Genomic DNA, 72,089 nt, shown 5'->3' on the forward strand with positions numbered 1-72,089 from the left:
GGGTTATTGTTAGGAAGTAGTTGGGCTAACACATAAGGTGTCTAGCTCATTATATTTAGCTATTTAGCTCACTAATAAGTAGTAGCTGTGAAGGTATGAATTAAATTCAGGTTTTATTCATAATGAGGTAACATGTAATGGGGGGAAGATAGTTACATGTAATCCTTTACCTTTTAAGAGAGTGGGTTTTTGTGGGTGAAGGGGCCTTTTTGTTGAATGGATTGATAATCAGGAGGATATAAGTTTGAATGGAAAAAGTCTGTAGACAAAAGGTGGAGAAATTGGGAATTGTTGGAAGGAAGGATCAGGGATGAGGATACAGCTAGCTAAGAAGGAATGCTGGATGGAGATGGAGGTGAGAGGAGGCCCAGCAGCTGTGAGGTGAGGAGGGAGGCCTAATGGGGAATTTACTATGAAGTCGTGCACTGTGTGATGTAAACACTTCTGACTCACCTGCAGAACCTCCTGGAAAACACTTCTGACTAATCTGTAGGTGAATGTAAAGAAACATTATGTCTTGCCTCAAGCTAATGTGATGTTACAATTAGACACATATAATTTCCAGAATGTTTTTTTTATTTGGGTCCCACCACTAAGTACGTTAGGTCAAAAAGAGACAAACTACACAAAATGCATATGGAAAGGACTCATGAATTCAGTGTTTGGTTTTCTGAGAGACAGAAAATGACAATTTAAGTTGTGGGTGAGATTCTCCTTCCATTCCACTCATGAGAGTATACCCTGAAGTTGATGGGAAGACACAGCTCAGAGTCACCCTTCCTAGGTCTCAGTTCCTCTGTGTGATCAAATCATAATGTACGTAATTTTAGCATTTGAAAAGAAAATACTTATTTTTATTTTTTTGGCACAACATACTTCTAAACAAAAGGCAATTACTATATTTGGTGCTTGATTGGAGAATACAAACCAGCAATCTGTTTCAAAGCTGGAGGAAAAGCTGGCCACTTGGAATGTATTGAATAATAAGTAAATCAAGAGCTTTTCAATAGTACTTGTGAATATACAGCTGACCCTTGTACAACATGGGTTTGAACTGTGCAAGTCCACATAAATGTAGATTTGAAAAAACAAATACATGCAATGTATTTTACTTCCTTATGATTTTCTTTTCCTAATAATATTTTTTTAGCTTTATTATAAGAATACAATATGTAATATATATAATATATAAAATATGTGTTAATCCACTGCTTATGTCATCAGTGAGGCTTCTGGCCAGCAACAGGTAAAAAGTAGTTAAATTTTGGGGGAGTCAAAATTTATATGTGCATTTTTGGCTGCACAGGGGTTGGTACCCCTATCCCTCAATGATTGAAATGTGTCATGAAAAGACACACATTTATTAATAGTTTGAAGAAGTGAAGATAACAGTAGATAACAAAGGGAGCACCTGCGAGCATGTTGTTCAGGGGTCAATGGTACTTGCTTTTCACTCTGAGCCAACTTTAGGACTTAACCCTTCAGTAAAATGTGACTCCACTTGATATTAATTAACAAGCAACAAACACACTACTATGTAGCAGGTTCAAATCACAGACCATAAACTCATGTTTTTAAGGAATGTGGCTTAATTTGTGTCCTCGATCACTGCCGAATTTCTAATTTGTATCTCTGTCACACTGACAGTAGAAAATGTAATCCGAATCAATTAAGAGTCTCTTCTCCCTTTCCTGGAATAGGGGCCTAAGTTTGGGCTCTGGGCTGAGGGGCTTTGTATGGTCCCAGGAGTGGGAGGGAGCATCTGGTTCTGGGTTGTCATTGCCGACACACTTCCTAGGACATTCGCATTTTAATTTGGTGACCAGTGGTTTGTTCAGATGGATCACTTCTTGGAACTCTGTCATAACCATTCCTTTCCTAGTCTGCTTCTCTTTTACCTACTTTCAGCCCTCTCTGAAACATGGGCATGACTGTTACTCCCTAGTCCCTCTGGGGCTGCAGGAAATTCACAAAGCTGACCAAGACCTTCTCCTTGTACACCCCACCAGGCATGTGCTCCTGTCTTGTGCAGGCTGTGTGTACTTGGTGTGTACTTGTGTGCCAGATCTTTGAGCTCTCTTTGCACAAAGCAGGACCCTGTGGTTCTTGGGATACCTGGTGTTGGTTGATTTGGGCAGGGGCAGGGGACAGAGCCCTTCTCAGAGGCTCAGGTTTTCTGAAACTCTGTGTCTTCTTTTCCCTTTCTCTAGCTGGGCCAACTTCATCCAACTCTCAGGAACAGGAAAAACTGGCTCTGACTGATCACATTTTACTCCAAATCTTTTGTTTATGCCCCAAGTCCTAGGCTTTTGAAACTTAAAACTCTTTTTTTCTCCCTCAAACTACTGCTCTCATTTTCTTCTGTGTCAGGCCTTCCCTGAGGAAACAAAAGCAGAATTCTCTTCTGCCTGAGTGGTAGAAAGTATGGCCATTGGAAATACTGGTGAACACCAGTTAATGTTTCAAATGATTACCTGTGACTGACTAGTATTCAGTATGAAGAACTGGCAGTGCTGTGCCAAGGCCCCCCGAGGGTATCTCTTTACCTCTCTGCCTGCCATTACTGCTGTCTTGGCTCATGCTCTCATGAACCTCTCAGAGAGAACACACAAGACGTGGCATTCTTGAGGGAAAAAAGCAGACATTTCTTCCTCTCAGAAGTTTGAAGACTTCCCTCACACGATTCACAACAGGCCCCTGCACACCTACAAGCAGGCAAACCACAGTTCCTGTTTATGGACTGCTGACAGCTCTTTTTGTGTATTCAAACATACCAAGGGCTAAAGACTTAGCATCTCAGGTGGATGCAATAATTTAGGTAAAAATAATAGTGGGACCCGGAAAACCCAGCTCAGAGAGATGCCACGTCTCCCTCCCTGCGCCCAGTGAACTCTGGGGAAGCCTTTCAGGACTGGGAGATGATAGAAATGTTTTATAGAAATACACACTTTCATTAAGAGTTTGAAAGAGGTGATGACAACAGTGGATAACAGAGGGAGCACCTGAGACAGCCTGTAGCAGCACTATAATTGTGAGCTTGTGTTTTGTTACTTTTATTTTTATTTTTATATTCCTTAACAGAATTGTTTGTAAACAGCCATAGGCTTCCACAATGCACATCCTCTCCTCACTACAGTCAGAAGGTGGTTTTCCCGCACACTGGGATATTCGATGGTTGCGGTTCAGATTGTGTATGTTCAGGCAGGCACATAGAGGAGCGTCTGGAGGCTTGTTGGCCTTATCCCTTCCTGACTGGGCTTACTGCATATATAGGTGTTTGTATTTGGATGGGCATGAAGAGTTATGAAAGATCCATCGTCCATCCTGGCATCAGGAACAGAGATTGTGTGGCACAGAGCAGGAGCTCAGTAAATGCTTCTGATATTATTAGACTCAATGTAGCATGGAGGAAATTTTATCTCCATTACCAACAATGAACCTGTAGTCTGGGGCAGGACAGAGTAGAGTAGTTTTAAAGGTGAATCACCATATTGAATTTGATTTGGAAGAAACACATGGCGAAGCATTTATCTGTTGATTTTTTGACAAACAGGTTGCTTATCTGGGCTTTGGTAGTTCTAGAGGAAGGTAAAATGGGCCCTACAAAAAAAAAAAAAAGAGAAAGGGAAAGGACTGCAGAAGCAGGGAACTTGGCAGGGATAGGCCAGAGGGGCCAGGTCCATTGTCATAGGGTGAGATTTGCACTTGAATGCAGGGTTTAAGTAGGGAGCAGGGAAGGCACACTTCTGGGGATTACTGAGAAGGAAGAATCAACATAGTATGGATTTTGAGGGGTAAAGAATGGGAAAAAAAAGAAAAGGGGTCTAAGATATTGGTTTGAGGATTTAGAAGGGAAAATTTAATTTGGAAGATTAGGGATTTACTCTTAGATATAGTGACAATTAAGCACCGAAATCACGCAGCCTGAATTGCCATCTTCAGATGGCCCTTTAATATGCCAATGTGAGGGAAAACTGCTTCCTGATTGGAATACTACTCTGTGAGGAAACAAAGTGCATTATGGAATCTGAGGACTATCTATAAATGACTCTGTTTGGGGAAAAACTCCCCTTTTAGCTCAAATCTGTTACTTAAAGAATTATTTATTCACAAGGTTGAACTAGCTCCTTCCCTCCTGCTGTCAGGGCTCTGCTGCCTTCCCATCATCAGTTCCACCAGGCAGGATGAGAGGCCTAAAATCAGAGTGCAGGAAGCCACCCGCCCATTGAGCAAATGATAAATCACTTCCAAGTGCACACTGAGCATGGATTTGTGATATCTCTTAAAACACAAATAAAACTCTGGTTGGGTTTGTCTTTCCTGGTGCCTTGGTTGGCAGGACTGTGGGGGACATCAGTAGGCTTGCAGGCCTCACCCCTCCGAGACCGGGCTTAGCATGTGTAAGTGTTACATGCAGGCAGGCATAAGGACTTATGGGAGACCCAAGGCTCATCCTGGAGAGTGTTGGACAACAGGGAAGTGAACACAATGATGTGGGTGAAGGCTGGACACATAGCCTTAGCAGTGTGCCTCCTGGTGTGATATGAAATTTCAGCACCTTCTTCTCCCACCCCTCCTGCTAATGGTTGTTCAAGGTTCATTATTTGCACATAAGCCACTTGGCTGTGCCCCAGTGGTGAGAAAGAGCTGGGTAAAATCTTGGATCTGCCTCTTAATAGCCCTGAGGTTTTGGACGAGGTACTTAAGTCTCTACCTTGGTTTTCTTATTTGTAAAAGTGATAGAATAATGCACCCCCTCAGAGTGTTATTGAGAGGAATACATGGGGCAATGTTCATAAAGTGCTTGGTACTATGTGCCACCCTCAATGGCTGGCTCATAGTAGGTGATTTATAAAGGGGGAGCTGTAATACCCACTATTAATAACAGTGATGCCACACAGCCAGGTGAGCAACAATGTAAAAAAATATGTATGTATGGCTTAATTTTTTTAAGCCTCTATGTAGATTGCCACAAAATTTAATCTCCATTGACTCAGCATCTCAATCCACTTGGGATCCTGGGGGAGGAGATCTGGTCACTGGTCACTGCCGCCTCGTGCCTCTGTCCCCTTCCACATTCCCACCAGCCATCTGGGCTTCTGTCAGCAAAGATAGAGGCTGTATTTTCTCCTTCCATCTGCAGGGCCTTTTCAGATTTGTCTTTTACATGGTCATTTCTGCTCTGTTCTTGGACACACGGAAGATTTGGCTGCGTCCCATATCACACTGGCAGTGCTGAAAGACCCCCTTGGTTTGGCTGCCTACAGTCCCCACACAGCCACCCAGCTACCACCTGACCCCTGTGTGGGCTCCCCTTGGAAAGCTCTTCAACCCACAGAGTCCCTGTGGGGTCCTCACTGGGCCCTACATTGTGCCTACCTGGGGTTGGTGTGGAAATACGCCCCAGTATCTTATGATCTTTTCCTCCCCTTTGTCTGCACACATTTTCTGTGGGGCTGTTGGGACAATAGTTTTCTCTGGAGCTTTTGGAGTGCAAAAGTCTTTGCCTTAAACTCAGCTGTGAATTTCAAATTTGAAACTCCCAAATCAAGAATCGACTTTTTCATCCTCTCAGTATTTCTGCTGTGCCATCCATTTCCTGAGGCAATAAGTGTGGGATTTGGAAGTACCTGGCTGGGGAGAGAGGGGTGGATAGAGGGAATGAGGGTATGTCAGGGCATGAGAACCTTGGCTAAGATCTTAAAATACTTCTCTACTAAACTGCTATTATATCCATTCTCCATACAGTTTCATCCCCAGGGGACTGAGTTTTAGATTGATTTGCTTCAATGTTGGTGCATTTGAGGATGATTCTGTTTTGACTTGTTGTTGGCCAAATTTAAAAGAAGAAGGAGGAAGAGGAGGAGGAAGAGGAAGGAGGAAGGAGGAAGGAGGAAGGAGGAAGAAAGAAGAAAGCAAAGCCAAGAAGAAAGTTTGACATAACTTCTGGTCAGTTTAGTGGGAAGCTAACTGCAGCTCTGACCTCATTCTGTTTTTCAGTCTAGCAGAGGTCATGCCACTCTTCTTGGTATGTTTTCCTAGTTCTTGCTCCACAGTCCATCATTGGATGCTTGGCTGCCTAGGCAACAGCATTCAGGGCAGCTCTCAGCAATGTGTTCCTGGAGAATGTTTTAATTCCATGTGTGGAGGATTTTGTGCAATCTGGGCTGTGTCAGTCTTTCTATTGTTAGTATGAATAGCCTTGTGCTGACTCAGAGAAGCTGCTCAGACTGGTTCATGTAACTTTTGGGGTATGGGATCTGAGAGGAAAGAGTTATCTATATTTCAAAGATATCATCATCACCATCGTATTCAAGTGACCATACAGATGCTGGTGGCATCTCACTGTGTCCCCTCGCTTGTAAGTGTCTGATCAATGTTCTTTTGAACTGTACTACGTTGACAGCTGGGCACTTGGGACAACAGCATTGACTTTCACTTGCATGGCAACCGCAGGAAAAATGCAAGCAACAGTATTTATATGTCAGCACAGGATTCACCAGCTATGGTGAAACAGGATTTGTAGAATTGAAGTACAGAAGTAATACTAAAATGTTCACCTTCACCATCACCGGTAACAACCATAGCTGCCATTTATGGAGCAACCCTTTTGTGCCTGGACTGAGCTAGACTTTTTAATTTTTCCCAACAAATCTAGAAGTCAGACACTGTTCTCCTACTTTATAAATAGGAAAATGGGTTTAGAGAGATTAAATGTTTTGCTCCTCGTTACACAGAAAGTAAGTGTAGCCAGAATTTGAACCCAGATCAGCCTGACCTTGCAGCCCTTGACTGTGAGGCTGGGATGGCACCATGCTGGAATGCTTGCTGAGCATCTTGTTGGCATCACTGAATCCCTAGCATGGGTTCATGCTTAATACACAGTAGGTACACAATCACACTAAGAAGAAAATGGTCAATTGCTCATATTAGAAATTAATGCTCTGTGTTCTGAAGTGTTTCCTTTATGCTCTGAAGCAAAGTTATATAATAGGTATGGGTTCTTCCTCTTTCATGCTCCCAAGAACCATCAATTCTCTCAAAGCCCTCCCCCAACCTCCCACATATCTCCATACCTCCTTCACTTCCTGATGTGGCTCACCATCATTCCATATCAAGATACTGAGGTAGGTTCCCAGCTCATCTTCCCAATGCTTGTCTTTTGTTTTCATGTACTCCAGGCTCTACACAGTAGCCAACATAATATTTCTAATCCAGAATCTGCTCATAACTCTTTAGATTCCCATGAGCTTAAAACAAAGTTTGACTCCTTCAAATGGCCTCTGAGACCCCTATGATCTGATGCCTCCTGCTTCCAGGGCCTCATTCCTCACCATCCCTCAGTTCCATGCTCTGCATCTTGAATGCCCCATCTGATGCCAACCTCTGGGCCTTTTCCTGTGCTGTTCCCTTCACTTAGGACACTGCTCTCCTTTGCCATTTACCTGGCCAACTTCTGATCATCCTCCATATCTTGGTTTGTATGTCACTCCCCGCTGAGCAGCCTTCCCTGACCCCCAAGCCTGGGAAAAAACCTCTTCCATGTGCTCCCAGAATCCCCTGCACTGCGTGCTTCAGAGCTCTCACCACCCCAAATCCGGTTGTGTTCTCATTACCCTCCTTCCCCACAAGACAGTAAGCCCCATTGTCAGTCACAGAGCCCAGCTCTAGGCCTGGCATCGAGTCAGCACTTAATATTTGGTGAATTAATGGAGAGTTATATTTAATCTATTTCTTATAGTCATTTTTGAATCAGAATAGCTTCCTACAACCTTGGGCTTGGGAACATCATTATACTTTGGGCAATCTTTTCAAAGCAATGAATTAGAAACAGCTTCAAAAGTCCTTGATAAAGTCTTTCAGGAACTGTGGGGAGGACTTTGTTAGATTGTGGAAGTCTAAATGTCTTCAAATTTGAAAAGGTAAGAGATGCAAAATGTCATTCTAAAGTACAGACCCAAGGACTCCTACAGTGTTCTCTTTTACTAAGTTGGGTTGTCACTAACTTTAGACAACAGAGGAAAACCACCTTTTAACCTGATTAATGAATAGTCCCATTATACATTTTACAAAATATTAAACAGAACTATATCTCGTTACTTTCTCTCCCTCCTGTCCCAGTCAAGACTTAAGCTGCTGCAAATGTCTGCTCTGGCTTTCCCTTTTCAGAGGAATTGTCAGGACCTTGAAAAGACCCTGATTTGCAGACTGACTTTCCTGCAGTCGAAGGACCAGATGGGGCTATTGAGGAAATGGGGGAGCTAAGAGTTCTATCCTCTTGGCTCTTATCCTTACTCTCATACAATTCCTGGCTGGATATTCATACCAATTCATGCTCTCCATGCTTCTTTCTCCAGCACACTCCTGGCAGTTTCCCAGGGATTAAATTTAGCGGTTCAGGTTTCCCAGGCTTCATATTTGTGTGCATTTGCAAGGCTTTCTCAGAAAAGGCTCAGTTCTGGGCTGCTATTTGTTTAAAGGCTGTGTTTATATCCATCCCCACAGATCCTGCCTACTGCTAACACAACCTTCCCCTCCCTCCCTTCCTCTCCATCTCAGACTGACTCTTTGAGCCCTGAGAACTGCGTTCTTGCCTGAGCAGAGGGTGAGTAAACAGACTTGGGCTGCATTTAGAGGGGTTTCTTTAGCGCCATCTGCCACCTCAGCAGAGGTCATTAGGATAAACCGATTTGCTAAACAAAATGGTTAACAACTCATGAATAAAACTTAGAAAAATTCCAAAAGGGATGTGGATACAACTCTTCTGAGGCCACAGCTCGTGTGACCCTTTCATGCCATTCTCTCCTCCCACCCACCAAAGACACCCTTCCTGAACCTTGGTTCTAGTAGAGGCAGCTGCCATCAGGCCTGGGGATGTATCTTTTTTTAAATTTTGCTTTTAGAGTTTTCTTTTGTGTGTGTATGTATATGAAGTATAACATAGCAACAGAAAAATTTAAAGCATACATATTCAGCAAAAACCTGGGTAGCCACCTCCCTCGAGTCAAGAAACAGAATATTGCCTGTATCTCATATATGACCCCAACCCCCTCATCCCATCACAATCCTTCCTTCCCTCAGACATACCCACACTATACTGACTTTTGGTAATAATTTCCTTGCTTTTGCTAATGTTTACCACACTCAAATGCATCCTAAAACAATGGGGGTAGTGTTGGATGTTTTGATATTTTAATGATTTTGAACATTATCAAAATGGAATCATATTATGCATGTTCCTTTGTCTTTCATATTCTTTTTGCTTAAGATTATCATGACATTTTCATTGCTGTGTAATAACAATGGTAAAGGTATTAATGTGTTTATCACAACTTATTTTTCCATTCTACAGTTGATGGTCATTTGAGTTTTTTCAAGTTCGTGGTAATTATGAGCCACATTAGTATGAACATTCTAGTCTGTTCATTCTGGCACATGTGGGTGCGCATTTCTGTAGGGCACATACCTCAGAGTGGGATTGCAGGTTTACAGGAAATGTATGTCTTCAACTTTTCTAGATGATCTTGTACAGATTTCCAAGTGGTTGCCAATTTACAAGCTTCTCAGCAGAGTATGAGTCCTGATGTTCCACATATTCACCACTACTTGGTCTTATCAGTCTTATTAGTCTTTGAGGCTAATGTCTTTTCTTCAGGGTTGGCCCAGTGAGTGGCAAGAGCACCCTTCTTAATGGCTTCCAAATGTTCTCAAAGCAAGAGGGGGCTTCTAGTCCTTTCCTTCAGGCACAGATGGTAAAAGCAGCTTAGTGGGATGCTTCTCAGTATTAAACACAGGCAGTAGGTGGCTCCTCAGAGAGAAGAGACATTTTCTCTGCTGGCTGATTTTCTCTGCTCTCTTGGAATGCACCATCAGCGCTAACAATGGCAGTTAGACTCCCCGTGCCATCTGGATGGCTGGGGCTTCTGTGGGAAGGACATCTGCTGGCAGCTGTGTAGGGAAGAGAGATGAGCCAGGACTGGGCACGACCCAGGGGCTGCTCACTTGTGGGGACCTGCTGCTTAAAACCAATTCCACACAAAACAAAAATGCTTCCTCAATCATTTTACTTACTGAAGAGGAACCACCCCCTGGTCACTGTGTGGGATCCTAAAGGAAAGAGATGGTAATTATTCCCAGTTAACAGACCCAGCCCAGTCAAGCCAGCGTTTCATCAGGTTTGATTACCTCCATTTCAGCATTGGCTGCTGTCATTGCTCTTGTTGGGCCTTGTGTATAGAGCGGGGTAGTATAACCTATCACCTATGCTGTTGTCAAGGCAAAATGAGAGAGGCATGTAAGAGCTCTTTGAAAATGATCAAGGTTTTGAGTCTAGAGTCATTGATTCCTGGATGAGGAACTTGCTATAGAGACTTTAAACAGGAATTGTGATTTTAGGTAAAATTTCCCCTGTAAGACAAGACCCTCCAAGGATGATAACAGTGGGAAGAGTTTATATGGTGGGAGAAAGAGAAGAATGGACCCTGCTTCATACTCTGTTTTCCTTCTTGGTTAGTTCTACCTAACTATTGGTGGTGGTGGAGGTGGTTAGGACAGGGAGGGGCATATTTAATAAGTCTTTACTGGAGTTTGTGGAAAATAAAAAAAACCAAACAGGCAGAAATGGAGGAAAAAATACCCATCATCACCAACTAGATGATCTAAGGCATGGTTTACTCATCCCTTTCAGCTCCTGTCTTCTCCCTGTTTATCTCCTCTCTGTCTTCAGAGTGGCAGAGACCATCTTTAAGCCTAAGTCCCACCAGAATGACCTACAGTGGAGCCTTTACGACTCCTGGTTTACTGGGGACTATGTTGGTTTACACCGCTTGTGCCAGCATAGTTTCTAACAGTGCCACTTTTTATTCTGAAAGACATCCCAGCTTGGGTGATAGATTATGTTTGGCTTATCTAAGACTATTTTGACAAGTTCTGGTTTCTTCCAGGAGAATCTGCTCTAGCTGCTTTTAGGAGAGATGCCACTCCCTTCCCACAGGAGTGGCCTTCACATCAGGAGCCTCTGCTGTGTTGCTACGTGACCACTTTGCCTGGATCCAAATCCCAGCTCTTCTCTTTATTAGCTGCATAATTTAAGGGTAAGTCAGTACCTTTGCCTTTGTCTTAGTTTTCCCAGGTGTAAAATGGGGATAATGATAAAAGTGCCTGGCATGGAGTAGGTAGCCAGTACATTTCAGCCAATATTATTATTACTTTAGGTCAGGGATCCCAAACTGGCAGCCCTGCAGACAGCCCAGCCCAGCCTGCTAATACTTGCATTTGGCTCGCACAGTGTTTTCAAAGTTTTGAAGCTGAAAACCCATTGGAAGGAGGGCACCCTTCAGAAGGGCAAAAGTGTCCTTATCTGATTCATGCGTTGATCACATGCTACCCTCATGGCATCAGAGTTTTCAACCCCTCTTCAGGCCTGGACATGACAAACATGTCGGGCTGCCATGGGTCTGGACTAGGAGACACGGTTGGTGTTACCACACGTGTGTTCTCTCCCTGCCACCTCCCTCTCTCAAAGTTAGACTCCAGCCCAGGCCCAAGTCCACATGAGAAGTATGTTCTCCCTTGTAACACTCTTGGACTGAGAACTCTCTATGAGCAGTGAGTGGCTGGTTCTCTCTGCTGAGTCTCCCCCCAGTCCCCAATCCAACATCCAGGAATGAGTGGCCACAGGAAAATACTCATCCCTATGCAGAGGTGGAAACCTACTTCAGAGATAGTGAATCCCACTTAAGAGTAGGCCCATCCTTTGAGGATTTCTGACTGCCTTTCCCTTCACTCATTATGCACATGTAAGCCTTAGCCTGATCTTACTTTAGAAATTTGACTCAACTAGAAACTTGCTATTATTTACAATAATCTCCACTTATTTGAGTTTTCACTTTCTGCGGATTCAGTTACCTGTAGTCACCCATAGTCTGAAAACATTACATGGAAAATTCCAGAAATAAAAAATTCACATTATAAATTGTGCACTGTTCTTAGTAGTTTGATGAAATCTTGAGCAGTCCTGCTCTATCCCACCCTGGATGTGAGTCATCCCTTTGTCTGGTGTATCTACACTGTAGATGCTCCCCTCCTGTTAGTAGCTGTCTAGGTTATCAGAACTACCGTTACAGTATCGCAGTGCTTGTGTACAGTTCGCAGCGCTTAACATATAACCCTTGTGTTATGTTATATAATAATGACCCCAAAGCACAAGAGTAGTGATGCTGGCAAGTTAGATATGCCAAAAAGAAGCCATAAAATGTTTCCTTTAAGTAAAAAAGTGAGTGCAGTAAAAGATGTTTTGAAAGAAAGAGAGAGACCACATCCCCATACTTTTATTACAGCATATTTTTACAATTGTTCCATTTTCTTATTAGTTATTGTGTTTAATCTCTTACTGCACAGGTGGCAAACACAAGGCCCATGGACCGAATCTGGCCCTCTACCTTGTTTTATGTGGCCTGGCACATTGTTTCTACCCAGCGGCAGCACAGAGCTCTCACTTAACTGTTAAGGAACAGTTACATTTATACAGTCCTAAAATTACATTTGGCCCTTTGAAGGCAACTGCAAGGTTGATATGGTCCCAGGTGAAAATGAGTTTGACACCCCTGTTACAGTGACTAATTTATAAATGAAACTTTATACAGGAAAAATCACACACAGTACATATAGTGATATTTGCGATTTCAGGCATCCACTGGGGGTCTTGGGATATAGCTCCCATAGACAAGAGGGGACTTCGATAGTCTCAGATGGAGTGGTTCTCAAAGCATGGCTCTGGGACTAGTAGCATCAACATCGCTGGGAATTTGTTAGGATTGCAAATATTGAGGCCCCATCCCGGGGCCTCAATCAGAAACTCGGGGAGTTGTGTCCAGCAATCATGTCTAACAGCCCTCTGGGTAATTGCCATGCACACTACAGTCTGAGAACCAGAAGATGCTGAATTCCTTAGGTGAGTTTCCAGAGGAAAGGGCCATGGGTCCTGGCAGGCTTTGGGGTCTCCCGAGTTCCTGTAGTGTATTGGTCAGTGGATGGTTTCAGTTGCGAATCAGGGAGATGATTCCAAGAAGGAGGTTTGAAGATAGCAACTTCAGGTGAGGAAAAGCAGGAGCAAATGATCCACCTTCTGGGGATAATTGCTTGGATCTATGCAAATGTTCTAAGCAATAAAACCAGCCAGTGATGCTCAGGAAATATGAGTATATGCTCCCCATGCCGAGTGGTCTAAATAGAGAGTTATCAGTGATTGGGCTTCAGAGCCCCTATTACACAAAGCCTAATGACATGAAATATACCTCACCTGCTAAATGAAATGCACACGGGATGTTATGAGAGTTTTCAAGAGCATTTTATTTTGCATAATATGTTTTTTTTCCATGCCAGAAATGGGATATTAAAAAGTCAGCAGGTATATAGCTTGTTTTAAAATTATTATTACTTTACTCTGGCTTTGCAGACTTTTATTTTCTTCCTCCTGCTGCTATTGCACAGAAACAGAATATTTGATCCTGAAGGGACCTGGAGACCAGTAGTAAGTCTAGTCTCTGCAATTCACAGGTGAGGAACTCAGATGTTCAGAGATGTGAGATTACTTGCCCTGAGAGAGGTCCTGTGCTGGTACCTATGTGTCCTGATTTTCAGATCCCTGGAATTCCACTGACATCTTTTAGGAATGCCAGGCCAGTTAAGGGACCTGGGAAAGTAGCCACATGCATTCTCTTGCCTGTTGACAGCATTGGAGAAGTGGGGGGAGAAATGATGTCATTTACATGTGTGCATACAATCCAATACAGCTGCCAAGAGCATCTTGCTCCCTGCAGGGTCACTTCTGAGGTTGTAGTTCAGTCAGATACACCTTCCATTCATTCTGATACTTTGAGCTCAGTTCCTAGGAAGCCCAAACCACCACTCCTGCAGCCCTAGTATCAGCCATGTGTTGGGGATTGGGGGGAACACACCTTCTCCCAGGACCAGCTTCATGGGCTTAGGACCTGTGCAGTTGTCCAGCACCTTTTGCTTATAGGAACCCTGCATTTGCTTTAAAGCTTTGTTGTCACCATCTTGAAAATCTTAATACTTTTTGAAAAAGGAGACCTGCATTATCATTTTGCATTGAGCCCTGAAAATTATGTAGCTGATCTTTCTCCACATCTTTCATACCCCCTACTGAACATTGTTTGAAACTCATTTTCTCCAAGCTTTCTCTGAGTGTGTTATATATCATGATATTAATGTTAATCCCTATCATTAATTGCCTTCCTTCAGTAGGCCAACCCTGTGAGGTAGATACTATTATTGTCATCATACCAATTTAACAAATGAGACCAAGACTTAGACACAGATGAACTGGTTTAAGTTTACAGACTGAGGACCTGGGGTTGGAACATGGGGCTACTTGACTTCAGAGAACAGAGACTTAACCACTGTGCTATACAACCTCATTTTGTTGTCTGTTTAGTGCTTAAGACTCTGTGATGTTTTCTGGCTACTTCCATTAGGTTGTAGGGGAGAGACTGTGTCCTTTATTATAGAGACTGTGTTCTTTATTTAGTCTCACCCAGTCCTGTGCCTAGCATGGACAGGGTAGTCAGTGAAGTATTAATGTAATAAAGGGTATTTGACTAAATTTGACAGGTATTTAGCTATATTGGTATTTCCTGTAAACCAAAGAGGCTTCTAGGTTTGTGTTTAAATTTCTCCTGTGGGTGAAACTTCATAGTATGAATGGTGGGGGCTGAGAGATACCTCATATTTGACTTCATGAATTATTTATGGAATTAACACCAGAATCATCATTAATTTGTGGAAGGAGAGAAGTTGCTACATGACTTGGTGCCTGTGATTTTCTGGCAGGGATAAATTACCTTCACTATGGCAGCTGGGTGATGAGTCAAACACTGGTTTCCAGGGGAGACCGAAAACTCCAGCCCGCTCTTGCCTTCTCTTTCTCTCAGATGAAAAATCCAGAGTAGGAGCAGTGAGCCAGCTTGGCTTCCCTCGACATTTAATTAACACCCATTTGTTAAGCACCTACTGTATGTGCAGGGCATATGCTAGGTCTGAGGATACGAAACCAAGAAAGCATGCAGGTGATTGCATTCTCAGGTGGTGAGTGGCAAGAATGCAGTGTAAAGAAATTCCTGGGTATATGTGGGTTTTTGCCTAAACCATGTCTTACAAGGTAAAAAAAAGATTTAGTCTACTAGAAAGGTGGGTAGGAGAAGTGTAGGGGGGCAGGATTTCCAGTTGGGAGGAGCCCTGCCACAGTCTGGAGAAGGACCTGCAAACTGTAGAAACAGCTGGTGTAGGAAGAGAGGCTCTGAGAGGTGACTTGTGGGAGCTCAGGCAGAAGCTGAGGCATGGATGCTCGTTATGCCAACAGGCCTGGGTTGTGCCCTGGAGGCTGAAGGTGTTGGTGGTAGACGAATTCTGTGTGGTCAATGGCCAATTGTGGTTTCTGTGCCATTATTTGGGTGGCTCCTTTGGGGAGAAAGGTCTCACCTACTCCAGATGGGCAGTGGCTTTGGGAGCTCCCAGGTCCCTGAGGCCTCAGGGTGAGGAGAAGCATGCTTGCCCAAAGTGGGAGTGAAGAGGGACTATACTTGAGTAGCTCCATGATCCTGCCTTGTCAGCAAGTTTGCTTTCTGAGACCTACTGTATAATAGCAATCTCTTTCCTATTTTCTTCAAAGCATCAGGAGGAAATATAGCTGTGGCTGGGTTCAGCAGCCCTCGTTTTTGAGCAATAAACTACAAATGATCACAGTTTACTTTGATCTTTCAGAATTCCCCTACTAGTCACTGTGGTTTCTTGCCATTTACTAGCTGGAAAGTCGCCTATGCACACACGCTCTGCTTTTGGAATGAGCTCTTGCCTCTCTGAGCTTGTCTTAATGTGTTATTATTCTGCAGTTCTTCTTTGGGCTTGAACAGTGCTCTGGGCTCTGGGCTGCTGAGACCACACATGCCTCCAACCCTGCTGCCCCAGCTTTTACGGGAGAAAAGATTGCTCTCAACTCTATTTATTTCCAGGTAGACAAGAATCAGAGAGCCCTGCAGGGTGAAGGCAAAGACGAGGCACTCCAGATAAGTGTTTTTCCCCTCCGTATTACTTATTTATTAAAGCCAGTGAGGCATAACTAAGAGAAGGGAAAGGAACCGAGGAAATAGAGAATACAATGGCCCTTAGATTTTAATGGGAGAGATGGCTGGAAGTGATTCCTAAATTATTAAATAAATCGATTTGATTCTTGAAGCTGGCCTCCAAGGTATATTTGTCAGTTTCATTATCATTGTCTTCAAGGGTAGAAAAAGTCACTCATGGAGAAAGTTTTATTATTTTCCTCTATTTTATTTTGAAGGCTGCAATTCATGACCCTTGTCCAATTAAACACTAACTCCTTTATATAATAGGAGCAGTGTTTTGTTTTTTTCTTCCATTTTTGTTTTGGCTCTCATTCTTGATCCCATTTGTCTCACAGGCCCACAGACGTGTAACAAGATTGGGTCAGCTGCAGGGCACACATACTTTGGAGAATCCTGATCCCATTTCAATTATAAGACCATTTGGTCACAGACGAGCTATATGATAATTTGTCCACACACACGAGTCCTGTCATTTAGCCATTTGCCTAACAGAATCCACTGAGTGTTGGAATAATAGGTTATGCTGTCCCAGATGCCAAGAATAACACCTTAATGTACTTTAGGGAAATATGATATTTTATTTTGGGGTTTTGGTTTTGCATGCAGTAGTGTTTGGTTCTTTCTCTCATATTTCCCTCTTCCCCCCTAAACGTTTCTACTGCCTCCAGCCCAATGGTAAAAAAAATGCCTGAAAATCTACATTCTTTTTCTTAATTATCCTCCCAAGGAAAGCAGGCCAAGCACCAGGGTGCAAAAAATTTAAACCATAAATAATAGGCTGAAAGAAAAGAAAAGAAAAGACACCAGAATAAACTAAGCTACTAGCTGAAAGCTTTACATCACCATCTTCCTTAGGCCTGAAAAATCTAAGGAAAGGTGGTTAAGCATTTATTTTTCAAAAAATGTCATTATAATCTGCAGCAATTAAAAATGGATGAAGGAAACATTTCCCCATAATTTCAGTAGTACTTCTGGTGCTGATGCATGGAACAGTTTGGGCAACATAATTCCCACTTCTTTCCTGAGACAACTGGTGCTAAAGGGTGATCTGGGTGCTTGGGGGGCATTATGCTGCCTGGGTCTGGGGCAGAGGGCAGGGATGGGAGAAGGGAAGCAAGCAAAGTAAAGGGCAGCAATTGAAGGTTTCCTAAGATAAATGAGTGCTCCTCCCTGGATTGGCTGCGTAATTGTTTCTTTCAACTTGGTACACCTGGTGTAAAGAACTCCATTCATACCTGCAAACCTGTAAGTTTCCAATTATGGGCTTACAGTTCAATTTACTGGATGCTCCCCCAACCTTGGGGGTGGGGAGAATGTGCATGTGTGCTGGCAACACAGAGCACTAAAGGTGAGGGCAGTGTGGGTACAGGCGCAGGGTGCATGGGGGCAGGAAGGGGTTCACTCCTTCTTCTCTGCCAGTTCACCGAGGCGGCCAAGCTGATGCTTGCAGAATCACTCCCAGCCACCTTGAGGCCTGGGGACTCCTTGTGGTCTTAACCCTGCTTTGCCAAGTGAGCTAGTCCTACTTTGGTGGCTAGGACTGAACAGAACTCCAGAGCGTGCAGAGTGTGAACATGTGCATGTGGCTGGCAGGTGCACACCTACCAGTTATCTTGCCCTTTGTCTCCTGCCAGCCCTCCAGTCTGAGGGCAGAACTAGGCTCAGGATGAGATACAGAGAAGGCTGTCTTTTCCATAGTGCTGAAAGAGAGGTGAGAAAAACAAGGTGCAGGAAAGTGTATATAAGATCTTAGTTTTATAAAACAAACCATGACAAGCCACTCAAATTCTGTTAGTATGATAAGAAGGGCTGTACTAGATTATGTAAGTTCAGGGGAAAATCTAGGACACAACACATGCTGTGATCTTAAAATGAGTTAGTGGGGTGGGGGTGAGAGAATGGGGTGAGGATGCTGACAGGAGATGGGGTAAGGAATCCACGATAACAGCATTTGACCCGATTTATGAAAAACTAATGTTTATATGTGTATTAAAATTTAACTGTTTTTACCCTACTCTGCTCATCTTTCCTCCGAAAGTGCTTCCTCTGAAAAATCTTCAGTGCCAGATACCCAGTGCTCAGTTTTATGTGGGCTCTTTTTCTGTAGCATTGGAGGGTCACCGCTCTGCAGCTGTGTTTATGGTGGGAGCAGAGAAAGAAAGAACAGAGCCACTTGGCCTCAGGGAAAAACCATTATTAACTGCTCTTCTTGTCAACCCTCCTCTCTGTCCTGATCATGGGGACAGAGGTAGGAAAGAGGTTCTGTCATAAAGCTTGACTCCTCTTAAATGGACATGATACTCTTTGGGCAGGCTGATCTCTGATCTGTAGGGAAGAGGCCCCAGGAGATGCACTGAACCTGTCTGACCTCTAGAGGCTTTGTGGGCTTTTCCCATCACCCCCGAGGGAAGAATATATTCTGTGGAAGACAAAACTAGGATCTGAAGACGGAAATGACAGGGCAGCAGTTTTCAGCTCAAAATAAGGAAGAGTTTTCTAAGCACCTGAGTTGACCACTGGCTGGGCCATTTTGCAGGAGGAGTAGGGGGTCTCATTGCTGGCAGGGTTCAGAGCCTGGTGAGGCTTTGGTCAAGATTCTTGCACTGTGTGGCCTTGGATTATAAGACCTCAAGTGCTGCATTGTATATAATATGGTAGCCTAGCCACATGTGGTCACTGAGTACTAGAAATCTGACTAGTGTAACTGAGGAACTACTTTTTAAATTTTAATGAAGGATATATATATATATATATATATATATATATGAAACAAAATAAGTATCTTGAAGAGATATCTGCACTTTTATGTTCATTATAGCATTATTCACAATAGCCAAGATATGGAAACAATCTAAGTGTCTGTCAATGAGTGAATGGATAAAGAAGATGGTGGATACATATCACATCTTCTTTTATCCATCATGTATATAATGGGATATTATTTAGTCGTAAAAAAGAGGAAATATTGTCATTTATGACAACATGGATGAACCAGGAGGGTATTATGCTAAAGTTAATAAGCCAGACAAAGACAGGCAAGTATTGTATCACTTACATGTGGAATCTAAAAACCAAAAAAGTTGAACTTAGAGAAACAGAGTAGAATGGTGGTTGCTGGGATCTGGGAAGTAGGGAAAATGGGGACATGTTTAAAGGGTATAAATTTTCAGTTATAAGGTGAATAGGTCCTGAGGAAGTAATGTATATCATGGTGACATAGTTAATAATACTGTATCATCTACTTGAAATTTACTAAGAGAATAGGTTTCAAGCATTCTAATAAAAAAATCATAACTATGTGAGGTGATGGATGTGTTAATTAACTTGATTGTGGTAATCATTTCCATATGAACAAATAGCAAATCATTATGTTGCAATTTAAATATATACAATTTTATTTGCCAATTATACTTCAATAAACCTGTAGGAAAAAAATATATCTAAAAACCAAAGCAGTATAAAATATTTTTTTCTGTTAAACATACTTCATTGTTTTCGTACGGCTACATTTCACTTTAGCCATTGAAAATTTAGCAGCCAAATGGAGATGTCAGTTGAGTGTGAAATACTCATCAGATTTTGAAGCCTTAGTATAAAAAAACTGTAAAATATTTCATGAATAATTTTATATGAATTACTCATTGAAATAGTGTCTTGCAAATATTGGGTTAAATAAAATACATTGTTACAATTAATTTCATGTTTAAAAAATTTAGTTACTAGAAAATGTAAAATTACATATGGGGCTTGCAGTGTATTTTTATTGACTAGAAGTGCCCCAAGTTTCTGCCAACATTGGGAGTCTGTGATTCTATACAATTGTTCTTGTTCCTGATGTAGATTCTTACCTCTCCTTAGATAGACACCCCATAAACATTCGTGGCTTCCACTATGGTCATCCAACACAATTTTTATTGATGATGCTGGTGGAAATCATGTAACAAGTGTCTGAATTTCAGAGAAATGACCAGCAAAATGGTGCTGAGAGCTCTGACAACTTCTGGTGCAGTTTATTACACAAGAGCTGAGCTTCCATGTTCAAAAGCTGGTGTTTAAAATAATAGGATGAGGTTTCTTTTAAAAATCAGGACATAACCTGACTTTTATTCACTGTTCTTTTCAAGCAGTTAAAGTTGCATAAAAATCTTTCTTTGTTCTGTATCATTAAAGCACATCCCAAGAAAGGCCTAGAAACACAGTGGTAAACTCTAAATTAAGCAATAAGATATGCACTTTTAGTTTTTCTAATTACCCACAATTGAAAAAGTAGGTTGGAACTGAAATAAACGTGTTGCCCTGAAAAGAGAACTGATATGTGCTAGTGCTGTGGGGAAAAGCCCTATTATACAATTGGATTTTGGAATATTTTGCTTTGTCAAAAACCCAAAAGCATTCATCCCTTTGGAATTGAATCTTCCTTTAGAGGTTTTTTTTTTAATTACTTGTTCCATACGATTTACAAAGTGCCCTTATTGAGCTATTATGACATTTTGTCCATTATGTGTTGAACCCTGTCACATTCTATGAAGGAAATAACCACCTTCTTGGTCGGTTCTTGAGGAGCCAAGTATAAATAGTGTAAATGGAGGAAGGGCACTATTAATTATGGAACAGATTGTTGGGAATTCTGGAAAATATACCTCTTTGTCATTCCACTAGGGGTAGGTTAGGGGAGATAGGAGAGGGAGAAGGGAAGAACAGAGGGCAGGAGGGAGATGGAGTAGGGTAGGTGGCAGCCTTATAGTTCTAGCTTTGCTAGCCCTCTTGATCCTGGATCATATGATTTTCAAATTAGGTGTGAATTCTAATCTTACTGTCCAAAAAATATATATTCTCCACTAGAGTAGGCTAAAGCAAAGACTGATCTCATTATAAATGGAGGCTGCTAGAATCAGGTCAGGATCTGAGCACGAATGGATTGGAACAGAAAAGAATCTCAGAGTCTTGAGCAGGTCCTCATTGCTGTCACCAACTGGGAGAAGTGGAGGAAGAGCAATTTTAGCACAATCCCAGAGCCTATTATCCTGGAGAGAGCAGGGAAGGTGTTGATGTTAGGGCTGAAGGAAGACAGTTTAACTATCACCTTTTGCAATGAAAGTTTTAAAAGACAATTTAAGTATTATCTTTAAAAATGAAATTGCTAAACAGTTTAGCCTAGGCTGCTACCAGGACCACAAATGACATCTCTTTTTTAAAGAGATAAGAGAAAAACACCACTGCTGAATGAATACCTGCCCTGCAAAGTATCATGTGGCTCTAACCATGACCTTATTGTTCTGAATAGTCTGCCTTCTAGACAGGGAATTTAAAGCCCTTTTCCATGGGTAGCCCTTGGGGTTTTGTGACATAATAGACTGGAAGGATCAAAGGCCCCTGTGGGGTTCCTAAAGTCCATCCTTCCGCTTCAAGCTAGGATTTCTACTAAACAACTGTTGTACGACCTAACCTCAAAAGTTGCAAGAGAGGAATTTCCTATTTTAGCTCTATCATGATTTAGGGGAAATGACTATCATGTGTCAAGGGCTTTACATTTTCTGCCTTTGAATGCTCGCAGTAACATGTAAGGTAGATGTTATGGCTGTTCTGGAAATGAGGACACTGAGGCTCTGAGAGATGAAATAGTGGCCAAAGTTAAACAGTCATTGAGCAGGGGAGTTGGTATTTATTGTGAGGTCTGTCTGACTCCAAAACTATGTTCTTTCCTACTACAGTATATTGTTCTTATTAAATCCTTTTCAATATCCAATCAATATCTTTCCAGCTATAATTTCAGCTCATTATCTCAGTGCTTGGTGGAAATGGAGCAGTTATTCTCAATTTTCCTTTCAAAGCCTTTTATGTATTTTAAGATGGCCACCTCAGTCTTCTCTCACTCTTTCCTTGCCTGTTGTAAAGAGCTAAAGAGAGTGATGTTCATACCCCTGAACTCTGTTTCTTTTAATTGGCACTTAGTATGTTATCTATGCAGGAGAGTTTTGCATGTAGGAAACTGGTTGAATGTTCTATTTCATTCCTTATTCATCCAAAGGATTTAACAGTATACAGACTGTATGCTATGCACTGGGCTAGATGCTGGACATTCAAATAATAAAATCTGTGCCAGGGCATAACAAAGAGTGTTGGGAACTGCCCCACCTAGTTTCAGAGACTGTAACCCCCCATGGCTAACCTAAGGCTGAGTGAGAGACCTTGGGACCCTAAGCCACTAAGGAGACAAAGCTTACGCCCCTGGCAGGAGCACCACCTCTGCCCACTTTACTTCACCCTGCTTGGCCCCCAGTGCATGACCCGTTAGCCAATGATGGGTAAGATTCCTCAAGGGAGGGATGACCTAAGACAGGCATGGTTATGAAGAGGCCCTCAGGGAAGGACTTGGGGGGCTATAGAAAAAGGGGGTGATGGACCCTCACCCCGTGGCTTTGACATAGCCTGAGTCCTCATTCTGTCTGCAAGAAGTCTCCTAATCTCTTGGCTGCCTTACTTCCCTTGCTTGACCTAAGCCTGAAACAATGCCAGAGGTGGGTGCGGCCTTGTGCTGGAAAGGGTGGGTTCCTTGGGGTGATCAGGCCTAAGAAAGAATGCATAAAATTCTATGAAACCTGCTTTGCTAATGCCCTCAATTTAAATGATAAAGGTCCAAGCATGAAATGAGTTTGTTTCCCTAAAGTTTTATGGCCCTTTAGCTATGTGACTCTGACTCAAAATAAGCCCTCAGAGTTCTTTGAATGTTATCTATTTGACTATTACTGTCTGACAATGATTGATGAGCTTTCCATGTATACCTTGTATTCCAATGCAAATTAAGCCAATAAAAGCCTGTCAAGGCAAGGGTAGGGATGCTCTCCTCTTGAGAAAGTGGTGAGGCACTCCTAGGCATTCTCCCCTTGAGGGAGTGGCTATGCCATCCCTTTTCCTCCACAGGACTTGATAGTCCATGTGAATTTGTCTTGTCTCAGCCACAACGCTGCGGGCACTTCTTGCCGGTGACTGCATCAAAAGAGCACCTGCTTCTTTTTGAACAAGACGGATTGTACTTCATAGGGCTGGTGACAGTAGAACTACGCACTGGAGGATGAAGAAGATTGCCAGCAGATGTGGGGCTCTATCCCTTTGCAGGTTAGGCAAAGGGAACCTTGTGTGCAAAGTCATAGGAGCTGTTCACACCATTGTGTAGGGGAAGAGGAAGTACTTTAGTATCACTGGAATACATACAGTGTACACAGGAAAGGGGCAGAAGATGATTCAGGGCAAGATCAGATCACCAAGAGTTTCTATGTTATGTTAAAGAGCTCATACTTTGTTTTTAATATTGAGAATTAAAAAAGCATGAAAAATAATTTAGTAGACATCCGTATCTGTATTTCTATCACCCAGACCTAAAAACCATTAGCATTTAACCATTTCTATCCTTAAAAATAAAAACACTATAGATACATTTAAACCAGCACCTCTTGCCTAATTCCTTGCTCTACACCCCTTCCCTGAGGCAGACTGTTCATTTGTATTTATCCTTTCAGATCATTTACAGCACATTTTACATACATGAGTATTATGCTATAATACATCATTCTGCATCATGCTTTTCTCTTTCCTCAACATTGTTTTTGGCTCTATCCATATTGATAGAGCAATTCATTCATTTTAACTGTTGCATAGAATCCCATTTTATGAATACAGTATTTTATTTATCTGTTTCCTTATTGATAGTGATACTGGTTCTATCCAGTTTTAGGCTATGAAAAATGATGTTGCAGTCAGCATCATTATCTTATTTTTTTAGGGAACAGTATCCAGTTTTTCCTGATGATAAAGAATTCATGTTGAAGAGTGAAGGATTTATTAAGAAAACAAATTATAAAACAATAAGCATGAACAGATCTCTAGGCCTTTTCTCTGGAGATTGTTACTCAGAGAGAGGGACTGGTGATATTTTGGGGGAATGTTTTTTGGTAACAAGTTCCCTAAGTGATTCTTTTCATTTAGGGAAATTGCGAAATGGGCAGAAAGTATATATACCCATGTCCTCTCTCCTGAAAGAGGTATAGGGCCACCATAGGGTTTTATGTCAAGAAGTACCATGATAAAATTTGTGTTCAGACATATTCCATTGGTGACAGTATGACCAATATATTGAGCCCAACTTCCTTTGTAAATCAGTCTTTTTTTTAGGGATGCAAAGTGGGGTAATGCATGGTCCTTAAAGGCAGGTAAATTGCAATCTACTAGAGCATTTTACAGAATGTGGGTGAATGGGACCTAAAGGCTTACAATCCATAGACAAATTGTTTCCTGGCCCAGGATTTCTGGAAAGGATCATCCCTTTGAGGACTGGCTGGTCAGTATCAGCATCCACATTGCCCTTGTTGTTTTCCCACCTGTGAGGTGATTTGTCATATTTTGCATATTTTTGTTCTTCTAAGTTCTTTTTCAGGGAAGAAGGTTGGAAAAAATACCTGAATGGGGTTTGATATATATATTTCATTTTTTCCCATTTTCCATAAATGTGAAATATCAAGATCTGTGATTGTTTTAGAAATTTTCCAACTCACGCAGAAGCAATAAAAATAATTCAATTATCAATAATTCAACAATTCATTTCAGTATTAACACCCTTTTCTGAAGCCTAAAGAAATGATATTTCTAACCTACTATAAGAGGACAGAAATTAGGTATTATATATTAGGAGTTGTAGAGGCATCCTGTCCCAACTCCTTCATTTTACCAAAGAGAAAACTAACACTCCAAGAGCAGAACAGGTTTACCCAAGACTACTCAGAGGGTTAGTGGAGGAGCCAGGACTGGAACGATAGTCTCCTTGCCATTGTTCTTTCTAAACACTTATAATTATCTACAGCAGCAGATGATCTGTTGTTTTTACACATAAGTCTTACCCCTTCCCATTTCTAGGAGATAGTGGCTGAGAAGTCACCCCCTCACCTTCTGGATGGGACATAGAGTAACTCTCTAGTCATTCTCCCTTCAGAGCTGTGAACCCACCCATGGCCGTTGAATGTCTGTGCTACCCACAGAGCTCTCCTGCTGGCCTGCACTGGTCGCAGGACCCGGCACCCACTTCTCACTGTGTTCCTGCTTCTGGTGGCTAATGGAAGCTCAAAGTTCCTTCTGAAGTTAATGAAGGAGCTCCACTCTTAGATAAGCTTTGAGGGAAATGAACCTAGAGACAATAGAGAAGCATTCTCAGACCTGCCAAGGAGAGGGGCTATTTTTAAGTTAGGAAAGGAGACATTGTTGTTGAGTGAAAGAATTCGTTTGAACCTTTGTTTCTGCCTCTTAGAAGAAAATTCTTTTATGATGAGTGTATTGATACTAATTCAGTGCCCAAGTCCAGAACTTGTGTTTTCAGAGAGAAGAAGCTCTTTCAGGTTTTTACTTTTCCATTCTTAGTTATATACCACAAGCTTCTAAGAAAAGTATTACTCTGTGAAGTGACAAAGATATATTGTTTGATTTGTCATCAGAAGAACAGGGTTCAAGTCTTGGCTTTAGTATTTACTAGCTGTGTGATCATTGGCAAGTCACTTCTCATATCCAGTTCAGTTTTCTAAGCCTAAAATGGCAGTGGTTGGGACCTGCATCGCATGGTTCAATCATCCATTCATTTTTATACATTTGTTTATTCACCTGCTATGTGGCAAGCACTGTGCTAAGTGCTAGGAATGCAAAGTGAGGCATGGTCCCTGCTGTCATGGAATTTACATTCCAGTAAGGTAGACAATCAAGTCATCACATTAATGAATATGTATTTCCAAACTGATTATACTCTCTAAGGGCTAACAGTATGGTTTTATTAGAGAGTATAGCAGGGGAATTGACCTAAATGAAAGGGTAAAGAGAAGGAGGAGTGGGTAAATGGTTTAAGGAAGGGTTCCCTGAGGAAAAGAAATTCAAGCTTGGATCAGAAAGACATCAAACTAAAAGTAGGATGAATGTGTTCCCAACAGGAAAAAATAGCATGTGCAAAGACCCTGGGGTGGGAGGGTGCACAGTACATTTCAGTCAAGGGACTGAAAAAAATACCAACTTGACTGGAGCTGAGAGATTGAAGGGAGAATGGGAGGAGGGCAGGCTGGAAAAGTAGGCATGAGCCAAACCAGGTAGGGATTTGCAGGCCATAGCAAAGATTCTGGTATTTATCTTAAAGGCAAGAAGAGGTGACCAAAGATGTTTAAACTTGAGGTGTGCGTGCACATGTATGTATGTGTGTAGGTGTGTGAATATGTGCATTTGTATAGGGGTGTGTGTGTGTGTGTGTGTGTGTGTGTGTGTATGAGACCTACAAATGAGAATGAATTGGAGGGGAGCTAGACTGAATGTGGAGAGACCAGTCAAAGGCATTGCAGTGGTCAAGGCAGAATACTGGGCTAGGTCAGTGGTAGTGGGGAGAATGAGGTATAGATACATGTGAGATCTCTTACATATCACTTAAGATGGAGGGTGATGGAAAGGACTGCAGCCTTCATTTCTGATTAGTGGGATGGGATGGATGATGGTGTTATTCTCTGAGATGGAGAACCATGGAGAAGGGCCCAGGTTTTTTAGCAGAGAAGAACGTAATTTCAGTCTTAGATATGTGGAATTTAAGAACTTCTGAGACATCCAAGAAGCAGGTGAAAACATGAGTCTGAAGCTTGGAAGCAAGGACTCCCCTGGACATAGGAATTTGAGTCAGGAGACCGTTACTGAATTTGTGGTTTTGGATGAGATTGCTTGGGAGGAAAGTGTGGATTGAGAGGCAGTGACCAGAGAGTTAGGAAGAACGTCAGGACAGTATTGTTTTATGGAAGCCAGGGAATGAGAGTGTTTCAAAAAGAAGGGTGTTATTAACCAGATCAAATGCTGCTGAAGGTGAGGCAGGACGAGCTCTAAATGTGTCTGTCAGATGTGATGGTGGCAACAGTTAACATCTCTGAGAACTACCCTAACATCTTAATGTGTAACTCATTATCCCCACTTCCAGATAAGGAGACTGAGGCACAAGGAGCTTATGTAATATTCCCAAAGTTACACAGTAAGTAATTTGAACTGAAGAAATATGGCTCTAGGCCTCATTTCCTCAACAACTTTCATGTGCTGCTCCCTCCTAGTTATATAGAAGTCATTGCTAATGTCATCACCTAAAGGTCACATAAGTAGGGAAGAAGCTAGATAGGAGCCAGTACTGTCTGAGGTTTTAGAAATCCACCCCCAACTCCCAGGCCTTCGATCTTCTGCCTTCTGCTGCAGCCTCCCTGGTCATGCATGAGCTTGAGACCCTTCCAGGTCTGCTAGCTCATGTATAATGGCTTCAACATTTTCCGCCCCCTAGGAAAATATTTGGTTAAGGCACAGGGGGACTTGATAAGGCAGATTTAGCCTCCCCATTGTTAGGGTGACCATATGACCAATTTACCTGTGACTATCCCAGTTGATCCTTGTCCTGGCATCATTATGACAATCTCTCCCTTTCACTCTCAAGACAATCCCAGTTTAGATGGTAAATTCTATAGTCTCCTGTGATGGACAGTTTTATGTGTCAACTTGGCTAGACTTTAGTCCTCATTTATTCCTTCAGACACCGAACTAGGTGTGATTGTGAGGGTATTTTATAGATATGGAATAATGTCTATAGTCAGTTTACCTTAAGTAAAGAAGTTGTCCTAGATAATCTCAGTGGGCCTGATCCAATCACTTGAAAGACCTTAATTGCAGAACTTAGGTTTCTCTGAAGAAGAAAAATATTCTGCCTATGAATAGCAGCATCAATCAGCTCCTGCCTGAGAGTTCAGTTTATTCTTCCTGAGAGCTTGCCCTGTGAATTTCAGACTTGCCTAGCTGCCCCCAGTAATCACAAAAGCCAATTTCTGGCAATGAATCTCTTAATATATATTTTCTAGTGGCCTCTTCTCTTCTCTAGTGTTCTCTTCTCTGGTAGAATCCTGACTAGTGCATCTCCCTATGCACAGACCCATGTCTACCTGTGCCACAGTGGCCCAGGGAATTGGAGTGAGGTGGGTTGTCATCTTCTAGGTCCCTAGACTGGAGACAGGGAGACTGGGGAGTTGTGGGAGACTTTGGGTTGTTACGATGATTGGGGATACTATTGAAGCATAGTGCCGAGGTGTTAGGATTCTAAATGCTTTGCTATGCATAGCAGCCCTGTGTGACAGAGAGATATTTTACCTAAAATGCCAATCAAACTCTATTTACAAACACTGAGAATGATAAAAAGAGATAGTGGCAAGGGAGTTAAGGATTCTGTCAGAAGGTTGCTGACATGATAGGCCATAGATATCGTTGGATTAGGAGGGAAGTGAAGAAAGGAAATCACTCAGAAGGGGTCAATGAACTGGAGGTCTCAACAAAATTGAGAAATAATCCTAAAGGAAGTCAGTGAATAAGCAAGTTGGATGGAGAGATGATCATCTTGGAGTAAGATGCTGGAATCAAGGGCTTTGAAGGTGTAGCAGTTTCCATCGACAAAGTCTGTGTGACCATGGAAGTCGGTGGTAGAAGTGAGTATAGGCAGCCATGGGGACTTCAGTCAAGGGTGACAGATGGGTAATCCACACAGATATTTTGTTGGAGAGGAAGGCAAGTCCAAAGTTGTGAGGAACAAATGAAATGATGGATTGGAGAATGATCTGTGAACTCTCAATGAAGTTATTGTGATTAAAGAGCCTCAAGCAGAAGAGGTCCTGCCTCTTGGCATTACATCTTATCCATGGTGCTGTTTGCCTGGGGAGAGCTAAAGCAGATTCTGTTACCCTTCATTCTCAGTGGAGGGTAAGTGTGCTGCTGGAGTGTGGCCTTTACCTTCACTAAGGCCCCTCTCTCAGCATTCCAAAGCATAGCAGCTATCACCTGACCTGACTGTCACTCATAGAATCGTGTGACACAACACAAGGATGACTTAGCTCATACAAAGCAATAAAGGAAACCAAGAAGCAGAGAATGGAAGTGGCACACCTGAGATTATGTGTGCATCCAGGAGCAATCTTAGATTAAAACCATTCAGGATCTATTTATTAGGCCAAGCCAGGGAGGGATCTGAGGCAATCCTGGAAACTCACCCACAGCTAGTGTCTCCACTGTGATTTCTACCTATACAAGTATGTGGATTTGGTGGATGCCCCAGAACTTGTCCCTCTCTGAAAGGAGGGTCCAAAGACTTGTCGATCACAAGGTGATAGATGTTGGGTGATGTTATGAAGACACTGTGGGTGGATGTGCACATGATCAACCATGGCAGTCAAACATACTGAGCTTCTCTTGAATAAGGAGGTTGTTCTGACTCTGTTGTGTCAGAAAACTCCTTTTATTTAGAAGACAAATCAATATATTATTCATGCTTTTTTCTGCATTTCTTCTCTGGCTAAATTTTGATGGCTCTTCTGTGAGCTTTGCATGTCTAAATTTAACATTGTTACCAATCCAGACTGCTGGCCTTCTGCAGGGCTCCTCAGAGTGACAAATAGGTGGTGATATTTATGAGCTCATTTAAGTATAATTGCAGTGAAGTTTTCTCTATGGCAACTCAAAGCAATAAGAATGGTTTCTTTGTTTCTTAGCTGGGGAACTAGGTGCAGAGAAGGCCAGTAACTAAAACGAGATCACATAGCAAGTCAGTGGAAGAACTGGCTCCAAAACTGCAGTTGTCTAATGATGGTAGCATTTGAGTGCTTTCCTCTAAGCTCGGGGCCTTGTACGTTCATTTTATCAATTCCTTACAACTATCCTATCATCATCATCATCACCATTACCACCGCTACCATCATCATCACCATCATCCTCATCACCATCACTGTTCCAATCTGCAAATTATAGATCAAGAAACTGATGTATATATTTTTTGCAGAGTTAGGTAATTAACAAATGGTAGGATTTGAACTCAAGGTATCTGGCTCTATCTATGGGCACACTGAGCTCCTCTATTGAACTGCTCTGTATTGTCCTGCCTCCTTGTACTAATTCACTGCTCATGCATAGGAAGTTACCTCTGCCAGGTGTTGCATTGGATGAGAGATAAGAGCATACATAAAATACTAGAGAAAGTGATAGAAATTGATGAGCCATGCACATAGGAATAATGTGAGGTTGCTTTCTGGGTTGCTGCAGAGCAGCCACACTCTGTTACTGTGTGTGCATCTCTTATGTGAATGCCAAGGTTGTACTGTGTGGTATTCTGACATGGCTCACAATGTTAAGGTGGCCTCCTTCTGGGTAGGCATGGTCATTATCTGTAGTGAGATCATTTCTGATGTCTCTTAATTTTAAAAGAGATTCTTAGGAACCAAACCATGAACATAGAACTCTACCCTCTCTTTTTGTCTAGACTCTGGAGAATGATGATGTCTAGGAGTAGACCCCTGCTTGGTGGATGTTGGGGATGGGGGCTGTCATGATAACGGAGGAGAGGCAGAAAGGAGGTGAGTGTTATTGTGCTCTGCTAACTGAAAAGGAGTAAGTGGGTTTTTTGTAAGAGAGATGACCTATAATTTTGGTATGCTTTGTGCTTTTCCATTTTGTTACCCCCAGTCATTAGTAAAGCCTTTTGAATTGTTCCAGCCCAGAGCCAATTGTGCTGCCATTACACAGAAAAGAGGTAACTTGTGAACACTGGATCAGTTATAGAATAGGAGCTGTAGTGAAATTTGGCCAGAAAGTCCAGCGGAGAGTTGCAGTTTCTTAAATAGAGTCCCAGTGTCCCAATAAGCTGTCTCTTCAGCAGAGTCACCTTTAAAGTCATACCTGGAGGTTTGTCTTTCTGTGGTGGTGTCATTTATTCTTTGTCTAAGCTAAACTGTGCACTCCTGCTGCCTGGTAAGTTGTTCTTTTAGAGGAGTGAGCTGCCCTGGAGTTGTGAGGGCAGACCTTTTTGCTCTGAATTTTACCATCATTAACAAAATCCCACAGGTTCTTACCAAACACATGGCTCTCCATCACTGTGGCAACTAGAGAGACTTACTGCAGAGAGAGATATTTTAAAAATGTACTTACTACTCTATAATTTCATAACAACATTAAAATATTAAAGTAGAAAAAATTTACCTACAATCTTGCTTTCCTAACACATTAAACTATTTCTTTTTTTAAGTAAAGTTTATTGATTATGCTATTACAGTTGTCATATTTTCTCTTCCCTTTATCCCCCTCTGCCTAACACCCCCACTCCCTCCAGTATTCCTCCCCCCACATAGTTCATGTGCATGGATCGTACATACAAGTTTTCTGGCTTCTACATTTCCTATACTATTCTTGACCTCCCCTGTCTATTTTGTACCTACCATTTATGCTACTTACTCCCTGTACCTTCCCCCCCATTCTTCCCCTGCTCCCTATCCCTGCTGATAATCTTCCATGTGAGCTCTATTTCTATGATTCTGTTCCTGTTCTAGTTGTTTGTTTAATATTTTTTTTTAGGTTCAATTGTGGATAGGTGTGAGTTTGTTGTCATTTTACTGTTCTGAGTTTTGATCTTCTTTTTCTTAGATAAATCCCTTTAACATTTCATATAATAAGGGCTTGGTGATGATGAACTCCTTTAACTTGGCCTTATCTGGGAAGCATTTTATCTGCCCTTCCATTCTAAATGATAGCTTTGCTGGATAGATTAATCTTGGTTGTAGGTCCTTGCTTTTCATCACTTTGAATACTTTTTGCCAGTCTCTTCTAGCCTGCAAAATTTCTTTTGAGAAATCAGCTGACAGTCTTATGGGAGCCCCTTTATAGAGAACTCTCTTCTTTTCTCTTTCTGCTTTTAAGATTCTCTTTATCTTTAACCTTTGGCATTTCAATTATGAAGTGTCTTGCTTGGTCATCTTTGGGCCCAACTTGTTTGGAGTTCTCTGTGCTTTCTGGATTTGTATGTCTATCTGCTTCACCAAATTAAGGAAGTTTTCTTTCATTGTTTTTTCAAATAAGTTTTCAATTTCTTGCTCTTCCTCTTCTTCTGGCACCCTGTGATGCAGACTTTGGTATGTTTGGAGATGTCTCAGAGGCTCCTTAGACTATTCTCATTTTTTTAAATTCTTTTTTCTTCTTGCTTTTCTGATTGAATGCTTTATTTCCCTTATGTTTCAAACCATTGTTTTGAATCTCAGCTTCATCCACTCCACTGTTAGTTCCCTGTAGATATTTCTTTATTTCACTTGGTGTAACCTTCATTTCTGCCTGGGTTTTTTTTTTTTTTTTTTTTTTGCTGTTGCCATACTCAATGAGTTCTTTGAGCATCCTGATAACCAGTGTTTTGAACTCTGCATCTGATAAGTTGGTTATCTCCATTTCATTTAGTTCTTTTTCTGGAGCTTTGTTCCATTCTTTCATTTGGGCCATATTTCTTTGCCTCCTCAATTTGGCAGCCTCCTTTTGTTTGTTTCTGTGTTTTAGGAAGAGCTGCCTTGACTCTTGTCTTAGTAGCCTGGACTATTGTAGAAAAGGCACTTTTAAATTGTGTGGGGCAGAGCCTTACATAATCGCCAGGGCAGGGCAACCCATTTTACTGCTTTGTGGCTCTGTGTTGGGGGGAATTGGAGAGGGGACAGTACTGCTGCCTTGCTTTTAGTGGTTTGCTCGGGAGGCATGCACCCTTTTCCCAGTCATTTCACTTTCTCCCAGTATGTGGCTGGTGCCTTTCCAGTTGTACTTTTCAGTTCCTCATACTGAATCCTAGAGTCTTTTTAAGTCCTAAGTCCACGTGGGCTCTTTAAGAGGAGTCTGCTGAAAATCCAGCAGTGTCTTTTGTCACCCCACCCCCAAATGTTTATTACAGCCAGAAGTTATGGGGATTTATTTTCCTGGTGCTAGAACCCTGTGCTATGTTGTCTGACCTGTGGCTTGGATCCCTCCCTCCTGAGATATCCCACCTGATTTTTATCCTCCACATGTGAGTATGAGACCTCCCATTCCACTACCTCTCTGGACTGCACCATGTCTCTGTGCTCTCCGCCCATCTCTGTGTCTCCACTGTTCCTACCTGTCTGGATGAATGTGGCTTCTTTAAATCCTTAGTTGTTGGTCTTCAATACAGCTCAATTTTTTGATAGTTCTGGGTGATTTTTTTTGTGGTCCAGTTGTAATTTTTTTCTGTAGTTGTGCAAGGAGGTGAAGTGTGTTTATCTATGCCTCCATCGTGATCAGAAGTCTGAACTAAACTATTTTTTTTTGTCATAACAATCAAAGGGATGGTATAGTTTAGAGGTCTTCTTTTGCGTGCATGTGTGTGTGTATGTGTGTGATGTTTTTGTTTCATTTTTCTTTAAGGACATTATGCTACAGATTTTGGAACAACTTGCCTTCATTGATTTCTGATTTTTAAAAGGCTAATTATTAAATATATAACTGAGATTATTTAGTTGCATACCTTTGTAAAATGATAGGAATAAATTCATACATTAGAAAGAAATTATTTGTCACGATGTTGCAATTTTTTATACATTTAAAAAATATTTGACATAGTCTTCACATATGTAATGCATTGATTCTCAGTGGGTATGGGTGGGGGTGATTTTGCCCTGCAGGGGACATTTGGCCAGGTCTGGAGACATTTTTGGTTGTCACAACTAGGATGATGCTATGGCATCTAGTGGGTAGAGGTCAGGGATGCCGCTACAGTGCACAGTGCGGCCCCTGTCACAAAGAATTATCTGCCCTGAGATGTCAACAGAGCTGAGGTTGAGGAACCTTGTTACAATGTAAAATGGTGATTTCATAGTTTTTGAGTGGATGCTTACTTTACTTAAGCATCCCCTGTTCCCTTAGTTGTTTGTTGGTTTTTCAGTGTTGTGAGCATCTTCAGGCCTTGACCTTTGTCTTGCTTTGGGCTTGCAGTGAGTTATTCAAAGGGGTGTGGAGGGAAGGTTCCAGCTGTCACCTGGCTTCCCTGGGTTTGGAAATCATCGTTGGGACAGGTGGAAAGGCAGGGTTTTTCTACAAATGCTGCAGGCTATTTGTAGTTACTGAGCTTTATTAGTTAACTTTGGATGAAGGCAACAGGAATACAATGGAGCAGGAATACAACTGAAAGGACAAAGTCTTGGGACCAGTGGGACTCAGGGATCTCAGAAGTGAAATAGATTTACATTGAATCTGAAAGTATTCTCTCAGGTTAGTCAGTTGGGCTTACCTATACCTGGCCACACCCAGCTAAATTGCAACTCTTTCCTTTCTACCTACCTTCTCCACTTAATCTTTTACTTTAGTATCCATTGCTGTCTCACATGCTATCTATTTTGCCTATTTATCTTACTTATTTCTGTCTTGCCCTTCATGAGGACAGGGATTTGTGTACTTCTATTTCTCAACACCCAGAACAAGTCATGGCTCATTGTAGCTACTTGATGCCTATTCAATGGGTGAATGAGTTGATAATTCACAAGCACACAAGGTGGTTTTACTTTTAGTAGTATGGTGAACATACCCACTGCTCCCAGATATGGTTTCTCTTTTCACTCTCTTTTTATTTCACTTTGGGTTTCTTGCTGATGTTGGGGAAATGTGTTATTAGAGGGGAAGAATGACAGAGAGAGGGAGAGATAGAGAGAGAGAGACAGAGAGAGAGAGAGAGAGAGAGAGAGAGAGAGAGAGAGAGAGAGAGAGAGTAAGGAAGCCCCCTGTAAGGGACAAGAGTAGAGGCTGCCTGAGGGAGGTATGGACAAGAACCGCTACAGTTCGAGCACGAAGAACCACTGCCAGAATTTCTGGACTGTGACTCTTCTGGGAGCTGTGCTCTGTGCCACATGGGCCACCCTGGGCTTCCTTGTCAGGTTGTCTTGGATGCTGTGAGGCTCTTCTTATAGACCCATCTTAAGATGGCAGCCCCGCTACCCAGCTGCCTCAGTGCCAGCCTTGGAGCTCCTCCCTGGGACTCATTGTGGGCTGGATTCTAGGGCACATCATACCACACAACTGTGGCCTCAGACCAGGGTTAGGCTCCTGGTCTGGGTGCTCACAGTTACATTCGATATACTGTTTATGAAATTATGTATATTCTTGACTCAAAAAAATTCCCTCACATACAACATCTGAGCCTGTATACACATTTTTATTTTTTATTGAAATACCACTAGCTCCAGCTAAAAAGGGGTGGTGGGAATGGGGGTAGGGAGAGGCCATCTGAAACCACTCAGGTGATCAGTGATAGCCCTGACTCAGGCCTCTGCAGCCACACAGCTGGCAGCTTTGGAGGCCAGCATTATGTTTCACATCACTTGGAGGCAGGTGAGCTGAAACCCGCCTCTCTGGCTGCTAGTGCAGGTGCAACTCCAACCAGGGAGTTCTGTCACCTCATCTTGGCAGCTTGGGTTCTTGAAAAGCAAGTGACAGGGGCAATAATCTGCACTTGGCAAAGCAAACCCACACAGACTCTGAAAGGCACAGCTGGGCCAGGCTCAGCAACTTTATTCATTAGGCAGTTAATCTTGAGGCTGTCAGCTGAGGCCACAAGGGCAGGCCCAGGCAGGGAAGCTGTGCTTTCAACAATTCAATACAGGCCCACAAATATTGTTGAGCTCATGCTATGCAGGAGGCACTGTGAGTGGCTGCAGAGGAAAAGACAAGTAAGGGACAGTTCCTGCCTCTAGAAGCTTACCTTCTAACTTCTCTGAGAACCACAAGAGTATGGCAGCAGAGAACAGCTGGGGTTCAGAGGTGGAAAGAGAATATCTCATTGAAAAATCAAGACAAATGTCATGGAGGAGTCCTGAAGTCTGGATATAATTTCTTCCTTCTTATCCCCTCTCTTCCCTATATAGATAGAATAATCACCACCCCGTAAATGTCAATGCCTTAACCCCCAGAACCTATGACTATATTACCTTATATGGCAAAAGAAAATTTGTAGATGTTATGAAGGATCTTGAGATGGGGAGATTACATCAAATTATCAAGGTGAACCCTAAATATAATCACTAACATCCTTATATGACAGAAGCTAGAAATTCAGAGAGAGTGAGATTTGAAGATACTATGCTGCTGGGTTTGAGGATGGAGGATGAGGCCATAAGCCGAGGAATGCTGGCAGCCTCTGGAAAAGGCAAGGAAATGGATTCTTCCCCTTATAGCCTCCAGGAGGAAAGGAGTCCAGCTGACCCATATGGACCTCTGATCTCCAGAACTATAAGGTAATACATTTGTGTTAAGTCATTAAATTTGTAGTAATTTGCTACAGTGCATGGGTAACACATATACTCCTTTTTTGTTCCCTTCCCCCTTCCTTCCCAATTCTTCCTTCTCCCAATTACAAAAATAACACATGCTCATTTTTTCAGTTTCATATAATATAGAAATGCGTAAATTTAAAAAAGGAAAGTTCTCTCCATGTCCCATCCTCCCATCTTCTTGGTAGGAGGCACAGTGGTTCAGAATGAAGGGTCTTAGTTCACATACTGGCTTTTTCACTTATTTCCTGCATGATGTTTGGCAAGTTATTGACCTTTATTCGAGTTCATTTATTTCCTCATTTTTAAAATGGGGAAAATGTTACTCACTTCACAGGATTGTTAACTCAGTGCTTAGAAGAGTAAGCATGTCAGCTCTTACTTTCTTTCTACATCTTGTTCTAGTCTATACAAACACATATGGATGTATTTATACAAATAATATAAAGGGACCCATTTTTACTATGATATTATCCATATTATTCTGTAACATGAGCAGGTCATTTTAGGCAGGATTATAGGTGGAGAAGAGAATTCCAGGCATACTGGTGTATAAGCAAAAACACAATGATGGGAAAGTATGGAGAGTATTCAAGAGATAATAAATAGAACAAATAGTTTAGTGAGAGAGAGAGAAGAAAGAAGAGAAGAGAGAGAAACTGGAATAAATGGTTAGGGCCAGATTGTAGAGGGCCTTGATTGACAAGGAGTGAAAGGGATGCACTAAAGATTTCTGATGGAAGGTTAAAGAATAAGAGGGAATGAGACTTGCTCCTCAGGGAGGCTCTGAGGCAATGGAGCAGGGTTGTGAGAATGTGGAGTGAAAGATAGGCAAGGAAACAATGGCAGCTTGAGTTAGGAGGATGGCAGGGAGAAAGGAAAATATGGATGGATTTACAGACAATTTTGAAAGGCGATTTCCTGAACTGGACTATTGGTTGAAAAGGGTGGGAGTTACATGAAGCCAATATGGCTATGAGATTTTGAGCATTGGGTACCTGGGAGAATGGTGATGTTAAAATCTTGGTTGTTATGCTTGGCTTCTTTCTGTCATTGCCAACATCCAATCAAATAATACAATAATAACAATAAGTTCTGCTACCTCAAGTTCTCAGAGTTTCTCATACTCATCCCTTTGTACTTATTCTCTAGTACCCAGTTTAGGCATCCTTTCTTTCCAAAATGCTCTTAGACTCCTTCCTCCCCAGTCTGGGTTGGGTTTTTCTCTTAAGTGCTTCTCTTCAATGCATAATCTTCTGTGCCTATCTTTCTGTATTTCCGAACTGTTTTAAAATGACCTGATTATATGACTCTTTCTTTCACTAGATTAGGAAGGTCTTGAGGAAAAGGACTGGATCTTACTAATCTTTATATTTTCACTGCTTAGCACATTGCCTGCACGGTTGCCATTTTGAATATGTTTGGCTAGAATATCTAGATGGAAATACATTATAGCCAAACAAATGCAGATAGAAATATGAATCTGGGGCTCTGGTCAGAGGTGCAGAGACAGATCATAAGTCTTCTGCAAAGAGGTAAAGTAATGAGCCTGGGTAGAGAAGAAGATGGAGGTTGACCTTGGGTGGGGAGCTCTCAGATTCAGGTAGTGTGGGAGAGAAAACAGTGAAAAGCACCCCCCCCAAAAAAAAACAGTCAGAGACTGGTAGGACACCCAGGATGGTGAAATAGCAGGAAAATCAAGAGAGTTTAAGTAATGGGAGTGTGGTCATTGGGGTCGAATGTTGCATGGAGGTCAGGGGGATGAGGAACAATGAAAGGTCTTTCCTATGGTACTTGGAAGATCATTCCTGAGCCCTATGAGATGTGCAAGGTGACCAGGTGATAAGGAATGCAAGAGGACTGAGTGGTGAAGCAGTGGAAATGTTGATGCCTCTTTCAATATGCTTGGAAGGGAAGGAAAAGGAGGAATAAAAGAATAGGACCTGTGAGAGAGGCAGGGTGACTGAGACTGTTGAAAGTTGCTGAGTGGAAGGTGCTGGTAGAGGCTGGAAAGTTGAAAATGTAAGCAAGTGAAGGGATAAAGGGAGAGACTCTACAAGAAAGAGCACTTCTCATTGGGAGAGGCACGGAGAAGGAAAAAGAAGGAAGGGAGAGATTTAGCAGCAGAAAGCAGTCAAATGGTCCCCTGATAATGTAGGAAGCAAGCCCATATTCGGGAAGAAAGGGTGTTGGGAGTGAGTTTGGGGACAGGAGAGAGGCAGGACATTTGGGTTGTATCAACCACTTGGGTGTATCAGGGGTTTTAAGGAATAACATATAGGGCCTTTACTACTTAGATTTTGATGGGCTCTAGTAAGGATTTGCTTTTCTAGTCCTATTTAGCAGCAGGGGAGCAGGGGCAGGAAAAGGACAGGCACTAGGACTGAGAAGACTGTAACAGAAGGTCAAGTGCAAGGTGAGAGCAAGCTCATTGTAAAAATGGCTGAGCATGGATTCCATCAGAATGAGGATGAGACAGAAAACAAGAGTGGGCTGATCACTGCAGCTCATGACAGGTCATGGGAACAGAGCTTTGTGACATTGGACTAATCTCCCTTCCTGCACCCCAGAGCAGTATCCAGCCATACCAAAGCCATCTAATTCCTCTTGATTGGTTTGGAAGGAAAAACAATGCCTTATAGAAAATACCTCTGGGCCCCTTTTTCCCAAAAGAGCCTTACAACCTTTGCCCCCTGATGGCATCTGACAGCTTTGTGTGGGGTGGTCCCAGCCCACTTTTTCATGTTCTCACCCACGTTTGAGTCTGGAGGATTCTGAGTATGTGGGTTTCTCTCTATAGCTTATGTTTTCCATGTCTACAGTTTTCCTCTCCTCCTTTCCTCTTCCCCACTATTTGCTTCCACACCCTTGGGGGTGCCAGCTTTGGAAGCCTGCATCGTGCAGCACCAAGCTCTGAAAGAAGATGGCCATTGTCCATTGGTAATAGTCATCATGGGAAGTGGTTTCCTCTTTGGAGATTTTGTAGTGGAGCATTTAGGAGATCCTACGAATGTCTGCCCCCAAGATGGGTTGGCTGATTGACAAGTATAGGTCAACAAAACATATAAATTTATATTTCCCCCATGGAGCAAGCTGGATCATTGACTTCTGGTCATGAAAGCTGTGCATGGTTGAACCACCTGGAATTAGGGAGGCCTGTGAGTACCAAGAGACAGGCAGGCAGAAGCACATGGCATTTCACCACCTCTGTGTTCTTGGGCCCTGTAGCTTCTTTCCACTCTAATTTTTATGTTTATATTTTTTTCTCTTATGCTTTTTAATTCCCTCTGGGCAGGGGCTAAGCTGTAAGCACCAAAGCCAGGTCATATTTATGGCAACTTTGCTCAATAAGTCCCTTCTGGGAGGAAGTGGGAGGAGGAGGGTCTGCTCAGTGGCCTGAGCAGCCTTTGTTCCCAGGACTCAGGACCCAGCTGTCCATATGGGCTCTACTTTCTTCTCTCAAACAGGCTGTCTCTGCCCCAATCCTGCTAATGAGGGATTGGAAACATAGCTCTAGTGTAAAAGTGTGCTGCATTCCCAGTGTACAGATGATTCAGATAAAGCTTCTATCTTTAATTTTGCCCATTCTCTCCTTCTTATTGATTCTTTGCATTTCACTGAGGGGATTATTTGATTTGGAGGTAGATTCTGCAATTACCTCACATGTTATCTGGACAACACAATGCAGGCAAAAGTGAGTTTTATTTACAAAATCTGAATTATCTGAGTAATGCCATCCCTGAAGACTTAGCCTTGGAGAAGACAGGACCTGGGGAAGCATGCAAGGAGACCCTAGTCCTAGACAACCATGTACAGAGGACCCTGCCTTGGCAGAAGGTTGGAGATGAGACTATGTGTTGCACAACAAGAGCTTGTGTCTCCTCCAGCCTAAGCCTGATCCACTTGTCATTTTGGATTATTTCCCTCATACCTGTGCAGGGAGGCAGATCCATTAATTGCAAGGATTCCCAGCATGTTCTATAGTGGCATGAAACACAAGTACCATTTCCTCTCAGCTCTGGCTTTCATAGGGCCTACCTGAATGCATTTTTGTTGTCTCCAAACCTGGCACTTTAAAACAAATGAAAAGGCCCCTGAATGACAAACACAGCACACATAGTGGGAAGGCCATTTTCAGGGAAATGGTTGCAAGGAGAATCGGTACTTTATGAATATTCACTGATGTGTAAACCTGCACATTGCTTATATGCTTTTCTGCATTCTAATTTGCCCATGAATACAAATGAGTCTTGTTTAAAATAGAGAGAAGGAGCAGGCTCCTTACAGAACACCTAATTGAAAGATGTTTGTACATCATGTCTGGTATTTAGTAAACAGAGAGACAAATCCAATCGTTTTCCAAACGAGACCTCAGAAACAATAAAAAATAATGATCACAAAATCCCGGAGAGTAGGAATGTGCAGAAACGAGTGCTTTCCTAAAAAGGGGGACATAATTACTCTGTCTGAGGGTGCAATTAGTGTCCTAATTATATGAAGTTGGATTTTGCTTATCTCTTCAGTAAATCATCTGTCAAGATTTAGCTGTCTTGAGGAGTCATACAACAGAAGGGCTGGGTCCCGTACTGGGAGCCAATGATGGGTGGTCCTGTGGGGAGAGGAGCCAGGACTGATGCTACTTTGGGAAGTACCTTCATCTTTCTTTTGGACTGACAGATGGTTTCAGTTTGGGTTGGACTGCCTGCTGCTCCTTTCAATGCAAGAGTGTTACCTTTTTGGATTCATGAAAGCCACTCAATCAAAGATAAAAAGGCAGGCCAGTGTGAGGAATCAATAAAATCTCTACTTTCAGCTGGAGTGTCTAATAGTAATTCTTCTCGTGTCACTGCCTGGTTAAACAGTCATAGTCCTGCTAAAAGCCCTATAAGACATAATAGATTCACGTGACTTTGCTCTATTTTGTTACATTTGGTTTGAAAAAGGGCAGAGGGGCTCCTGCTTTTCTAAAACAAACCAGACACTGAAGCATTGTACATCAAAATATATTCAACCACTGCGGATCATCTCATCAGAGCAGAGGGGGCTTCCTTTGTGCACCACTTATGTTTCCATGCACCTGATATATTCATTGCAAACCCTCCTTTGGAGATGGTTCAGTACCCATCCCAAGTCACTCTGCTTACACTTACATGTGTTCTTCAATGGTGGTTGTTCTTGGAAAAATCATAAAAAACATATACTTTTTAATTTTAAACCAAGCCATTTGTACACACTGAGATCTGCTGCTGAGGAATTGATAGCAAATGTCACACATTTCAGAGCTGACATGGCAAAGAGTCTCAGGTAGGGCCTTTGGCAATGGCTTCTTGTGAAATGAGTTTATGTTGGGCTGGGGGAGCAGGGTTTTCCTAAGGTTGTTAAGTGGCAGTGTGGTTAAAATTTATGAGCAATGCTGTCACTCTCCTTGCTGATACCCTTTCAGGCCCTGGAAGGGCTCCAAGGCCATAGGCAGCGAATCATAGAGGTGTCCAGGCCTTTTCTTTCTAATCTTTCTTCCTCAGGTCTTATAGAGAAAAAAATGAAGTGTTTGTGTCTGAGTTGTGCAGCATTAAATGGAACTGGCTGGGTCACCACCCACACATTGATGTCCAGGGATTTTGAGTGAAAGAGAATCACAGAGCATGCTATTTTGCCATCTGGGGTGAGAAAGAAGCGATGAGACAAGCGGCACTTTGTTGGTCATTCCAAGCAGAGTCTTTGATCAGGAGTGGCCTTTGTGAAGGTTCTGCTGACCTCTCCTCTCCCATATCCCTCCAAACCCAGGCCACTGCCCACCCTTTGCTTCCCTTGGCAGGTTTGTCTGCTGCTGTCGGGCCTTGCCTGAACCATCTTACACATATCGTGGTAGACTACAGAAGACAGAAAAATATTGAGTGTCTTTTCCCTTGTTGTCCCCTCATACTCCCCCCAGGGAAACTTCAGCAGATGTAGACAAGACTTTAATAGCTACATAAAGAGAAATGCATGACAATCTCATTAGGAGAGCCATAATGGCCTGTCGGAGGATCTCAGAGAGGATGATATATCAATATCTACTTTGTTATGGCCTCCCTAATGATGGCGGTTTGCTCCTACCCATAATTGTCCATTCATTGCTCATTTGACCTGGCTCCCAGTAATAGTTTGCCCTCTCTTGCATCAGTCTCCCTTTGAGGCCTTCTACAATTGGTGACACAACTCTTTAATGCGGGTAAATCAGAGCCAGTAAATGACAATCATAAAAAAGCAGTTAGTGGGCCACCCCATGGTTTGCCTTGATATGGCACATTAAGGTTCTTTCTTTTCGTTTTCCAGCGGCCCTCTGTCACACTCCATCCTGAGCTCAACATCTGCAGGAGGTCAAGGCACCGGGAGGCCTTAGTTTTCCAACCATCTGCTAAGGAAAAAGGAAATCAGTACCAGAGGATGGAGGAGAAGAACCTAAATGATATTCTGAAGACCTTCTTAAAGTTATTTATTGCGGGTGAGGACAGGAGAATCGTTATTAATGCTATCCGCCCATTGTCTTCCTTCTGTGCCTCAGAGGGCAGTGGACATAATTAAAGTCGTAGCTGAGTTCATTTTTCCCCTTGGAGGCTTAAATAGCCTGGAGTCATTTCCCATTCCTCCCTCCCACTAGTGCAGGTCCTCCGTAGCTGCTGAAAAATTCAGCATTCCTATAAACTACGGCACTTTGTAAAGGTCACGCGCCAGTTAATCTGAACCCGGCTCTGGTGCCTTGCTCACTGTCGCCGCAGCTGTGGCTGTCCTACCCGGTGATGGGGGCTGCCTGTGGATGACAAGAGGGGCACAAGGCAGGCACACAGAGCTCTTTAAATATTGCCGAGCAGTTCCTGGATCAGCATGATATTTAAAGATTTTTGTTCCACCTGCCTGCAAAATATAGCGTCCAGCTGAGAGGCAAGAAAATGAATATGGATTTCTTGCCCTTTCAGTGTATTCACTCCAGAAAATAGCCATTTCTTTCTTTTTTCTTTTTTGCCAAGCTGGGACTGCAGGCTTCAGGCAACCACGATTACAATCATGCATCATGAATGAAATGTGCCATTTGGAGAAAATCAGCCACTCATTCCATTTCAAACCCCCCTACAAATCAATGGTGCTAGAATAGTTTTGGGGCTGAGCTGGATGTTGTGCTTGAACTAAAGCACTTTCTCAACATACTTCTGACACTCAGAGTTGCCAGGGGCAGACTCTGCCTGGGGTTTCAACAAGAGAATTATCAGCTTCCAAAAACTGGGTCTTGTTCAGCACATGACCAGGGAAGCGAGGCTTAGTGCTGATGGGTAGAACACTGAGCAGGGTCAGAAGACGTGCTTCCTAGCTTGAGTGTTGCTGCCTGAGTCAGCTTTTAATGAATCCTTTCATTCATAAAACATATCTGGAGTACTTCCTGTGTGCCAGGCACTGTGCATAACTCTGGGATGTAAGAGTAAACAAGGTGGACACAAATCCTGTCATCATGTGGCTTCTAGAGTTTAATATGAAACAGAACAAATTACTGGGCAAGTATGATATAGTGTGATAAGCCTTAGCACAGTGGGAAAATTTTCACGTCTCTAGTTTCCTGTGTGTATTTTTAATAGAAAATATGCAGAAGTTTAAGAAGATAAACTCTCAAGACATTCTTCCCTTTCAGGATCCTAATCCATCAGTAAAGCAATTAGACATCAAACATTCAACTTTACTTTATTTCCAGGGCTAGACAAGGCTCTTGTACTGTTGTTCTCAAGGTCACCACAACCTGGTGCAGATGCAAGACTCATGCAGATGAAATGTTAATTCACAGTTGATGTACCAGATAAATGTTATGGACTTTGAGAAGTTTGTGGGAGTTCAGAGAGTTCCTTGGGATTTCAGAGGAGGGAGAGGTGGCTAAGTGCCTTATCAGTGCCAGATACACTTTTCTCTGCACCTTCTTAACTGCTCCCCTGGCTCCTATTACTTAGATATGGAGAGGACTCCTAAATTCACGTCTCCAGTCGAGATATTTCCTACAAGCTTTTCCCTCCCCTTTGCCATTTCCTTGGCTAACTCCTACTCATTTACCATCTCCCCATTTAAGCAGCATTGGCTCTAAGTGGCTTATTTATTCCTTTGAGCCAAGTTAGGTTTCCTCGCATGTTCCTGTGGCACCTTGGTTTGTACCATAGCACTTACCACATTTTTTTTGTAATCATTTAGTCAGCTCTCTTCTTTACAAGTCTGCAAGAACCTGAAGGGCAGAGGCCATGTCTCTTCAAGTCACTCTTGTTCCCCAGAGCCACTACAGAGCTTTGCATTTTGTTGGTGTTTGGTAAGTAATTTGTTTTGTAAATGAATGGTTATCAAATTCTTCTAGAGAATAAACATAACTTCCTTAAGGTATGATTCTAGACCATTTCCCCCATTTGGGTAGTCCACCCCAGAGTAAGAAAAAAGTAAACTGGCTTTGTGCCAATATACTTCCAATAGAGTATGGTGTCTTAGGCAGACTTTCCAAAAAAAAAAAAAAAAAAATCAGAGCCCAAGACAAAGCTTAAATGCTAATGTGTTATATGGAGGGTGCAATTCCAGGGCAATGAAAGTGAAGGAAAAGAGAAATGAAGCAGGGAAGGATGGGAAGCCACTCAAGATGATGTGTTAGTGTGCTGGCCCTGATTCATGATGGCACATGTGTGCATGTTGCACAAACACACACACACAAAACCACCACCACCACGACAAAATAATTACAGCCAGTTGCTCAGGCGGTACATCTGCTCATCCATGCATGATGTTTTTAGAGAGACCAGAAGGAAAAACCAAGCCTCAGAGCAGTCCTTTGGAGGAAAAAGAAGGGGATCTATCTTCCCACTCCTACTACCATTGGTCAAGGTTAAGTCCCATAGGAACTTCTCTGTATTTTTGGTTTGTTTTATTTGACCCTCTTGAAAGCCACCAAAGAAGCCAGAACCCATGCCCTATACTATGATATTTCTTCCAAGTCACATATATATGCAGAACAGAGTAAATATAGCAGGCCCGAGACTACTGTTTTTAAAAAGGCCTGCTTGCAATGGTTGGCCCTTGGTTGGCATCTAGAACTTTAGATTTTAGGAGGGTTCCCATCACTGAGCCTGAACATTTTTTGTGCAAATGATGATTTATGCCAACCACTTGTTTTCCTTCTGGGAATCTGGAGTTTGGGTATGTGCTGACAGAGGATACCTACATGGCCAGTCCCAGATAAAAACGCTGGGCCACCAAGTCTCTAATGAGCTTCCTGGTAGACAACATTGTCACATCCCATTGTGGGTTATTGTCACAACCCATTGCTAGAGTAATTGAGTGAGTCTTGTGGGACTTCCCTGGGGGAGGAATCTTGGAAGTTTGGGCCTGGTCTTCCTGGGACTTCCCTCAATGTGATGTTTCCCTTTGCTGACTGTGCTTTGTATCCTTTTTCTGTCAGAACTCATAACCATGGAGACTTCTGGCCAAGATGGAGGGGTAGGTAGATACACTGTGCCTCCTTGCACAACCAAAAGAAGGACAACAAATTTTAAAACAAAAAACCACCAGAACTGCCAGAAAAATCAAACTGTATGGAAGTCTAACAACCAAGGAGTTAAAGAAACATTCATCCCGACCAGTAGGAGGGGCAGAGATGGGCAGCGGGGGTGGAGAGGACATGTGACAAGGTGGCAGCTGGAGGACTTGAGCGGGTGAGGCAGCAGCTGATGGACCAGGAAGTCCCACATTTGCATGTAGATAAACTGGGAGGAAACACTGGGGAGCAAGACAGACTGCACAACCCAGGGTTCCAGTGTGGGGAAATAAAGCCTCAAAACCTCTGACTGAAAAAATCTGTGGTGGTTGTGGCAGAGTTCCCATAAGATTATCAGCTAATTTCTCAAAAGAAACCTTACAGGCAAGAAGGGGCTGGAAAGAAATATTCCAAGTCATAAAAGGCAAGGATCTATATCCAAGATTACTCTATCCAAAAAAGCTATCATTTACAATAGAAGGGCAGATAAATTGCTTCGCAGATAAGGTCAAGTTAAAGGAGTTCATCATCACGAAGCCCTTATTATATAAAATGTTAAAAAGAACTTATCTAAGAAAAAGAAGATCATCAAAGCTATGAACAGTAAAATGACAACAAACTCACAACTATCAACAACCAAACCTAAAAAAGCAAAAACAACCTAAGCAAACTAGAACAGGAACAGAATCACAGAAATGGAGATCACATGGAGTGTTATCAGTGGGGAGGAGGGGAATGAGGGAAAAGGTGCAGGGAATGAGAAGCATAAATGATAGGTGTAAAATAGACCTATCTATTTTAGGGGGAGATTAACAATAGTATAAGAAGTGTAGAAACCAAAGAACTTATATGTACGACCCATGGACATGAGCTAAGGGAGGAGAGTGTGGGTGGGAGGGGTGGGTGCAGGGTGGAGGGGAATAAAGGGGGGAAAATGCGACAAATGTAATAGCATAATCAATAAATATATTTTAAAAAGAACTCATAACCATGAGTGTGACTATATGCCAGAGTCCTGTGAGGCATCCTAGTGAATCACTGAATCTGTGGTCTTGGAGACCCCTGACGTAGCGTATATGGCTGGTTGGTCTTGGGTGGAAGAATCAAGCAGGCTTTAGGAAACTGGTAGGCCAAGGTAGAGGCTGAGGTGAAATAAGAGGATGAGGGTCTGGGAGACAGGGGAGGCTGAGGAGGTACAAAGATGTATTTGATACATGTAGCAAAAAAGCCCAGATGGACCTCGTTAGCTATCAGCTGTGCAAACTACTCAGTGGATTGTTTCTTCTTCTTGGTTTTATTATGGTGATTATAATTATATCTACCTTGCAGTATTGTACAGATTGGTATAATATATGACTTTTTTCAATCTTGTTGACTTTCAAGAAAAGGCATTTTGACCCTTTATCTTTAGCAGCAGTATTTGGATGGAGTGTGGGGGGAGAGGAATGGAGAGAGTGAAGATGCAGCAATGGGTGAGGACTGCCAGTGTGGGTAGATGGAAAGTCACTATTTCCATCTCACCAGTGTTGGAATGAAATGTTTTGGATAAGATGGTACCTGGTTCTAGATGTTGTGGTGCTTGGTTTTCTGATATAGAAGCATTTCTAAGAGAGTTCTCTTTAGACCTACCAGATAGCACTTTCCAAATAATGGCCATCTTGGGTTTGACCTGGGACCAGCCTAAGACTATACAGTATGTTCTTAGGTCCCCATTTCCTCTATTGGTGACTAGTAGAATTATTTGGCTGCAAGCAACAGACCTTAACTAACATAAGCAAAAATGCATTATTGGAAGGCTTCAGAGTGGGTTGTAAAGAGTAGGAGCTGAACAAGTAGGCCACAGGTGGGGTAAACACCAGGGCAGTTTGGTGCCTCAGTAGTTGGACCAACACTCTATAGAGTTGTGATAGTTGGTGGCAACTTTTACCTCTTGGCTTCCCTTTTTGTGAAAGTTTCTGATTCCCCAGAGAGGGGCTGTGATTGGCCTACTTGGAGCACTTGGCCACCCTGGTAGTCAGGAGGAGGACTTCTGTGACTGGCAGCTCAGTCAAAATATATCATGGAAGAAAGCATTCCATAAACAAAGGAGGATGCCATTATCAGAAGCAGCTGAGACATTGACATTGAGTTACTTTTCTAACATGGCCTCTGCTCTGTGGAACTCAAGTCACCAGGTCGCAGTTCTGCCTCGGAGACATTGGAAGCCTGATGCTACTGTGGTACCCTGGGGTGTTGTGAGATTTGGTCACTCTTGAGGGTTTTCCACATATCTTTGATTTCTCCATGCCTTCCAAACATATCCAAAAAACAATTTGGAAGGACCCCTATTTATGTTACTGATCACTGATCTCTTCTCGCCACTTAAGGGTATACTTTTAGAGAGTCTTGATGGTTTTGTCAACCTGAGTGCTTTCACCTTCTATGCCTCTCCAAGCCTTTGAAGATGCTCTGTTGTCTGACAAGAGTGTGTTTTCCTTGGCTACAAATGCCTACTCACCTTCAAGCTCCAATGTCATCCTTTGTGTGGTCCCCATCCTCACCGAAGTTATGCAGTTAGTGGCAGAGGCTTATGTAGACTTTAGATCCCTTGGCTTTCAGTTAGAGTCATTACAATAAAGTAGCTACTAATTAGGACTTTGGGGTCAAAAAACCTTGAGTTTGAGTCCTAGTTCTGCATTTACTACATCAGATAACCTTGAGAATGTAATTTACCATATTGGAGACTTGGTTTTCTTTCCTTTAAATAATAGCAGTACTCTCCTCATAGGTTCTTGTGAAAATTAAATAAGATAAGACATGTAGAGTGGTTTACACAGTGCCTGGCACAGTGTAAGGGTTCATTGAATATTAGCTATTATTGTATTCCTATCCCAGCAAGATTATGTTAATGAATTTAAGTATAGAGAGCTTTAAAATCCTCAGGGACAAGTAGAGTAACCATAAAGTGCAAGACTTGGAAAGCCCCAGGGAACAGTTAGTATTGAAAAGACTGTGAAAGCATAAACAAATCTTAAAATATTAATTAGGCAACAGCATAATCCACTCTTCTAAATAATGAAATATATATGGCATTGTTTGTTGTTTATGGTTCCAAATAATAAACTAAATTAGTCATTCAGAGCATTATTAATAACAAGAGACTGTCTGCAGTGTAGTTAAAGTTGTATTTTTGACCCTCATGAATTTGATAATAAGAGAAAAATGTCAAAATCAGACTCTTTTGAGATTAACATGGATCACTAAGATAGTTTGTTTTGGTGGGGAGATGATTAGATTTGGAATTGGAACACTTGAGTTTGAGTTCTGGCTTTGTTGATTTCCATGTCTGTGATCATGGGGGAAGACTTAGTCTTTCTGGGTATTTCCTCTATAAAGTGAGAAAACACTCTCACAAAGCTGTGAGTTTAGATGATAAGTAGTTTATATTAAAAGACCTTAAATATTATAAAAATGCTTTCTAGACTATAAGTGCAGTTTTACTCAAGAACATATATAAACAAAGCATTCATTCATTCATACACTCATTCATTCCTTTGTTCTTTCATTAACTGATCAGCATATGTTATAAACCTAGCATGGTATAAGTTTCAACTGGGGATAAAAATGCAGCAGAAATTGTGGTGTCCATTATCAAGTAAACAGTAAGCTAGTTAATAAGACAATATACACAGCACATAGCAAATGCTTCCTTCTAAGCTGTTTCTGCATTTAAATCCAGGTAAATACAAATTAAGAGAAAGATCAGGATTAACTCAAGAAAAGCTGTCTTGATGGAGGTTTTAAATTGTGTCCTGTACTACAAGTAGGGGTGGGGAGGACAATTACATGACTGGAACAGAATTAGTGGGACAACTGAGGGAACAATGAAAGCATGTTTGGTAATGGTCGGTCAACAACCAGTTAATTGGCACATTTGTACTGGGTAGGGGATGATGCCAACGCTGTCCTAGGTACTGTGGGGGATTGAAAGAAGGAAGAGGCTTGACTGCCATCCCCTAGAAGTTTGCAGTCTACAAAGTACTAGGAGAGGTGAGAAAAAGTACTGGAAAAGCCCCTGAAGAAGAGATGGGGCATGAGTTAAGTGTTACATGTTTTTGAACTGAACTGTAGGTTTTAGCCTTATCAGAAACCTGCGTGATATTTCTCTATAGAGGAAGACTGTACCTTTAAATGCACAGCTCAAGAAAACATTTCAGTTTGCCAAGTTTCTGCTAAGCCATTCTGAAAAAAAAATTCAACAGCTTTCACCAGCCAGAGGCCCCAATATCCAGTCTCAGTCTCAAATGATAAATGACATTTGTCAGTTGACAAAGCAAATGGACTCGACCATTTGAGGACATGGTCCTGCTGTGCATAGCATTCCTGTTGAACCAGCCAAGAGCACCTTGAGGTGAGAAAAAGCTGCTTTGAGCACAAGCCTTCTGAAGAAAGAGCTGGGAAACAAGTAGCCTTTGATCTGAAGGCAGTTTCTCATTAGAAGCCAAAACCCTGGTAGAAAATAACTGTCTGGTCAGGAAGGGATTTCTCTGGTCTGGAGGCTGGATTAGCTGGGGATGGCCACCCTGGGACCTTGCTGATGGTGTGCACTTTGTCTGTGTTTCTGAGGGGTCTTTGTTCTTTCTTTTAATATCCTCTGGATCCTAATCTTAGAGCAGAAACCAATGTGATGAGCTGGAGACAAAAATCAAGGGATACAGCTCACATTGACATTAGTAGCACAGTTGAAGGTGGTGTGCATGGGTAGGGGGAGGCTAAGTCATTTTGGTACTTTAGGCCATCGAACACTTTTTCTTCATGAGGTTCTGCCTCAAACTGCAACGTGTTTAACAATCCTGGCATCATTTACTTAATGATAGTATTGCTCCCTCTTGCCCCCAGTCATTGTGACTATTAATACCCTCCAATGCATTTTCACCTCTGCTTCCAGGGTTTGTGGAGAACCCAAAGACACATAGGATGATGCATGCCCTTGGGGACCATGTGTTCCACTGGCTGCTGTTGTCAGGGAGCCTGGGACAGGGCAGGGTCTCTGCCTTTCTCAAAACTGGTCCCTGGGGGTAAGGGTGGTAGACTACAGATCAGATTTGGAGTGTTCCTCACTCTGGTTTCTGAGCTAGAGGTTTACTCCATGCTGAGCCCTCTTAAAGAACCCATCAGGTTTCCAGAATGAGGTGAGGGCATAGCACTGGGTGGAGCAGATCTGGGAAAGTTAGATGAACAGAGTTGGCTGGTTAGACAAAGGGGATATCGTGATAGTCTCAATGCAAACAGCTCCTGGGAAGAAGGGCTTTCCGATTTGATGCATTCCAGGTTGAGCACCCTAAGGTCAAGTGGCCTCACCATCTGTTCCTGTGTTTTCTAATGTATGGTCCATTGACAATTTGCATTAGAGTGACCTGGAGTGCCTATGGAAAATGCAGATTCATGGCCCTACAATGTCAGGTTCTCTGGATTTGGGTCTGGCAATCTAAATTTAAAAAATACCCTCTGATTCTTCTTCAAGCTAATGTTTGGGAGAATTAGACTCTAGCCAATGCTTGAGTTCTCTATATAAGCACCGTAAACATCTCTAGTGGAAGGGGTCTCACTCCCTCTGGAGCAAGGCAACTACCTCCCCCAACCTCCCATAACTCTAATCCCCCACAAACTTTCCCCAATGAGTAAAGTATGATTGATCTCATTGATAATGGAAGAATCTTAAGCTCACACTGTGGTGTGTGTGTGAGCATGTGTGTGCATGTGTATGTGAATGAATGCATTTCAAAAGGGCTTGAAAATATACACATAAACTTAAATATGACTCTGTGGGAGGGGGAGTAAGGTATGGGTTTGTGGGGAAGTTAAAGGAGGACTTTTATATTCTCTACATATCTGTATTGTTTGAATTTTTCTTTGACAATGTACCTGTATTAGTCATGTAATTTAAACAAGAAAAGACAAAACAACACCAACACTGGCAATCTTTATATTGAGCCAAATCCGCTTCACTGTATGTTTTTCCCTTGGGGCCACACAGGATGTCTAGTTTTCTCCCTACCTGTCAGAAGTGTTTGAATGCTTCTAGCTTGTCCCTTCTAGGCACCAGCTATCTTTGCTAAATGGCTCTGGTTCCTTGACCCTCATCTGTGGTCTGGTGTGTGAATCTTCCTGGAAATTGCCCCTTCTTATCCACCTGCTGATGCTGTTCAGCTTGACCATATTCTGTTAAAATTATATTCCATGCTCTGTGCCAAGAGCAATATTCGGGTGTGCTGTGACCAGAACAGAGGGAGTTGGATAGTCATCTCCTTCTAACTAGGTCCTATCTTTCCATTAATACTACTAAAGGCTTCTTGGCAGCCATGCCACACTGAGGACTTCTGTTGAGTGGATAGTCAACTAAAACCCCTAAATCTTTGTCACATTGGCTGCTACCAAGGCTCATCCCCACCACCCTGTATTGCTATCAGCTGTCTTTCTGGACCCAAGTGGAGAACCTTAAACTAATTCCTATTATACTTTATCTTGTTAGGCTTGGCTCATTGATCCAGGAGGCTGAAGCCTCTTTTCTTTCTGGATCTTGATTTTGTTCCCAGCAGAAACCTTTTTCTGCAAAGTTTGATTTTATTTGATTGCAGAAGGAAAAAAACCCACACAAAATCCTCTTTATTTTGAACAGGAAACTTTCCTTGAAAATCACCTCAAGGCTGGCATTTTCTAATACCCTGAACAAATGCAGAACTCGCTGTCAGTTTGATTGGACAAGGCTCCACTTCAGGGTCTGCTACCTGCAGGCTCCTAAGACAGGTCCCACGACATATGCCACTGTGCTGGAAGGGAGCTCTGCAGACAGCAGGCCCCTTCCCAGACAGATGGGTGTCTCTCCTCCTCTGAAAGATCCCCTGGGAAGGCTCAACTGGGAGCATCTTCCCGAAATAGGATGACTGTGTATTGTGAATGGCTTTATTGCTCAGAGCATCTGGATGTGTTGTGATAAACAGCATGATAGATGGTTTTAATGGCTCTAGAATGGGTTGCCCAGAGAGACAGAACAGAATGGGGAACATTTACTTCCCTGTTGCTTGGAACAGAGTAGGGTTGCTCACAAAGGGTTGCTCACTCCACCTAAGTTCTTCCTACTCATCTTGGTAGTAATTTCAGCACTATGGACTTGAGGGAGGACTTGGAGAAGGGAAGATTTGCTAAAGGTTGTGAGCTGGATGGACAGAGTACTCATTTATATGTAGAGCAAATATTCTTTGAGGGTTGATGCAGGTCACTGTGGTAGGCATTAGGGATAAATGGCAAGACAACTAGATATGAGGCCTAGTTAAAGAGGCATATGTTAATAAAGTAATGTCTGAAAGACAAGTATGCAACAAAGAGAACATGTAATGATGAGGAGTCTAATTCTAGTCTGGAAGGTAAGGGAAGGCTTCTCTGAAAAGGTGACACTTCAGCTGAAATCTTCAAGTTGAGTAGGAGGTAACTTGACAATGAGGTAGAAGAGATGACAGGTATATTCTAACTATGTGCTAAGGCCTGGTGGCAGGTGGAGACATAGCATGGTCAAAGATAGTAAAGAAGACCAGTATGTCTGGGTGAGGACAGTAAGGAGGAAGAATGTGGAAGTGTAAAGTAGGAACATTGATAATACTAATATCGGTAATATTAATTGATGTTTTTTAAAATATATTTATTATGCTATTACAGTTGTCCCATTTCCCCCCCCTCACTCCACTCCATCCTGCCCACCTCCTCCCTCCCACTTTCCCCCCCTATAGTTCATATCCATGGGTCATACTTATAAGTTCTTTGGCTTCTACGTTTCCTACACTATTCTTACCCTCCCCCTGTCTATTTTCCACCTATCATTTATGCTACTTATTCTCTGTACCTTTCCCCCCCTTTCCCCCTCCCACTCCCCATTGACAACCCTCCATGTGATCTCCATTTCTGTGGTTCTGTTCCTGTTCTAGTTGTTTGCTTAGTTTGCTTTTGTTTTGGTTTTAGGTGTGGTCGTTAATAACTGTGAGTTTGCTGTCATTTTTACTGTTCATATTTTTGATCTTCTTTTTCTTAGATAAGTCCCTTTAACATTTCATATAATAATGGCTTGGTGATGATGAACTCCTTTAACTAGACCTTATCAGAGAAGCACTTTATCTGCCCTTCCATTCTAAATGATAGCTTTGCTGGATACAGTAATCTTGGATGTAGGTCCTTGCCTTTCATGACTTGGAATACTTCTTGCCAGCCCCTTCTTGCCTGTAAGGTCTCTTTTGAGAAATCAGCTGACAGTCTTATGGGAACTCCTTTCCCATGGTAACTGTAGTAATCATGTGGTAACAATGGTAACTGTGTCCTTATCCCTTGCTGCTTCTAAGATTCTCTCCTCTTTAATCTTAGGTAATGTAATTATGATGTGCCTTGGTGATTTCCTCCTTGGGTCCAGCTTCGTTGGGACTCTCTGAGCTTCCTGGACTTCCTGGAAGTCTATTTCCTTTGCCAGATTAGGGAAGTTCTCCTTCATTATTTGTTCAAATAAGTTTTCAATTTTTTGTTCTTCCTCTTCTCCTTCTGGCACACCTATAATTCAGATGTTGGAACGTTTCAAGATGTCCTGGAGGTTCCTAAGCCTCTCCTCATTTTTCTGAATTCTTGTTTCTTCATTCTTTTCTGGTTGGATGTTTCTTTCTTCCTTCTGGTCCACACCGTTGATTTGAGTCCCAGTTTCCTTCTCATCACTATTGCTTCCCTGTACATTTTCCTTTGTTTCTCTTAGCATAGGCTTCATTTTTTCATCTAGTTTTCGACCAAATTCAACCAATTCTGTGAGCGTCCTTATTATCAGCATTTTGAACTGTGCATCTGATAGGTTGGCTATCTGTTCGCTGCTTGGTTGAATTATTTCTGGAGCTTTGAAGTGTTCTGTCATTTGGGCCATTTTTTTCCCCCCGTCTTGGCGCACTTGTTATGTAGTAAGGGGCAGAGCCTTAGATGTTCCCCGGGGCGGGGTAATGCTGATCGCTACACTGTGACGCTATATGTGGGGGAGCGGCCGAGAGGGAGCAATGGCGCTTGCTCCACTCTCCACCGGATTTTAGTCAGTCCCTCCGCTACCCACAATCAAATTGGGCCCCTCTGGTGCTGGTTCCCAAGTGGGTGGGCTTGTGCACGCTCTAGGCCCGGGTGGGTCTCTCCAACTACCTCTCCTGTGAGGCTGGGAGTTTCTCCTGCTGCTGCCCCAACCCCCAAAGGTGTTTTCAATCAGAGGTTTGAGGCTTTATTTCCTGGCGCTGGAGCCCTGGGTTGTGTGGTCTGCTTCGCTCCCTGCCATTCGTCCTGGTTTATCTGTGTGAGAATATGGGGCCACAGGGTCTTCTACCCGCCACACTGCCTGCCCGGTTCTCCACCACTCTGAGTCCGGCCCTCTCGGTTTATCTGTGCGAGAATATAGGGCCGCAGGGTCTGCTAGTGGTCAGACTGCTGCCCCGTGCGTCCCACACTCCGCCAGTCTCGTCCCGCCACAGCAACCAGGGCGAGTCCTCTCCGCCCTGGCTGCCCGTCTCCGCCCCTCCTACCCGTCTGGATGAATGTTTATTTTTTATCTCCTTGGTGTTGGACTTCCTCGCCCGTTTGATTTTCTGTCAGTTCTGGTTGTGTGAGGAGGTGCAATGTGTCTACCTATGCCTCCATCTTGGTTCTTCACTCATTTAATTGATGTTTTTACTTAAGGTTCACTGTGTTCCAGGCACCACACTAAGGACGAGATATGTATTCATTCCTTGACTGTTTCATCAGGTATGTGCTTATGAGGCAGGTGCTCTTCTACTTTCATTTTACAGAAGAGGAAACTGAGACAAAGAGAAGTTAAGTAACATGTCCAAATTGGTAAGGGGCTGTGCTCTTCAGGGTCTTAGAGGTCATTTTGGGGATTTTTTCATTTATCTGAAGAACTGGGGGATGATGTTCAAGATGTTAAACAAGGCAGAGATATGGTAAGATTTGTGTTTTGAGACTCCTCTGGCTGCTGGGTGGGGAATGGCTGGAGAGGAGCAAAAGGAGACAGGGAAGAGCCAAAGGAGGCAGCCAGCAGCTGCTACAGTGATCCGGGTGTGATATGCCAAGAGTCTGGACAAGCACGGTGGCTGTGGTGAGCCACGAATGGCCTGATTGGAAAGGGAGGATATTTTTAAAGTAAATCACGACCTGGTAAGAAGCTGAACAGAGAGGGAAAAAGGAAATGTGAAGGACAACTGCTAGGTTTCTGTCAAACCCAGCTGGATGGATGAAAGGATTATGAGTTCCACTTTTGGCACACTAAGTTTGATGAGTCTTTGAAAGAATCAAATAGGCAGTTGGATGAGAACTTGTAGTGCTCAAAGGCAAGGGCTGGACTCTTATTCTTGGAGTCATTGGTGAATAGGTGGTGAATGAAGTGGTAGTCTAGATGCAATTGCCTGGGGAGAGAGGAGGGAATAAGAAACTAAAAGGATCTAGGACTAACCCAGACATAATGAATGCCAGCATGTAATGGTCAGATAGAGGAAGGTGGTCTGTAAAGGTGATTGGGAAGGAAGTGGCCCGAGGATGGAAACCTGGAGACTGTGAGGGCACACTATCTAGGAGAGAATCTGTATGTAGAAGGGGCAGGGTTCCTAGCATTGGATGCTTTGGAGATGTCAAATAATATGAGGAACGGAAAATGTCTATAGTATTCACCAAAGTGGATATTGCATTCATTTCCTGGGGCTGCCATAACAGATCACCACAGACTGGATGGCTTAAAACAACAAAAGTTTATTGTTTCACAGTTCTGGAACTAGAAGTCTGAAATCAAGGTGTCAGCTGGGCCATGCTCTCTCTGGAGGCTCGAGGTAAGGATCCTTCTTTGTTTCTTCCTAGGTTCTGGTAGTTGGCAGCAATCCATAGTGTTCCTTGGCTTGTAGATACATTGCTCCAATATCTGCCTCCATCTCCACATAGTCTTCTCCCCTGTGTATATGTTTCAGTGTCTAAATTTCCTTCTTTTTATATGGACACTAGTCATATTAGATAGTCCCACCCTAATTTAGTATGACCTCATCTTGATCTCACCTTTAATGACTTTATTTTCAAATAAGGTCACATTCACAGGGGCTGGAGGTTAGAAGTTAAACACATCTTTATGGGGAACACAATTCAACCTACAACAAAGGTCATTAGTAATTTTGAGAGCTGTTCTTGTGGCAAGATAAGGAAAGATGACTGGAATGTGTTGAGAAGGAATTGAGAGGTGGGAAATTAGAGCAAGCATAAGAAAAGATAACCCTTTCGAGAACCATGGCTGACTGGGGTACTAGAGCACTAGACTAGGGTTGGAAAACCATCTGAGCACCAGCTCCACTACAACCATCGTGACCTTGGGTAAACCACTTCCTCCAGAGCTTGGTTTTTTACCTGGGGAATGATCACGCCCACATAATCCACCTTTACAGTGACTTGGAGTTCTCATGAGGCTCCAAGGAGGTAAAGCCCAGGAAGACTTTGTGCAGAGTCCAAAAGCCATTAGAGTTGAAGGCAATTACGATTCTGTGGTTTCAGGGAAGACTCTTCCCCATGGTTGGATGTATGTGTCTATGGGCTAGCTTAAGGCAGGGGCCCCAAGAGGAGTATCTGGACTGTGGAGCTTCTTTCTCTGAGCCTGTTGGCCCACCCAGACAGTGCAGAGACCCACCAGAGGTCTTTCTCAGTATACTCTGGGCACTTTGCCTGGAGGAAGGGTGTGGGCATAACTTTGTGGTGTGATGTTCCTCTGTCTTTGCCTGTAGGAGGGGTCATGTCAGTCAGAGGCCTTACACACTCCATTCTGGAACCTTTGATGCTTGCAGAGAAGTTGGAGCCCAGAGTCCTTGATTCTTGGGTGCCAATTAGGGGATTGAGGATTTTACCTGCTGAAGTCTCTGCTCCTATGCCTGTCACTGGAGCAGGCCTCTTGTGGCCAAGCAATAAGAACATCTGTGGGTTAACAAGGAGGGAGACACTTTGTCATAGGGGCTGGAGAAACTGGCCTGGGTACAAAAGCTAGTTGTAGAGGTGACAGCTGAGCAAGTCCAGGGAAGTTGAGATCCACAGCCCCAGAGTTTTTCCTGCAGTGTGGAGCTCCATGATGGGGCACAGGCAGCAGACAGCATTAGGGAGTCAGACAAGCAGATAGCCGTGGCAAGCTCAGTGAGGAAGGGCAGACTGTCCTCCCAAGAGAAGGAGCTGGTTGGCTGCAGAGGCTCAGTTGCTAGCAATGATTAATTTACTTCTTGCCGGATCTGTCAGGTCTTAGGGCCCAGGCACTGGACTAGATGGCTGGCATGGCACCAGGGCTGAGAGGCTGCAGAAAGGGAGCTGGAGAACAGGGACTCTGGGTAGGGCCCCTGGCCTTTTTGGGATAGCATAACAGGGGGTACCAAGCATAACAGGTGTCATAACAGGAAGAAAACCTCCCAGCACAGCAAGCCTCCTATGCATAGGAATCACCAAAGATCTCCTTAAAGTGCAGATTCAGATGCAGTAGATCTGGGGTAGGGTAAGAGGTTCTGCATGTCTAACAATTTCCCCAGTGATGTTGAGCTGTTGTTCCACAGGCCACACTTGGGTAGTCAGATTAGGGGCAGGAGATTAACTGGCAGCATCCAGGGGAACCTCACGGCACTCAATAGCAGGGACTGCAGCTGAATCTCCAAGTCTCTGGAGCTGGGAACTTGCCAGCTGTCAGCAGTGATGGCCTCTCTCTCTGGAGCCACATAATCTCTTTTCTGAACATCTGCTCTCTTCTTGCTAGCATGGCTTCCTCTATAAGCCATTGTAACCTGGCTTGGCCTAGGCTGCCTTCACCACTGCAAGGAATTTGACCCCAACCTATGGCTCCAGCGCCCAACTCTGTCAGGCTCTAGTATTTTTGGTCTCTTACTTCAGACTTATTCTCTCTCAAGATTCTGATTGGCTTAACTGGGCAGGTGTGCACTCTTGGTCCAAATCACTGTGCTAAGGAGCCCACAAACTGGGATGCTCTGGGATACCATCCAATGGGCAGACTCAGTTAGCTGGACAGGAGAAATGCAGCCTTGATGAACTGTTTAAACAGGTGTGATAAAAAAAAAATTCTTGAAAAAAAACCCCAGTTAGAATTGTAGCATATATTTTAGCCACTTTCCAGAATGCAAAATTATTTTGAATTATTTATAGAACTAAGTAGGTGGGTACCAAAATCTTTTTCTTGCTTAAGGCACTGGAAGGAGCAAGGGCTTGGCATGAGCCCCAAACATGCCTCAAAGAGAAATGACCAGGTGCAGGCAGAGATGAAGGGCCTGTGGCTTGAGAAAAACTAGGAGGAGAGGAAGGAGAGAGCTGAGATAGGGCTGTTCATTTGTCTGTCTGTTCCCAGCTCAGCCCAGGAACAATGACCTAGCCACCAGATCCCAGATGTAGGAAGATGGCTGATTTCAGTGACAGTAGTTGGACTCGACATGGGGAAGGGTCACGGCTCATAATATCTCTGTCTGTTCAACCTAGAAATGGACAGATAAGGAATCCAGACATAAAAGACCTTGATCTGCTCAAGGTTAAACTCCCAGTTGGTGGCTGAGCCAGCCAATAAGGCCCATGTCCTGATACCAAGCCCTGAGCTTTTCAGGAAATGAGAGGACTCTTAAGAATACACAATACTTCCAAGCTTTTTTTTTTCCCACAGAAGCAAGTTTGCAGAGCAGTGGTGGAGGACTCTCTGAAGAAGGGCGAGCAGTCCCCCGAGGGGGAGGGGCTGCTTGCTGCCAGAACTCTGTTGCCAGAAATTATTAATTCACTTTTGCTGGAGCTGTCTTGGGGGCCTCTGTGCACAATAACATCAGGAATGCTGGCAACTGCGGAGGGAGAAGCCTGTTTCCTCTCGGAGGGAGGAGGGTGTGACTCCTCACAAGGTTGCTCTCCTTCCAGCTCTGGCTCTGGGGAGAAACCGTCAGGACTTGTACTCCTGGGTACAGGCTGCTGAGGGCACAGTGTTCCAGGGATGGTGGCAGATATTGGAGAAGGGACAAAAGCCGGGTCAAGAGACTGGTACTTATGCAAATCATTCCTGAGGATGGTTCAAGGAGTGGGCAGCCCTGACTATGCCTCCCATCTCAGCATACCCAACCCAGACACCTCCAGAAGACAGAAGGAGAAATATTCTGCGGGAGGGGACATACTCGCTTATTCCAATACTAAGCTTGTTCAGGAGTTGTGTGTGTGTGTGTGTGTGTGTGTGTGTGTAAGGTAAGTAAGTCCTCCTTTTCTTTTGAACCCTTTCTTGCTAAAGTAGCCCATGTTTCAAAATGTCTGTGAGGCAGTGATGTTGAGCAGAAAGAAAACTTGTTGGTTGAGGAAGCAGGAAACTGGGTTAATGGTTGCATTAATCCTAGGAGCAGCTGAGCATTTCTGCTGGGGTTTGAAGGTCTCTGAAACTTTTTGTTAAGGGTGACATCACTTGGGGCTGCTTCACACTGTTGTGCAGGCGGTGCACTCCATTGTCTTTGCAAAGGTGAAGTTCCTTCAGTGAACTTTGTGTAGGTTATTCAATTAGGCATGACCTCGGGCAAAACTGTGACATTTAGAGACAGTGATTTCCACCTGTCCCTCAGTTCTGAGACTGTTTCCCTCAGCTTAAAACTTTCCCTTTTTTCTCCTCTGTCAAGTCACTGGGTTCACTTGGTTCCATGCACATAACTGACTGCCATAGAGGAAATCAATAAGACAAAAAATGTGCTAAGGAAAACATAGAATAATAGATTCAAAGAGCTGGGAAAGACCTAGGTCATCTAGGTCAGATTACAAACTTTGTGTCAAAAGATTTTGGTTTTTTTTCTTAAATTCAAATGTGAAGACCTTTAATTAAAGCATGTTTTTCAATTCTCCTCAGTCCACCACCATGTAGTATTTCACAACTGCCTGTTAAGAATAGTTACATTGTTATACACTAAGAACCCTGAAACACCTGTTCAAAAGAACCTATGCACCCCAATGTTCATAGCAGCACAATTTACAATAGCCTAGTGCTGGAAGCAACCTAAGTGTCCGTCAGCAAATGAGTGGATCAAAAAACTATGGCACATTTACATAATGGAATTCTATGCAGCAGAGAGAAAGAAGGAGCTTATACCCTTTGCTACAGCATGGGTAGAACTGGAGAGTATTATGCTAAGTGAAATAAGCCAGGAGGTGAGGGACAAATACCACATGATCTCACCTTTAACTGGTATATAATCAACAAAAGTAAAAAGCAAACAAAATAAAACCAGAGACACTGAAATTAAGAACAATCTAACAATAGCCAGAGGCGAGGGGAGAAGGGACTGTGGGGAGAAGGGTTTTCAGGAACTACTATAAAGGACACATGGACAAAACCAAGGGGGAGGATGGAAGCAAGGGAGGGAGGTGGATTTGGCTGGGGTGAGGGGAGTGGTGGGGAGAAAATGCTGATAACTATAATTGAACAACAATAAAGTAATTTATGAAAAAACAACAACAACAAAAAGAATAGTTATGTTACCTGTCTACCTTGAGGCAGATACATCTGAGTTTAGGAGACTCCGCCCCCCAGTAAGTCCCTTCACTTTAATGATCAGTAAACTGAGGATCAAAGAGGTGCCTGCTTTGCTGAACCTTATAAATATGCTTACTCTCAAAAGAATACTGGCTTTTTCAAGGGTGGGAGCTGGAGAGGAAACCCTGAGGAACCACCCAGTGTCACAGTTTGTTTGCTGGCTGGACTCCCTAAGACATTTGCCTTCCTTTCTCCAGCTGTAAAATGATGGTGCTGGACTACTTGTGCTCACGTAGTCCTTCCAGCTCCTTTATCTTCTGATTTCCTTCCCAGAGATGTTGGGAAGAGTCCACAAGCAGAGATTAATGGTCAGAATCTCTCAGAGGTTCATACCACAGCAAAGTGGCACAAATAACTTGATCAAAGCACATTAGAATCAGTAGTCTGATAGTTAATATCTGAGAAACTGAGTGGATGGCTGTATGATCCCTCTAATAGAGTTAAGATGACCTAAAGAATTTAGTAGTCATCAAATTGAATCAATGGTGGCTTCTTATTCTGGCTCTGTTTTCAACATGTGATCACATGATTTATAGAGAGGTGTCTTTTGCCCACCAGTCTGCATTATAAAAAATTTTGTGTAATAAAGAATTGGCTGATCTCTATCCCTGGTGGGCCCCTTGGGCCACACCTGATATTTTTTGGCAATGAGATAGACTAACTATGGTTGTAGGTTGCCATGCCAAAGGGACCAACTACATGGTGAGAAGGTTGGAACTTTGAGCCAGTAATAACAGCTCAAATTCTGGGAAAAGGAGGGGAGCCGGAGATTGAGTTCAATCTTGTGGTCAAGGTTGTGGTCAAGATAATTCAGTTAATCAATGCTTACCTAAAAAACCCCCAGTAAAAACTCTGCATACTGAAGCTTAGGTGAATTTCCCAGGTTGCCACATGTTTATGCACTGGGAAGGTGACAGTCCCTGAGGACGATGAAGGTTTCATGTTTGGGATTCTCCCAGACCTCACACTATGGACCCCTTCCTTTGCTTGGTTCTAATTTGTATCTTTTTGCTATAATAAAATTGTAATCATGAGTGCCTCACTTTCCTGAGTTCTGTGAGTCATTCTAGCCAATTATCAAACCCAAGGGTGTAATGGGAATCTAGAAATGTGTAGCCCTCTGGTGAGAAGTGAGCACCCTGGAGCTTGTGGCTGGTGTCTGATGGAAAGGTGGAGGACTGAACCTTTAACCTGTGAAATTTGGCCCAACTCCAGGTAGTGGGAAAAAGAAGAGATAAGTGTATGAGGTTATATGGAGAAGGGCTGGTAGATGGAGAGACAAAATTCCAAGAAGGTGCTAAGAATTTCTCACACGTTTGTGTATACCTCTCTTTGCTCTCTCCACCTCCCTCCTGGATTCTAATTTTCAATTTTGGATGAAGCCACTGTATTCTTCAGAGAGGTGCACTCATGGTCTGATTAGCAGCCTTCCGGGTGAACAAAATGTTAATCTGGAGTGTGATCTTTGGAGCAGACTGTGTTCTGGCATCACCATTCACTGACTGTGTAATTCTGGGCAAGGAAAAATTATATGAGCTCTCTGCTTTTTTTCTGTCTGTAGGATGGAGATATAACTACCTCATTAATTAAATGAGTAATTACACATAAATCACTTAAAAGTTGAACAGAATGTGGGAAGGCCTTCATTAATTAGTATTATTCTCCATTGAGCTCCACTGATAGAGAAATCATAATGTGCTGTAAAGTACCGGGGCTTTGGAGACAGACGGACCTAGGTTTCAAGTCCTGCCTCTGCCACTATCCTACTGCATAACTTCGAGCAAGATGCTTAGCTTTTCAATGCCCAATTTTCTAATCAACACAATGGAGCCACTACAATTTACAGCATTATCCCAGGGATAAAAATGATGTGTCTTAAGCCTCTGACCCATGGCAAGTGCTCAGTGAATGGTTACTATGATCACTAGCCCTGCTGTTAGGTGTTTGTAACTGAAAAGCTGCCTGCCAATGGTGCATGGAGTCTTAGGAGTGAGGAAGTCTTGTGGGGTTTGGGTGGGGTATTGGTGAGTGTGTTCTTGGAGCCCCTGAAGCTTAAAGAAGTCAGGCTGGAGGGATAAATAAAATCAGCTAAAAGTGAAGACCATGACCTAAACATTAGGTTAGATTGCTAAAAGATTGGAGTGAGGAAGGGAGAGGCCTGGTATATCTTCAAGAGATGCTTCTACAGAGCAAGTTAGGGGACAAGCACCAAACACCAGCAGCTCAGGGTTGTCACCAGGAAGGTGAAATACACTGCCATTCTCCACAATGGGCTTAGTTATTTATATGTGACATTGTTTGCTTATTGAATAGGTATTTGACAGAAGTATATTCAGCAGAGCATATCAGCAGGGATGGTGTTTTACCAGCAAATAAATTAGAATCATGGAGTTAGCCAAGGCATGACTAAGTACATAGCATAAATATGTCATATGGCCATTATGAATTCATTCATGTATAGGGATCCTTAATGCATCTCTATCAAAACTTTAAATGAAATGTTCTTTTTATATCAGGCCTATATTTTAATTACAGGTTGCAATAATATTCATGCATCCTCAAGGAGCTGTGGCAGTCCAGCTGGTGCCCAGTTCACAGCTCTCTGTGCAAGTCCCTGAAGGCCATCAGAGCACATCCAGTCCTGCCTGGCCCATGGTGAAGTGTCTGACTTCTGTTCTTTTCTCAGGTGGCCCTGCTTTTTTCTCCTCCTGTTACTATGGAAAGTTGGAAGGAGTAGACAGGAAATGCAAGGCAGGGGAGGGGAGCTAAGTAGCACCTTGAATGAAGTGCTAGGATCAGTGGATCCCACCCCACTTTCCTTCCCCAGGCCAAGGCAAACATTTCCGAAGTGCTCTTGACTGACACTTCAGTCTCCCACTCCCTGCTGAGAAACCTTTCTTTCTGTGGCTTGCAGTGGAATGAACTGTTGCCCCCTCCCACTGCCCTTTGCCTATTTTTACCCCCTTCTGGGGAAGAAAGGAAGAAAAAGAGTCTAAGAAAGCAAAGAAAGAGACTGTCACTGCATTCATGCCTCAGATATCAGTCATTTGTGGGGGCTGAAGAGGTGAGTGGGGGAGAAACCCAGAGGGGTGGAGGAAGGTCCTGAGCTGCTTGTTGAAGGGCTGAAAAGTTTTCATTTCTATTCAAATATCATTAATACGATGAGAAAGAGCTATTTCACAAGCTTTCTTATAAATAATTTCACCCTGAATGCAGCTTCATGTACTGTGTTCCTCTTCTCTTTCTCTCTAACCCCCACTTCTACCACACACATCTTTCATTGTGTAATCTTGTCACTGGCAACCTCAGGAGCCTAGGATTATTATGTTTTTCTTTACCAATTTAAAGTGATTGTGTGTAGGAGGTTCACAAGATATGCTGGGAACTTTAGAAATCTCTGCAGTAAATACCCCATCTCTGATGTAGGTCTTCGAAGAATTTGCCTTAAAAGTTCCAGGGTGAGAGAGTCTACTTTTCTATTTTCATTAGATGTTCATGGGATTTGTTGCCCCCTCCCTTTTTTTCACTTCCAGAAAATGTAAGAGATTTTGAACTTTCCCAGAGGGAAAAAAAATCAGTTCCAATCAATTTCTGTTACCCAGTTTCTGTGTGTGTGTGTGCGTGTGTGTGTAAAACGGAAAGCCAAGTATCTCAGTAATTGCCAGGGTTTGCCTGGAAACCAGGGCTTGCTGGGTGAAGGGAGGCAGAGGATTGGGACAAAGGAAACTTCATCTTGATATCATCAAACCTACTCATTATCACATCATTCCCCATCACACAAAAGAGTGTGAGTTCTTTTCTCAGTGCAATGATTGTATCTTTTCTCAGTGCAATGATTGTACCCATTTTGCTTTAGATGTTGGGTTGGCCAATATCTGTGGTTTTTCATATTTTACATTTACAAAATATAGGCTGTTTACATGATGTTTAAGAGTCCTTTTGGATCATTGCTAATCATCAGACAGATGCAAATTGAAACCACAATGAGAGATCACCTCACACCTGTCAGAATGTCTATCATCAATAAATCAACAAACAAGTGTGGGCAAGGATGTGAAGAAAGGAAAACCCTCATGCTCTGTTTGTTGATGGGAATGCAGATTGGTGCAGCTACTGTGGAAAGCAGTATGGAGTTTCCTCAAAAATTAAAAATGGCCCTGGCTGGTGTAGATCAGTTGGTTGGAGTGTCATCCCATAACTGAAAGGTTGTGGGTTCGATTCCCAGACAGGGCACATACTTAGGTTGCAGGTTTGATCCCTGGTCCAGGCCCATTTGATCCCCTGTCCAGGTATGTATAGGAGGCAGCCAATTGATACTTATCTCTCACATTGCTGTTTCTCTCTCTCCCTTCCTTTCTCTCTAAAAGCAATGAAAAAAATGTCCTCTGGTGAGTATGAAAATTTTTTTAAATTAAAAAATGGAACTGTCTTATGACCCAGCAATTCCACTTCTGGGAATTTATCTAAAGAAACCAGAAACACTGATTTGAAAGAATATATGCACACCTATATTCATTGCAATATTATTTACAATTGCCAAGATCTGGAAGCAGCCCAAGTGTCCATCAGTAGATGAGTGGATAAAACAGCTATGGTACATTTATACAATGGAATACTACTTGGCCATAAAAAAGAAGACAATTTTACCCTTTGTGACAGCATGGATGGACCTGGAGAATATTATGCTGAGTGAAATAAACTAGTTAGAGAAAGACAAATGCCACATGATTTTATTCATATGTGGAATCTAATAAGTAAACTAAACTAACAAGCAAAATTGAGGCAGACTCATAGAGAACAGACTGACAGCTCTGGGAGGATAGGGCTAGGGGGTGGGGCTTGGGGGTGGAGGGTTTGAGCAAAACAAGGAAAAAAAAAATCCTTTTGAATCATCAATGAGCAGAAAAGTTTTAGAATAAAATTTGACCTTAAAAATCTTGTTCACTTCAATTTTTAGGAGAGAAAACTGAATGTGGAAAGCAGTATCTTATATAAGAATATGAACTGAGTTAGTGATGGGAAAAGGATTAAGCTCAACAAAGAACAGATACATGCCCAGTAGACTGCTGTAAACACTAGGCAAGTGGCACTTACTGATTATCTCTCCATTCTGTTATTTTAATTCATGAGTAAATGCACTGTTAAGTAGCAGACCCTGGGGATGTAGAAAACTGTCCCTGGGGGACGTCAGGATGTATGTGCTCGGGGGAAAAATGACAGGTGCTAGCATGTCATTTCCAGAAGGAAAAAAGAAAAATGAAAAAAAACATGGTGATTTTTTAATTATTCCTACTTTTGGGTAGAAAAACCAAGGGTTGAATTCCCTTTTTCAGACATTCCATGGAGTGTGATATGGACTGTGGGCTTCCTATTAGGACCCAGTACTCCAGGTCATCCTGCTGTGCAAATGAAAAGTCTTAGCAATGCACTGTGATCTCCATTTTGGTTTCATAAATCCAGGATCAGTTAAAAGCTAGGGCTCATCTGAGTGTCATAGTCCAATGGGGATGGGGAATAGGTAGTCTGGCATGAGGGAGAAGGTTTTATTGAGAGGAGAAGGAAGTGGCAGAGAAGGGTGGAGTGCACTGCACAGGGTACCTTTGTGGTCATGGAGTCCTGTAGTGGGTATAGGCCAAGGGAAAAGTTGGGGCTGAAACCCTGTTTGTGCAGTTTACCAAGCCATGTACCTTGGTATGGAGGAAGATTTCCCAGGCTGGGCCTGGGGAAACGTACCCTTTCTATATACTTAAATATAAGTGCCATGTAGGCTAGAGGTGGCTCTACTACTGTGCTTCTGAGTGAGCTTCAGAGTGATCCTAGCACTTCAGGCTTGGGTTCAATTGCCCAAGCTTGCATCTCCCTAGGACTCTCTCAGACCTCTCTGGTTTCACACTCTGGGGCTCAAAGGAGAGGGCTGAGGCATATAAGACATTACAACAGGGACTGCTGCATTGTGTGTGTGCATGTGCATGTACAGTGTGTGTGTATGTGTTGAATGACAGTTTCTGGCTTGAAGAGTTAAAGTTGATTTTCAATTTAAATTCCTGCCTGGGATTATGGGGAGTTTCATTTTGAGTGCTGGGGGTGACTTAGATGAGCTCTAAGTCTTATTAGAAGGTCATGGATCTGATTCTAGTGTCAATCATTGAGCCCGGGTCAGGTCAGGGGGTGGTCTCCTGCCACTAGATTGATCCAGTGACCTCAGGGAGCATTGTGACAGGAGAGTAAGCCAGTCAGCGAGACTGGGACAAAAGTTGCCCATGGAGATCCTGCTGATGGGGTCAGCATGTGTGCACATCTTAGAGAAGGGACAGGAGAGGAGAGCAGAGTGGAGCTGAAATCCTTTAGAACTTGCAGCACAGAACCTCTTAAATCATCATTGCAAAGTCATTAGAAATCTGGCAGAAGAGCAGGGTGCAGGTTGCCAAGAGAGGACACAAAACCCCATTTTGTCTTCACAATACCTGTAATGAACTGGAAGGACTGGGGTGGAGCTGAAAAACAGATTTCCTTCTGTAACTAAAGTCTCTTTTTAGCCTAGTTTGCCACAGTTTTACAATGTGTTAGAATTTACATTCACATGTTTGTTAACCATTCTTTGGCTCACTGAAATGTTTTTATCCATCTGACCTTGACCTTTGCCATATGGTACTGCAAACTGTTGGGCTGAAGTCAGATGCTGGGAGAGAGGCAGGGGCCAGTGGGGGTGGGCAACACATTCAGACCAGGCCTCAATGGGACTCAGTGATGGGAGTCCCGTCCTGACTCTAGGGAGGCCTTTCCCACAAATTCATTTAAAAGGGAAAAATGCCCTGTGTGAACCTGTGTCCTTTATAATTGCTAAGCCCCATGCCATGAATGGTGCTAATTTTCAAATTTCCATTGGAAAAGTTAAAGGTATTTGTGGGTCACTTGCAGCAGATGTTAGGCCTGTAACTTGACCGATTTATGGGGCCAGAGGTATTTGGCAGCTTGTGAGTTCCCTGAGGAGGAGGACTGCTGCTAACTTAGGGTTTAGGATAGCACCTTCCACTTTCTGGGGTTTAGTACATATTAACTTTCTAAAACAATAAAAGCAAGCATTCCAAGGCAGGAGCCAACTGCATTTTTGAGAAGCAGGGAGAGAAATTGGGGCTCAGGCTCTTAGAAGTTAACCCAGATTTATTGCCCTTGATACAGGAGAAATACAGATATGGAAAATTAAATATTTCCTTAAGTGTGAACCACCACCGAGGAAAGGGATAATAATTAATTATTTGACTGTTTCAGCCCAGGGACAGAGTGGATTTAGATGAGCTCTAAGTCTTATTGGTTCATTATTACAAGGTCAAGGGACAACTGGGAGAGAGACTTTGGCTAATGCCAGTGTGGATGTCCAGTGAGAGACCCACCCAACAGAGCCTTAAAGTCACAGGCCATTATACATATTTCTGTCCTCCCCTGTCCCCTGCCTAGATAGGATTACACTCAAAACTGTCACAGGCAGATGTTATTGTCATCCCAAAGATCTTCCACAAGAGACAAACATATAGATCCCTCATGAATCTTTTAATCTGAATTGTCTTTCTCTAACATTTGTTGTCTTGATTTTGCTTATCTGTAAGGCAATGTCACCACCCAGTTTACTGGTGTAACTGACCTTCAGAGATTGTAGGTCTGAGGATTGTAGGGCTCTGTGGCTACTCACTCATGAGCAAGTACAGACTGAGTGCTAATGATGCAATAGGCACTGTTGAAAGCAATGATTAAAGTAGCTAAGAAGTTCTGATTTACATTCAGGTGATATACCCTGACTTCTTATGGCTTGATCAAATTATGAACCACCCTCTTTTTCTATACCACAGACTATTTTAGTATCAATGGTATATTGTGTCAATGTGTGAATCTTTCCCTCTATTCTTAAGGAACTGTCCATTAGTCTATGCTGTATACTTAATGAGCACATGGCCTAGTGATTTCCAAAGCATTCAGCTCTGTGGTGTACTCTGCTGGGCCCATAAAGACCAGATAACACACCCATTAACTTTTGCCTCTGAGGACTGACATTTTTACCTGGACAGCAGGGTTCAGTGCCCACTGTGAGCTCATTCATCAGTTCCATAAACTAGTTAAGAAACCGTGCTTGTTCAATTTTTCCCCAACACATTCCCTCATTCTGGCTTGACTGAAGGGAACACAGATCTCATGGCTTCCAATTTGGAATCTAGCTTCTTATGTGCCACTTCTATGAGCTCCTAGTAGGAGCATTGCCTGAAGCTTTTTTTTTTCTTTTCAGTACTTGGTTCTGCAAACCTCCTTTTCTCTTAATTGATCAATTTTCCTGTTCAGAAATAGACATAATCAGATATAGTGCTTGGTAGCCACTCTGAGAAAGCATTAGCTTCGTCTGCTTAGACAAGCACTAGGTTCAACACCCCCCGGGGTTGCTTTTCTTTCTCAAGAAAAAATAAATGACTAAGTAAGAGAGTGTTAAAACAAAGTTATATTAGTGCTTGGCATTTAATTGAGAAACTTGCTAATGTGTCCCTTGAACTCTTGGTTTCCTGTTCCCTGAGGAATTGCTGATACTTTGCTTTAATGGCAGCATAAAAATCTCAGTTTGACTCCGGGTGGCATTACTTGGGCTTTAAGAATGCAAATTGTTGTTTTTACTGCATTCATTGGTCTAGTGATTCTGACAGCCAACATATCCAAGTAACTGACTGTTGAGAGAATGTTTTTAATTGGGTAGGCTTCTTAGCTCTTGGGATCTCTAGCGCCCTCCCGGTGGCTGGCATTGACAACTCCCAGCATTTCCTGAGGCTGATCTGTAATGAAATCAATACTGTGAAAAAAAAAAAAAAAGGTAGTAGAGGGCAAAAACTACTCTCCCTGAATAATGAATCATGGTGGTGAGAACATGTAGGCTTTGGAGCAAGATGGACCTGGGTTTGACTCCACTCTTCCCCTTACTCAACTCTGTGGACTGACTCAGCATCTCCCAGCCCGAGTTCTTGTAGTTACAAAATGTGAGCAGCAGATATAAATCTGAGTTCATAACTCAGTTGTACAAAAAGATAACTTTCAAAATTTTTGTAAAACAGTTTTATTTCTATTATAAGACCCCATTCTGTTGCTATGGCAGTAACTTAATCACAGCCAAATTAGGGACCTTCTTCACTTCTTCCTTTTTTTCTTGTAAGGTGGGGAGAGACCATTTGCCCTTGTTATCATCTATCAACAAAAATCTAACACAGTACCCTTTTCCCCATCTGGAACATGGTTATCCATCAACCTCAGGTTGCCCCTGAGATGCTCCTTGCGTCTCTTCACATACACCTATCAGGTCCTGAGGTTCTCTTTTACTTTCATGGTTTGCATGAGACCATTGCAATAGTTTTGCTGCTTCCAGGCAACAATGGATTATAAAAATCTCTGTTGTGCTCTGAGGTACCCTGTCTTAACTCATTATAAATTGCTCTCTGGAGGCCTCACCTTTTCCCTGAGGCTCTGCTTGTCAATAGGTGCAGAACTTCCTCCCTGGGGCCTAATAAAATCCCCCCTCACCCTTACCATTGTCTTCCCTCTCTCTAGCCAGAAAGAAGCTTTTTTAGTCTATAGGGAAGGGTCTGCTCTTAAACTTCACTCCACTCAAACATTTAACCTATGCCCAAGGTCCTTTTGAGTCTTGTAAGAACACTGAATTTTTAGAAAAGGAATGCCAGAATATTCTCTCTTTTCTCTTTTTTTTTTGCTTTCTACCCTGTATTATCTTCCCCCTAACATGATGAGTATTGACTGGTCTAGCTGCTTGAATTGGGAGTAATGTAGAGGTAAAAAAAAAAGTGAACTACCCAGGGAAAAACAGAAAACCAATTAATAATTTCAATTATTATCCTGCTGCACAAGGGATCATAACATCCTGTTATAGAGTTCAGATATGAATGTAAAGTGCTCAATATTGACATTCTCAAAGAATAGGTAGATACCATGGTCCATGCCATCTCTACTTCTCCTCACCATTCTAGTGGATGGGAGGGAGGAAGGCTAGGTGTATAGTGCCCCTTGTGCTAAACCTGTTTCTCCATTTGTTTTCTTTTTCTCAGTGTTCGTTCTTTACTCATTTGTTTGTGTGAGAAATTGGGCAATTATCTTTTTTTATTGTTGTTCAAGTATATTTGTCTCCATTTTCACCCCTCCACAGCCCCCACCCCACCCATCCCCACCTCCCACCCTCAAACCTACCCCCTTTGTCTTTGTCCATGTGTCCGTAATACACGTTCCTTGAAGGACCTTTCTCTATTTTTCCCCATTATCCTTCTCCAACCTCCCCTCTGGTTACTGTCAGGTTGTTCTTTATTTCAATTTTTCTGGTTATATTTTGCTTGTTTGTTTTGTTGGTTAGGTTCCACTGATAGGTGAAATCATATGGTTTTTGTCTTTCAACACCTGGCTTATTTCATTTAGCATAATGCTCTCCAGTGCGGTTCATGCAGTCATGAAGGGTAGGAACTCCTTCTTTCTGCTACATAGTATTACATTTTGTAAATGTACCATAGTTTTTTTTATCCACTCATTTACTGGTGGGCACTAAAATTGCTTCCAGAACTTGGCTATTATAAATTGTGCTGTTATGAACTTTGGGGTTCATAGATTCTTTGGAATTGGTGTTTCAGGATTCTTAGGGTATAATC

The 72,089-nt window shown here is 42.7% G+C and overlaps 1 long non-coding RNA gene across 1 annotated transcript; it reads left to right on the forward strand.

Annotated features, from left to right (window-relative positions):
- The first annotated feature begins 10,953 nt into the window (after nucleotides 1-10,953).
- Nucleotides 10,954-46,489, forward strand: LOC123480340 (uncharacterized). The gene is made up of 5 exons (XR_008425922.2): nucleotides 10,954-11,093; nucleotides 30,478-30,571; nucleotides 42,614-42,782; nucleotides 44,504-44,615; nucleotides 45,750-46,489. It is a non-coding gene; the product is annotated as an uncharacterized lncRNA (long non-coding RNA).
- The last annotated feature ends 25,600 nt before the right edge of the window (nucleotides 46,490-72,089 follow it).

Source organism: Desmodus rotundus, chromosome 13, assembly GCF_022682495.2.
Source record: "Desmodus rotundus isolate HL8 chromosome 13, HLdesRot8A.1, whole genome shotgun sequence".
Classification (NCBI taxonomy): Eukaryota; Metazoa; Chordata; class Mammalia; order Chiroptera; family Phyllostomidae; genus Desmodus; species Desmodus rotundus.